This window comes from Trachemys scripta, chromosome 2, assembly GCF_013100865.1.
Source record: "Trachemys scripta elegans isolate TJP31775 chromosome 2, CAS_Tse_1.0, whole genome shotgun sequence".
Classification (NCBI taxonomy): Eukaryota; Metazoa; Chordata; order Testudines; family Emydidae; genus Trachemys; species Trachemys scripta.
The window spans coordinates 63,436,458-63,508,546 of record NC_048299.1 but is presented as its reverse complement, the minus strand read 5'-3'; the positions used below and the strand labels follow the sequence as shown (position 1 = coordinate 63,508,546).

The 72,089-nt window shown below is 43.7% G+C and overlaps 1 protein-coding gene across 3 annotated transcripts; it reads left to right on the top strand.

The window, feature by feature from the left end:
* Positions 1-19,416: 19,416 nt before the first annotated feature.
* On the top strand, positions 19,417-55,849 carry DAZL (deleted in azoospermia like). 3 transcript variants are annotated; one of them, XM_034759381.1, is made up of 11 exons: positions 19,417-19,521; positions 33,132-33,275; positions 33,649-33,740; positions 34,706-34,757; positions 35,501-35,567; positions 35,993-36,129; positions 40,205-40,282; positions 49,493-49,543; positions 52,681-52,788; positions 53,746-53,844; positions 54,873-55,849. In XM_034759381.1, exons 1-11 carry the CDS (start codon positions 19,519-19,521, stop codon positions 54,924-54,926), a joined length of 885 nt encoding a protein of 294 aa, XP_034615272.1. In that variant the 5' UTR covers positions 19,417-19,518; the 3' UTR covers positions 54,927-55,849. The 3 variants fall into 3 exon arrangements, with proteins under 3 accessions (XP_034615272.1, XP_034615273.1, XP_034615274.1); XM_034759382.1 differs by having other exon boundaries at positions 53,717-53,844; XM_034759383.1 differs by lacking the exon at positions 54,873-55,849 and having other exon boundaries at positions 53,717-53,845.
* The last annotated feature ends 16,240 nt before the right edge of the window (positions 55,850-72,089 follow it).

Sequence of the window (72,089 nt, the reverse complement as noted above, 5' to 3'; positions counted from 1 at the left end):
TCCTTGGCTATGCTGTTTTAGGGTTTTTGTATATCTTAGTGTTGTGGTGTTTTGAGGAGATGGGAATGGTAAAGTGTAAAGAACGAAAGAGCACAAGTTCCTGTCTAGAACTAGAACAAGAAAATGGGTGCTAAGTTACAATACAGAAAGACTTTTCCATTAATTTAATGGATCTGCTTTTATGTACATTTTATTATGAGCATAGTAATAAAGTTGAAAACTTGTCTCCTTTCTTCCTACATTAACAGCCCTAACATTGTTAAGACTCAATTGTCTTAGTGTGTTTATTATTTTAATAGATGATGCCATCATACACATTTATTTTGCTACTATAGCTCATAGGGTGATCTTAAAATGTAATGGTCTTATATTTATATTTCAAATGGATTAAAAAAGATATGAGATCACTTCATCAACCACTGAAATGCCACCACTGTGCAAAAAAGCAACTGTTTATAATGACATGCAGCAATGTAGTAACTCAGTAGTTTATAGATGAAAATCAATAATACCTTATTAAAACTGAAGGGGTATTTTAGGCAGGCAGAATGTCTGCTTAAACTGGAATTTGTCCCAGGCGCTAAGATTAACATCCTATTTATGAAGCATATTGTGGGATCTATTGACCATAAATTCTCACCCAAAAGACTTATGCACCTTAAACAATGAACTGAGAAACAGGAGTGAGGCAAGCACATCCAAATGCTTAATTGCTTTCAAGTTCTTTAAATTCAGGCCCAACTCCAAATATTTAAGTGCCCTTACCACCGTATTCTTGTAATTATGTATGAATATGTCTATAGTAGGAATGCTACGGCAGTAGTGCTGCTGCTATGCCACCATAGCACTGTAGCGTAGACAGTGCAGCAAAACAAGGAGTTGTTCTGTCACTTTGTAGTAAATCCACCTCTTTGAGAAGTACAGTACTAGGTAGGTTGACAGAAGAATTATTCTATCAACCTAGTTATGTCTACAGAGGGGGTTAGGTCCTAAGTACCCTGCACAGGGTGTGAAATTTTTCACTGTCTTGTGGGCTGCAGGTCACTTAACCTGTTTTAGGTATAGACCATTCCTAAGTAACGCTACATAGAATGGCCTTGCTAAGTCTTACCGTAGTGAGGTGGACACCTGCTCCTGTCTGAAAGGGCCTGAAACAGCCCTGGGAGAAGGCTGGTGCAGGGAGAAGCAGCTACTGGGCTGATTGGAGAAGGGGCTGCAGCTGGGCCACGCCCCAATCAGGCCTCAGCTGGCCTGTACAAAGAGGCTGGGAGCCAAGAGCTCAGAGTCTCTCTCTGCCTTCAGAGAGAGACGGGTCTGGCTGTAGGGAACTAGACACAGAGTACCTGTGTGGAGCAGGGCTAGGGAAAGGCTGAGAAGCTGGGGAGCTCCAGCCTAGAAAGCTCCAGGCTGTGGCCTAGGTGAAGACTAAGGGGTACTGGGAATTGCAAAGGGCAGCCCAGGACTAGGCCAAGGCAGCAGGTCCAAACCCAACCTGGCCGATGACGAGTGGCCTATACTGCAGTCTGCCCCAGAGAGTGGGGGCTAGTTGGTGACTAGCAGTGGCCTTATCGTGAGGTGGGGTTAGTGGGTTGGGGTTTCCCTGGGAGGGGAGAGCAGCATGTGTGGGTATTGCCAGGGGGCACCACCCAGAGAGATGGGGGCACCGGGGTCCTGGGAGGGACATGGGGCCAGTGCAGATGACAAGGCGGATCACCAGCCTACAGAGGATGCTCCAGAGGCTGGTGAGCTAATTCCCTGGATGACCAGCAGGAGGTGCTGCAGGGGTGAGTCTGCTCCTCTACATTTACCATTGAGAATAAGATTCTGTTACTTTCATCCCTACGTTAATTTGAAGTAATGTAATTGATTACAGCACCATTATGAATGTTTAAATTTTATTTTATTTTACTTCCAATGACTATGGGCCAAATTCCACAGCGTGTACTCAGGCAGAACTCTCACTCAAGCCAGTTAGAGTCAATACAAACACCTAACAAGGACCAGTTTAGCATTAACTAAATCTGATTTCAATTAAACTGATGCAAACCCTGTATGAACACTTGTTTCAGTGTAATAGTGCCTTATTTCAGTGTAGCTTAAACAAATTATAATGTAACCTTCCCCCTCCTTTCAGCTTGCCTTCTCTTCCCCCTTCCTCTCCTACAATTCTCACCCCTTCTCCCATCACAGATGCAGAAGTTTCTAGTCACTCTTCTCCTGCCCCAGTGATTGCATCCCCTCCCATTCCATCTCCAGATCTCCCTCACATCCACTCTCATCTCCACACTTATTTTTCTCCTTAACCTCTTGCTCTCATCTGGCTCTTTCCTCTCAGAATACAACCAGGCCCTAGTCTCCCTCCATCTTAAAAAGTCCCACCCTTGGCCCCACTTGCATCTCCAACTACCACCGCAAGCTCCCTTCTCCCTTTTATCTCTATATTCATTAAAGGCACTGTGTGCAATCACTATCTGGAGTTCATCTCCTCCAATTCCATCCTAGACCTTCTCCAATCCAACTTTTGCTTCTTAAACTATCCTGAAAAACCACTCTTGCTAAAGACTCTAATGACCTCTTCCTAACTCAAAACCAGTACTCCCTCCACATCCTCCTTGATCTGTCTGCCACCTATAGCACCATTGACCATACTCTTCTTTTAGAAATGTCCTTCTGTGGCTCTGTTCTATTCAGGTTCTCCTCCTACCTCTCTAATCGCTCCCCAACTTGTCCTTTGGAGAATTCTGCTCACCACCCCTCCAACCCTCTCTGTGGATTCCACAGGGCTCTGTCCTTGGTTTCCTTCCCTTTTCCCTCTACAGCTAATCTTATCCACAAACACAAATTCAACTACCATCTCTATGCTGGCGACTCACAGATCTGTTTCTCAACTCCAGATCTGTCGTCTTCTGTCCAAACTAAAATCTCAACCTGTCTCTCATACATCTCCTTGTGGATGTCTAGCCATCAGTGCAAGCTATACAGGGCTAAAGCAGAGATCCTAATCTTCCCACCTAACCCCTGCCTGATACTTTCTATCTCAGTCACTGTGAACAACACCAGTATTCTACCTGTCACTCTGGCTCATGACCTGGATGTCATCTTCAACTTGGACCTCTATCTGGGTCCTCACATCCAAGCTATATCTAAATTTTGCCAATTCTTTCTGCAAAACATCTCTAAAATATGGCCTTTTTTTATCCAGAGCTCAAAATCTCTTCCACCCTCTCATCATCTTGTGTTTCAATTACTGCAATGTCCTTTTCTCTGGCATTGACAAATGCAAAGTGGATTAAACTGATATAGAGAAAAGCACTCTGATTCCAGAATAAGAGCATTCACACATGGAGTTATTCTAGATTAGCTATTCTGGAATATGTAGACAAGCTCTATTTGTGTTAAAACTACAAACTGCCTTGACTTCACTAGGATTTTACTTCATGCCAGGCCTTGCCTGTACATAAAAGGTTGGCTTGTATAGCTATACCAGCAAACGCTCCTAGTGTAGACATTGTTTATACAGGCAAAGTCCATTTGCTGGTATAATTTATATGGTTCCCTGAGCGATATCGGCAAAAGGATTTTTTTCTTCCAGTATAATTTTGTCTACACTGGAGCTTTTGCTGACAGCTATATCAACAAAAAAACACATCCCCAACTGACAACTACACCAACAAACTTTTAAGGGTAGACCAGGCCTCATATCTCACATGCTAGCAAACACAAGTTAACAGAACACACCTTTTTTCCATTGAAAACAAGCCCTCCGGGCTTGTCCACCCGAGGAAGAAAGGTGTCTTTTTAAAAATACATCAATGTTTTTAAATCTTGGGGTAAAACACAAACTTCTGTTGCCTAAAACAAGTATTTGGGGAATGTATACACTAGCCTTTATATTAATTGGCAAAAGAAAGAGAAACCCAAATCCTATTGGAGAAGCTTGGATTTACCTCCATCAGTTAACACGTATTAAAACTACAGTTTGCCTTATCTGCACTATAGTTTTAATGTGTGTAACTAATGTCTTAAAAACACACCTGCTTTCTTTGGGCAGGTCTTCACTATGGGGGGGGGGGGTCGATTTAAGATATGCAAATTCAGCTACACGAATAGCTTAGCTGAATTCGACGTATCGGAGCCGACTTACCCCACTGTGAGGATGGCGGCAAAATCGACCTCCGCGGCTCCCCGTTGACGGCGCTTACTCCTACCTCCGCTGGTGGAGTAAGAGCGTCGATTCGGGGATCGATTGTCGCATCCCGACAAGACATGATAATTCAATCCCCGAGAGATCGATTTCTACCCGCCGATTCAGGCGGGTAGTGTAGACCTAGCCTTAGTGAAGAAAAGGACTAGGAGGTGTGTGTGTGTTCAGAAGTAACTCCTTTGAAGTCAAAAGTAGTACACTGGTGTAAAAGCAGTGTGTATGAGAGGAAAATCAGTCCCAATATTCATACTGGGGGAAAAAACAGCAGAAAAAACATTAAAATAATAATGGAGGATGTCTTTGCATCATGTGCAAGCAGTAAATAGCAAAAATAAGTAAATAAATACATAAAAGTTGTCCTATAGTGTTTTCCCAGGAGAAAAAGTGAGAATAATCCACATAAAGTGTCAAAAACAAGGAAAGGCTGGAATACCAGGTTCTTTCAGACATAATTGATGTGCTTTTTGATTGGTATGTATGTTGCCAAGATACTACAGTTACGGACAGATGACACATGCTTATACAGATAGTTTTGATTTTTTGTTTTTGTTGTTGCTTTGCAGCACATCTTTAAAATCTACAGAAATCTGAGACGGGGCAAAAGTGCTCCTACTTGTACTGCAAGCTCTTTGGGACAGGGACTGTCTTTTGTTCTGTTTGTACAGTTCAGGCCCGCTGACAGCAATTCCGGGCCCCAGGGAAGAACAGTCCACGGCCAGAGCTACCACATTCTCGCCAGAATGCCTTCGCCGCTACCACCCCACACGCGCATAGGAACCCAGTGGCCTGCCCGGGCGACTTAAAAGGGCCTGGGGGCCCTGGGCAATTGCCCCCTTTACTTCCCCCGCCCCCATCAATGGGCCTGGTACAGTTCCTAGCTCAATGGAGACCTACCTCATGACTGTTGCTCACAGATGCTAGTGCAATACAAATAATAAATAATAATACAAGCCTTCCCCTCAAGTTGCAGAGCAGTTTCTGCCTTCAGCTCGGGAGAATATGATCTTTTACTTTGGAACCTTACAATCCACATTTAAGGAATTCTGTATCACTAAGAACTCAGCTGCCTTTTAAGCACTGAATTAAACACACATTGCATGCTAAGTTCTTTAGAAAATCTGGCCTTTATTTAGGTGTCTAAATGGGAGCTGAGCTTTTTTGGGAGTGTGGCACCACATCACAAGAGTATCCTGTCTCTCAAGTGACACTGGGCACTGACTTCTTGGTTGTCAAGAAAAACAAGTAAAGGAAACAAGTAAGTTTTATTGTTTTTTCCCCGTGTCTTCAAAATATAATTTTTATAAACCCTACATTTATAATGTAAGAAAGTGGCCTTAAAGGCGTCCAGCCTTTGGAGACTGTGTTTTTAATGAGCTGTTGCATTCAGTATAGTAACTTTGATTTGGGCCACAAAGCTATGCTTTTGGATTGAAAACTGGATAGATGCCAGTGTTTTACTTGAAGGCAAACCATATACTGTGGTATTAAACAACAAGTCAAATGAAAATATTAAGGGTCTGACATAAGCAAAGAAATTCAGAGTTAATAAGACCTAATCATTCCAGAGTGATTATGCAGAATTAATTATTCCTCCCTATAGTAAGTACAGCACATATGCTGTACAAACCATAGACTACATATGCACCATATGAAGAAAAGATATAGCAATATGTTTGGCCAAGTCTACACTACAAACTTACACTGGTATAACTACGTTGCTTGGGGTGTGAAAAATCCACATCCCTGAGCAATGCAGTTATACCGACCTAAACCCCAGTATAGACAGCAGTATATCCATAGGAGGGCTTTTCCCATCAACATAGCTGCCGCAAGGGTGTATTAACTATGCCGATGGGAAAAGCTTTCCTGTTGGTATAATAGCATCTTCACTGAAGCGCTACAGCTGTGCTGCTGCATCGTTTTAAGTGTAGACCTGCCCTATAAATCATTTACAGTGTTACATCCTGGTTCCACTGAAGCCAATGCCAAAACTCCCATTGACTTCAGTGGGACCAAAATTTCACCTGTAATGTACAAAGCTGTTGTGGTTGTGCTACAGAACTTTCATGGAATATTATAGAAACTCCTTAGAGTCATGGAGATAGTCACTGGTATCAAAGTTTGTGCTTTGTGATTACAAAAGTGCCTTTACAAAACGGAACCACTGCATTTTATTGTGAGGTTTTTTAGTGATTGGAAGGCTTTTCTTGTTCGCTCAGCTAATGTCATTTTTAGGTACAAGCATCTTTATTTCTTTTTTTCCCTAAAAGGTTTGCCTTGAAAATTATGGGGGGCATAATTAAGAGAAGTGTTGCTGTTGGATCAAGATAGTAATAGGAAATTGATGGCAGTTTCCCTATATCAGGGGTGAGGAGAAGGTAAGTGAAGTCTACACCTAAGCAGACAGGAAAAGGTGTGCTTTTGTGTGCGTGTTAAAGGTTGAATTTTGAACCTGAACTTATTGGCAGAGGAATAGAAGGCAGTTAAGTCCAGTAAGAAACATGATTTAATTTAAAACAACAAGAACCGCTCATGACTTTTTCAGGCAGTCTTAAGATTTTTGATCTCCTGAGCACGTCTGACTCATGATTTCAATCTCTTGAGATTGGCAATACTGTATTTCCAACTTCCATGATTTATCATGAGTCTTACAATAATTGTTTTTCTTGAAGCCTTAGCTGCTGGAGTCATATGAATACATGAGAACATTTGCTTTCATTTTAAAAATAGTAAATTTTCAGCCTATATGGTTGGGGAGAAAAGCATGAAAATGTGAACCAAGTGTACACTAAAGGCTCAAACCACAAGGCAAATAAAAAAAAAAACCCTAAACTGTATTACTTAAAAAAAAAAAAAAAATCTCAGTGTTAAAGCCAATTTTCAGAATGGAGAGAGGTAAATAGCGGTGTCCACCAGGGATCTGTACTGCGACCAGTACTGTTCAACATATTCATAAATGATTTGGAAAAAAGTGAGGTGGCAAAATTTGCAGATCAAAACTACTCAAGATAGTTAAGTCTAAAGCAGACTGCAAAGAGTTACCCAGTTTTGTGAGCTACCTTTGTAACTGGGCAACAAAATGGCAGATGAAATTCAAAGCTGATAAATGAAAGTAATGCACATTGGAAAACATAATCCCAACTATACATATAAAATGAAGGCGTCTAAATTAGCTGTTACCACTCACAAAAGAGATCTTGGAGTCATTGTGGATCAGTGGTGGGTGCGGCCCATGAGGGTAATCCACTGGCGGGCCGTGAGACAGTTTGTTTACATTGACCGTCCGCAGGCATGGTCATCCACAGCTCCCAGTGGTTTGCCATTCCCAGCCAAAGGGAGCTGTGGAAAGTGGCATGGATTGCAGGGACGTGCCTGGATGCGGCTACCTGCAGCTCCCATTGGCTGGGAACAGGAAACTGCGGCCACTGGGAGTTGCGGGTGGCCGTGCCTGCAGACCGTCAGTGTAAACAAACTGTCTCGCAGCCTGCCAGCAGATTACCCTGATGGGCTGTGTGTAGCCCATGGGCCGCAGGTTGCCCACCACCATTGTGGATAGTTCTCTGGAAACATCCACTCAATGTGCAGTGGTAGTCAAAAAAGCTAACAATGTTGAGAATCATTAGGAAGAGGATATATCATCAGAGCTGGCTGTAGGCACCAGCAAACCAAGCTTGGGGCGGCACAATTTCAGGGGCAGCATTCCGACCACCCTTTTTTTTTTTTTTTTTTTTTTTTCTTTTTCTTCCGGCAGTTGCACTCCCAGAGGCTTTGTGTTTGGTTTTTTTGCTTGGGGTTGCAAAAAACCTAGAGCCGGCCCTGTAGATAATACAATGGAAAATATCATATTGCCTCTATATAAATCCATGGTACACCCACATCTTGAATACTGTGTGCAGATTTGGTTGCCCTATCTCAGAAAAAGATATATTGGAATGGGGCAGGAGAAAAAAGCAACAAAAATGATTAGGGGTATGGAACCGCTTCCATACGAGGAGAGATTAATAAGACTGAGACTTTTCAGCTTGGAAAAGAGATGACTAAGGGAGGGTATGATCAGGGCTGGCGCTTCCTAGGATGCCTAAATGGCGGTCGCCTAGGGCACCAGGATTTGGGGGGGTGGCAATTCGGCAGCGGGGGGATCCTTCATTCGCTCCGGGACCTGCCGCTGAAGTGCCCCGAAGACTGGAAGCGCGGAAGGACTCCCCCCCCCCCCCCCCCCCCCCACAGAATTGCCAATGACGACCGGGAGCGCGGAAGGATCCACACCGAGGGCGTCAAAAACCCTGGCGCCGCTCTTGGGTATGATAAAGGTATATATTAATCATGACTGGTGTGGAGAAAGTAAATGAGGAAGTGTTGTTTACTCCTTCTGATAACACAAGAACTAGGGGTCACCAAATGAAATTAATAGGCAGAAGATTTAAAACAAACAAATAGAAGTATTTCTTTACACAACACACAATCAATCCATGGAACTGTTTGGCAGAGGTTGTTGTGAAGGCCCGGGTTCAAAAAAGAACTAGATAAGTTCATGGAGGATAGGTCCAGCAATAGCTATTAGCCAGGATGGGCAGGGATGCAAAACCATGCTCTGAAGTGTCCCTAGCTACTGTCTGCCAGATGCTGGGAATGGGCGACAGGGGATGGATCACTTGATAATTACCTGTTCTGTTCATTCCCTCTGAAGCACCTGGCATTGGCTACTGTCGGAAGACTGCATACTGGGTTAGATGGACCATTAGTAGAGCCCTGCAAATCCGCGGTGATCCGTGGACCATTTTTGCAGATAGTGGATCAGATGCAGATACAACTGTGCAGGGCTCTACTCACCGGCAGTGCCTGGCCCGCGGTGTCTGGCTCGGGCGGCCCGGGGGGGTGCAGCATGCTTGGGGCCAGCAGCCCGGGCTGGGTGCCAGGTCGGAGTCAGGGCTGTCCAGCACCTGCTTGCCATGCCACTTCCTGTCCAGCAGCTCAGGCCTGGCCATGGGGATTGGAGGCCCCGGCACCCCATCCTTCCACCCCACTGTGATGCAATAAGCACTGCTGCTGCCGTGTATTGTTGCTCGTGAGCCCCCAGGAGCAGCATGCAATGCCCCTTCCCCACTCAGCCTCACCCCCTCTGTGTCATCCCTTCTCCTCAAGACACCCTCTGCCCATTACCCCCAGTTCCCATCCTGGCACTGCCTCTTCCCTGTAAGGCCCTCCCCCCCACTTGCCCCCTTCTTCCCCCCCCCCCCCCACATCACTAGCCCTTTTGGGATGGCGTGCTGCTGTGGGTGCAGATACAGGTAAAAGATGGCTAGCAGATCATGGGTCAGATTGCAGGTTGATATTGGCCGATGTGGATCAGATGCAGATCCACATTTTTGTATCCATGCAGGGCTCTAACCATTAGTCTGACCAGTATGGCCATTCTTATATTCAATCTTATTTTTTGAGGCCTACCTCATGATTTTTGAATTTTTGGTGTTGACTGTCTGGTTTCTAACCCCAAGATTGTGAAGGAAAGCTTAAAAACATGAACCCTAAATGCTCTAATATCAGAAGGCAAATAACATTTTAGATTTTTTATTTTTAAAATCTCATTATTTTTAGGCAAATGTTTAGGGCCTCATTTATGGTTTTTGAATGCTTGGAGATGGCAATATTGTAAAAGTATGAGAGAGAGAGAGGACTAGTGGCAAAGTGCTGAATGTTATTTCCTTGACCCAGTCAGCTGGCATCAGTCAGAGCCCTAAGACATTAATACCCTTCTCACACGACAGGGGTCAGTATCCATTGCCTATTCCTACAGAAGGAATCCTCCACCCCCGGTTGCAGAGTAGCTGTGAACCTTATCCACAGATTCTGCTTATAGGTGTCAAGTTTTGTGTAGGTGTGTGACAGACATTTTACACAAAATATAAATTTGCCAATTAAATATATAACCACAAACTTTGCTGATGGTCAATGTGCCCTCCCCCAAGTAGGGTAGGACACAGATGAATAAAATTTGGGAGTTGAACCTGGGATTGGCAGGTGCTGGGTAGATGGGTAGGTACTGGAAGGCATTAGGGTATCTGGGTTCAGTGGCTGCTGGCTTTCTGAGGTCAATGATGATGCTTTCTGATGCTGCTGCTGGGAACAAAGCTAGGGTCAGTACTAGGCCCCTTACTGTTTCTGCTGCTGCCACCTGCTCTATTTGTTCTTGCTGAAACTAACGACATCTCCTTGCAGCAGCTTCCTTTCATGCTTGGATCCACCACAGGGAGCAGTGATACTGCCTCCCAACCTGAAGCAAATACTCACCAGCAACCGCACACCATACAACATAAACACTAACCCAAGAACCTATCCTTGCAACCAAGCCTGATGCCCACTCTATCCACATATCTAGTCAAGTGACACCATCATAGGACCTAATCACATCAGCCATGCCATCAGGGGCTCATTCACCTTCACATCTACCAACGTGATATATGCCATCATGTGCCAGCAATGCCCCTCTGCCATATACATTGGCCAAACTGGACAATCTCTACGCAAAAGAATATATGGACACAGATCTGACATCAGGAATCATAACAGTCAAAAACCAGTGGGAGAACACTTCAACCTCTCTAACCACTCAGTGACAGACTTGAAGGTGGCAATTTTGCAACAAAAAAACTTCAAAAACAGACTCCAAAGAGACTGTTGAACTTGAATTAATATGCAAATTAGATACAATTAACTTAGGTTTAAACAGACTGGGAATGGTTGGGTCATTACACTAATTGAATCTATTTCCCCATGTTAAGTATCCTCACACCTTCTATTCAATTATCACTTCAAAAGTGGTGGGTTTTTTTGTTTTGTTTTTGTTTTGTGTTCTGCTGATGATAGCTCCATCTCAATTGTTTGGCCTCTTACAGTTGGTATGGCTACTTCCACCTTTTCATATTCTCTGTATGTATAAATATCTTCTTTCTGTGTGTTCACTTCTATGCATCCAATGAAGTGGCATGTAGCCCACGAAAGCTTATGCTCAAATAAATTTGTTAGTCTCTAAGGTGCCATAAGTACTCCTGTTCTTTTTGCGGATACAGACTAACATGGCTGCCACTCGGAAATCTGCCTGTTCAGTAGGTACCACAGTGGTCCCTGGTGACTGGCATCAAATATCACAGGCTATTTTTGTAGTCCAACTGAAGGTGTCTTATTTCAGACAGGCTACAGGAATGTCTGACAGGCTGTCAAATGTGTGTCACACAGGATATGTGGCACTTTCCAGCCCTGAGCCCTGTGGATTCTTATGTGACCCTCCGGCCAAGACAGAGAAGGAAGAGGATCGGAACAGTGTCAGATCCCTATTGCTTGCCCCTTACTGTCCCTGTGTGATTCCTCACTGAAGGACCCTAAAAAACTCTGCTTTGTGCAAGGAACGTGCCACCTTTGAGCAGTCCTCAGGATCCCAAATCTAGCTTCCTCCCCACTTTGAGTGGAACTGGACTGGTTCCACCACTGTCTGTTGAGTCTCTGCACCTGTGAAAGCAGGACTGGATTTTGTCCTTAGGGAAGTTTCAGGCTGGCTGTAGACATAAAAGAATAACACCAAAATTAAAAGTACAAATCCCATTGTGAGTGAAAAGGTAGAAACAACAGTAAAATTCTCAAGAATCGGTTTCCAAAAAGAACTGTTATTTGAAACTCCCTTTCCCATCCCCATGCCTAACCAGGTCTGAGAAATCCTACCTTTAGTGCAAAAATTACAAAGATGTCAGGACATACTTTGTCATTTTCTATCAGCTTATCAATTTCTAGAGGATGGAGAATGGGAGGATGGAGAATGAAATGTGCATAAACTCAAGAAAGAAATTCCAGTGCTGCTTACAGCAACAATACACTAGAAGGTCTATTTTCTCCAGCAATTAAATAACAGCATTGTCACTACCACTGCTAAATTATGAATCTGGATCATTCCACATTTATACCAATAAATCCTGCATTTAGATCCAGTGCTAAAAAGAAATGTTTTCAGCAGGTGCCACTATGCACAACAAGAAGAGTCCATTCTGGTCATCTCTGATTCAGATATGAACAAAATTGGATCATTTTCCAGAGATTAATATAATAAGGTTATTATATAGTCCAGATTCTACTTCTATATTGGCTGCATAACAGATGCTATCAAGTTAAAATCTGTAATACTCTAATGGATGTATATTTTGTTTTCATAGCTGTTGGGAGGAGGGAAAATAATAATATAACATACAGGGAAAATTCTACTTTATTTATACCAGTTTTACACCAGTACCTTCAGCATTGTGGCAGAGATGTAAATGAGAGCAGATTTTATCCCAATGTGTTCAAAGACCAAGTAAAAGAAAACATGGGCTAACAACAGAAGCATATTGTGAGACCAGGCAACCTCTGCTGAGGTTTATAAAAATTACAAGCTCTAAATTTTATGTCATTGAATACATTGCCAGGAAACTATGACTAAAGTATGTGTGTGTATTTAGGCACATATTTCTACTTGACCCACTAAGTCTACTGCAAAGTTTTCCTTTCAAGCATTGAAGGAATGTGTATTGTTTTTGCTGATTCTTTTTATGCATGTATAAGTGTTTCTTCACCTTTGGTTAGGGTAAAAATCAGAATTCAAAGACATGGCAATGAATCATTTAAGAGAATGTTTTTTATTCTATTCAAAAGCAAACTATTCCTCTTTCCTCACTGACTGACTTCATTTAGGATCAGACTTCAAGAGATCCCAGATTATGAGGTCCAAGTTCAAGAACTTTTTTCCTTTTCACTTTGAAATGAATTTTATTAGCCATTTTTACACTTGTGACCAGCAACCCCTGCTTAAAGGCTCTCATTTGTTTTGTACCTCATCACTAATTTCTTTTGAAGCTGATTCCACTACACTCAGTGAACACTTTGCAGAAAATACTACCCAATTATCCAATTCTTTTTGTAACCCTTTTTATTTTAAGAAGTTATAATATAGAAAGGCATATGTAGTGCAGATTCTTGTTCAGATAACATTTCCAGGACATCTCAATAGTCAGCACTATTCTGGTCCGGATACAAGGAAGTTTGAGGCTGAGTCAAATGACTGCTGCAATAATGATTAATTAAAATATTTGTTACTTGTTTATGGAATGATTATTTTTAAGTTTAATCATGATTTTGCATGTAATTGATTACTTAAGACTTATTGGCCAAGAGATCTCACGCAAGGAGAAAGTTATTCTCATGGGTGTACTATCCTTTGGAAGGTAAATCCAAGCACACACTGTGGTACAAAATTAATAATGTTGTTGGCATAGCTACGGAAGCCAGTTCTCAGCTCTAACACATCACTAGCTTCCAACAAAACTGGGGGCTTAGGTTACAACAATATGGTGGCCTTAAAAGACACACCACTGCATCCCTTCCCCAATGCTTTACCCCACCAAGGCTAATAAATATAAACTTCTATAATTCTGGTCTCCTAAAGAACATTGATACTATTGCAGTCCTAAGAATATGACAGTTTGACTTCTAGCAATGAGAAGTGGGCAGTATGTCTTAGGTTACAACAATACAGTGGTCATACATGGCCACACCATTATAAGGGGCTTTTGAATTTATCAGAGAATACACTGAAGATTAGTCAGGGTGGATGGACTCTGTGTTTGTGTGTGTCCATGCGTGCGATGCTATTTGAAGAGACAAGTAATCATTTCCAAGCCTCTGACAGATGCTGGGACTGGATGACAGGGGCTAGATCATTCCATAACTGCCCTGTTCTATTCATTCCTTCTGAAGCATCTGGCATTGCCCACTGTTGGAGAACAGGATACTGGGCTAGATGCACCATTGGTCTGACCCAGTACAGGCATTCTTACGTTATGTTCCTCTAAGTTTATACTACATTAATTACGTGGTGTTGGCAGCTATCTTTTTGAGTGCTGTGAGCAATCGTTCTGCTGGAACTCCTTATTCTTCACATAAAGCTTGGGACAGTTTGATTTAGGCTGTGGTGAGTTCTATCCATACCTCCCTAGAGTGGGAAATGGAAAAACCTGAGATTTTCATCCTAGCTCCTCCCCACATTCTTGTCCCCAAAGTTTCTATTTGCCACCTGACAAAATCAAAAGGCATAGAAGAAATATGTTTGGGTGTTTTTATTCAGGAAAATAACAGCCCACAACTTAACACACCGAGTGACATCTGAGCTTTAGGGATATTTCACTCTTGTGTTATATTTCCTTATCATAAAATGCAACATGAACCTTCACTATGTTGGGAAATCTTCACTCATTGTCTACTCTGCATTGCTGCTCATTTGTGTAACTGAATAAAATACAAAAACAAAGAGGTTGCACTTCTTGGTGTGTTTAGGTAACTGGAGGAGGTTTGGGGGTAGTTTTATCGGTTGCTTTCCTCCTTCCAGGTCATTTAAATTAGAGAAACATGATGTTCAAGAACTCAAGTTCTGTCTTTGTTTTAGCATTTCTAAACAGGACTCATTTGTCTGCTACTCTTCTGTTCATCTCTTAAACATCTGGAGGATTCAGGCCTGAAAATCTGAGAGAATCCACAACAGTCTCAATCCAAAAGCCTGAGGTTAGACAGGTATATGGCAGTATCCCAACTCTCCCTCTTTATATGCCCCTCTCTAGATACAGTACTTTAATGTTCTAATTAAGAAAACAGCTGAGGAGAGAGAGAAGGAGGTCATAGGACCCAAAGTGATAGTGGACTTCATCTCTTGTGTCTCTGATTCTTGGGTCCCTAATTTCCCCACCTAGATCACATAATTAACCTCATAAAAAGTCATGGTGAAAGCTAAAGAAAAAGGGAAGATTAAGGAGGAAAACTCAAACAGAAAATTACCAATTTCTAGCCAGAAACCTCAGATAATTCTGATTACCAAGCAAGAGAATGTTCCAGCAGCCCTGGAAGACATGGGAGAAACAATGCAAAAATTACTTCAGAAGATGGAGTTAGTCAACAAGCAGCTTTCAGAACAAGTAAGTTCTATTTCCACTCCACTAAACAAACTCCAAAAGGCAAAATCAGATTTTTGAGGAGGTTGGGGTGGGTAACTTCCATATTTGAGGAATGTAGAACAGGGAAATTCTGAGTTGTGGGCCTGAAAGATTAACAATAAATTCAGGACTGCTGGAAAGCAAGATGAAAGACTTCAAGGACAGTTCAAGGCACCCTAATAGAAGTCCTGTGAGTTTTCCTTAGGGCAAATAAGGAAGTAATACGTTAATCTGTACACATTCCTTGCTGACTGATTTTTTTTTTAACATGGCATTTGGAGTCTGAATGCAAACTCAGTACGCTGCCTGCAGACTTCATTTCTTTCTATGCCAATAAGTAATTCTTAAATTTTCACAATGAAGTAGGTTATACCATACAGGCAGGACAAACACTTGGATTATGGCAAAAATCCTTGGAGTCAATCTATTCAGGAATGAGGAAAAATATTCAGACTGGAGAGAGAAATGGAATCTAGTTTCTTATAAAGGAGTCTGATCGATGTCATTATAGAAATATATTGCAGACAAATGCAGTATATTCCATTTAAAAAAAGACTGAAAGCAAAAAAAATCTAGTGTGCTTTGCAGTATCCCATCCAGTCATATATGTGTACAACAACAAACACAAGGTTATTTGATACATCTGAGAAGGCACCCGATTTTCTATATCACATCGAAGAATCTTATGTGCCTAATATCTATATTATATGTATATATATATATATACACATACACACACGATCATTTCAGCTGAACACATCAAAAGGATGCTGTAGATTGATCTTTTAACTGGGCTCTAACAAGAAAAATTGTTAATATTCAAGGAAAGAGAGCAAGGAAAAAGACATGGATACTCTCAGAAAAGCTAGCTGAACTATAGCTTGTGGATATTTGGAGAGAAATGCATAAGAGAAATTACTCTGAAATGCATCTCTTACTCTAGAATTGATTTAATTTGCACTGATAGAAGTAATCTTCACAGGGTAGAACAAAGTGAGATAAATTATATCATTATTTCAGATTATGCCTCTGTGTGGGCTTTAATGAGCAGTTCATTGGGACCAAAACAGACAAAGCACTGGGTTTTTATGATAATTTATTGCAAAATGATAACACAGTTAAATAGCACAGGGCAGACATCAAAGAGTATATGTGTAACTGCACATCTGTGAGTCCACCTTCACAGAATAATTTCCTGTCACTGTGGTAATGAAAATAAGTGGCATGAGAGTAGACTGCAGTATATTTTAAATTACTTAGAAATAAATTTGGGAATTTATGGGGATAAACAGTTTAAACAAGTTTTACTCAGTGAGAATGATCAAAAATTCCCACAACTGCAAAATTAAAAAAAAAAAAAAAAAAAACGGCACAGAGCAAGAAATAAAGATCTGAAAATATCCAGACTTTGATGGATTTTCACTAATATATATCATTTTTTAGGGGGGAAAATCCTCATTATTAAGAAGAGTTTTGTTGAAACTCTGAAAATTGTCCCTAAGTTGAGACAAATGTATAGGTTTAAAACATAAGGTAAACCTTTTATCCACTATATACATCCTTTTATCCAATGTCAAATATATATTTAAAAATACATGCAAATAAATTAATAATGAGAATCATTGGAAAGTTGATTAGTAGTGACCAAACAGGATTCAAAGCTACTAAGCAGTCTCTGCACACAGTCTGAGGTGAACATTAGGATCTGATCCTTCAAAAAGATCCTCCTGCATAGACCTTTGTGCTGTCATGGATCTCTTTGTAGAAGTAGGCCCTTAAACTGTTGGCCTCTGCCTGGTCTTAAGTACCAAGACCTTTTACTTCTTTCCTTTGATAAAAGGTGATTGAGGCCTGGTCTACACTACAGCATCAGGTCGACGTAAGGCATCTTAGAAAGCCGGCTCCCAGGGTCCTGGCTTCCTGCTCCAAGTGGGCTGCCACCAAGGCTTTTGGTTCCCTGCTCTGATCCGGGCTGCTGCCCAGGCTCTCAGCTCCCCGCCGGGAGCACGGCAGCCGATCAGACTTCAGGCGCGGATCTCCCCGGTGGGAGCCCAGTTGCTATCCCTGGGCTCTCTAGGCCCCACTGGGAACAGGGCAGCCGCACCAGGCTTCTTGACTCCCCGCCGGAAACGGGGCAGCCAACTGGACACAGCACAGATCTCCCTGCCAGGGACCTGGCTGGCCACCGGGATCTTGGCTCTCCACCGGGATCATGGCAGCCACCCAGATTCCAGGCACAGATCTCCACACCAGGAGCCCCACTACCCATCCTCCCCGCTCCGCGGGGTCTTAGCTCTCCGCTCTGCACTGAGAGCAGAGCTGCGCCTGGCAGAGCGTTCCACACCTGGAGTCTGGTCAGCTGCCATGCTCTGGGTCGGGGGGAGGGGCAGCCCAGCTCCCAGCGTGGAGCCGAGAAGCCTAGTGCGGCTACCCCATTCCCGATGATGAGGGGAGCTGAAGGGAGGAGGCAGCCCGGCTCCTGGTGGGCAGCTGCGAGCCCTGGCTCTCAGCCCTCCCCCTGACCCTCTTACGTCAATGGAAGTGCTCCTGGGGAGGATGCACACCACCGACAGAAGAAGGGCGATATGGACATGAATGTCTGCACTGGTATTTTTAGCCCTGCAGCCTGAGCCCTCTTAAAGTCAATCAACTGACCCAGATTGTGAGATTCGGTGCAGCGGGTTTTTCTTGGCAGTGTAGATGTCTACACTGTGAAATTAAAAATCTTTGGCTGGCCCATGCTAGCTGATTTGGGCTTGTGTGGCTTGGGTTTACGGGGCGGTTTATTTGCAGTGAATACATTTGGACTTAGGCTGGCACATGGCTCTAGGACCTGCGGAGGTGGGAGGGTTCCAGAGCTTGGGCTGCAGCCCGTGCCCAGACATCTACACCTCAATTAAATAGCCCCTTAGTCCAAACCAGTTTAGACATACCCTTAGAACAGGTGCGGGCAAACTTTTTGGCCTGAGGGCCACAGTGGGTTTCCAAAACTGAATGGAGGGCTGGTTAGGGGAGGCTGTGCCTCCCCAAACAACCAGGCATGGCCCGGCCCCCGACCCCTATCCGACCCTCCCCCCCGCTTCTTACTGCCTGACAGCCCCCCCGCGACTCCTGCCCCATCCACCACCCCCTGCTCCCTGTCCCCTGACTGCCCCCCCACTGCTCCCCGCCCCCCATACAACCCCTCCTCTCCTTCCTGACTGCCCCCTGGGACCCCTGCCCCCATTCAACCACCCTGTTCCCCACCCTCTGACTGCCCCGACATCTATCCACACCCCGGCCCCCTGGGACCCCTGCCCCCATTCAACCATCCCTGTTCCCCCACGCTCTGACCGCCCCGACATCTATCCACACCCTGGCCCCCTGACCACCACTCCAAACTCCCCTGCCCTCTTACAGCGCTGCCTGGAACGCCGCCCAGAACACCGGGTCAGGCTGCGGTTCTGCAGCTGCGCTGCCCAGAGCATTGTGCCAGCATCGCAATGAGCTGAGGCTGCAGGGGAGGGGAACAGCGGGGGAGAGGCCGGGGGCTAGCCTCCAGGGCCAGGAGCTCAGGGGCTGGGCAGGAGGGTCTCGCGAGCTGGATGTGGTTCGCGGGCCATAGTTTGCCCACCTCTGCCTTAGAGACTAGCACAGATACCAAGCAATGGTCCCAATCCTGATGTCACTGAAGTCAATAACAGAACTCCCATTGGCTTTGATTGGAACAAGTGCATCTCAAGATTTGGTTAGAAAGAGAGAGAGAGAGAGTTCTCTTATGAAAATAATCTAGATAACAAAAAACTTCAGTTTGAAGGTGATTGTTAAAGTGGGGAAATCAAACTCTTCTCCAGGGCCATGTCTTAAGCGAGAACCGATTAAATGAAGTAAGATTCTCAAAGGATGAGTGCCTCATTAAAATTAACAGGTACTGAGCAAAGCCCTCCCATTTGATGCAAAGAGATTATGCTAAACAGCAAAATGTTACCCTTTTCACTGGCAGGCAGGGGGAAGCTACAGGACACACAGTAAAATACCTTTCCCAACTCCAGGGAGGTTAGCGCAAAACCCACCCCAATCCTATACCAGATTAAAGGCAGGGTGGGAACACCTAGAAGAAGTCAGTCTTCGAGAAAGGACTGCCTGCCTCCCTCTTTCTAGTGACAAAGCAGTGCCCCTCTGGGTGTGGCCTCTCCCCGCCCCCTTCCCCTCACTGATTATTTAGAGAGGCGGCCGGCCCAGCGGGAGGAGCCGCTGTTTTTAGGGGGTAGGAGGGAGTTGGTGGGGGTAGTTTTTAGAAGTGCATGGGCGCTGTCCCGCGTGCGGGGAACGATGGTGAGTGGGGCTGGCGGCGGGGCACGTGCTGGGGGGGGGTAGCGATGTGGGTTAGGGCAGTGCTCTCGGTCCGGGGGACGAGGCCGTGGATGTGATCTGAGCCTTGCTGGGGGAGGGCTGAGGCACTGGATGTGCCCAAAGCCGCTGTCTAGTTGTGGGTTGGGAACGGGGTGCAGGGCTGCCTGGCCTGTGGGGACGGGCTCAGTGTGACTGAGGTTGGGGGTCCCCGGCCCTTGCATGGGTGAGGGTCCATGTGGGCTGGAGGGCGAGCGGTCGCTGCGGGGTGCAACGGGCCGGCTCTGCTGAAGGCAGGAAGCCGCAGCCGCCTAGACTGGTCTTCAGACGCTTGAGGGCGGCGAGAAGCCTGGGCCATGCCTCGCAAGCGCCGCCATTTTGTTGCAGCCTGGCTTGCGACGCCTGGCCTGGTCCGCTCCTCCCCGTGCGCAGGAGCCCAGTGCCAGGGCGGGCGGAGCGCGGTGCTGCGGCCCCGGCCCGCTCCGCGCCCATTCACTGCGCCACATGGCTCCTGCAGCTACCCGCAGCTGCGGGTTCACCACGGGCGGGTTCTGCCCCGGCCCGTCTCCTGCCGGGGTGGGAGCGGTCCCGGGTACTTCCCCCTTCGGGGCCTGTGATTGCAGTGCGGCCCCGTCCCGTCCCCTAGGGGTACTGCTGGACGGAGCAGCAGCCCACAAGCGTGGGGAGTTGGGCTTGCTCCCCTCCTGCCTCGGCTCGGGGGCTGGGATTAGCCGGCCTGTGGCGGCATTTCCCTGCTCTGATGCCCCGTGGGGTGGAGGCTTCAGCGCGAGGTCACTGATGTCTCAGATCAGCCTGTCTGTAGGAAGCACTCTCAGAAGAGGCGTCAAACATCCTCTTCTCTCCCGCCTCTCTCTCTTGCGGGCTGCATGGTGTAGTGCCCCATATGAGGTCCGATCTTGCAGACCGTTTGAAACGCATGCTCCCATGGGTCTCATGGCAGGTTCTCCACCGGCAGTAGTGGATGCAGGCGCTGCCTGGAAATGTTAACTTCCACTGGTGTGTCTGCTACTGTGGAGACTTGCCCAGGCTGTTGTGGAAATGCATAACAAAGCAATTATAATTTATGTATATTATACAGTTACATATTTCAGCTGAACTAAAGTTTTCGTTTGAATTTTTTCAAAAGCAATTTCATATTATGAGCTTGCTACGGATTGCTCTTTAAAAACCCCAAACAATTGCAGTTCTCAGATGTGCTTGTTGAAAGTACTAGAAACTAAAGCCTGCATTTTTTTTTCTGTGTCAAATTTTTAAAGGTCAAAGTGTACCTTCTTGTTTTTGAGAGGAATTAGTTCCCTTCGTGTGAGTTCTCTTACTTTCAGGTGTACTAGGACATATGTAGCTCTCACACATAGTTAATCATTTACTAAATAAGAATATGGAGACTTTGTTTTCAAGAAAATACTTGATGCTCTTTGCACATCCCCTTTCACTAAATCATGCTGTTGTCTGTTGAGGGGTGGGTGTGTGGGTGTGCTGCATTAAGCTTGATGTGATGTAAACAATAGGACCAAACTGGTAAAACCATCTGAAGATACTAGAAATCAAGAATCTCGGTTGCAAGATAGCAGTTGTATTGTAACTCTCAACATGTACTATGCTTTATACAAATATATAAAAACTGCCTTTCCTGCAGGTGTGCATGGAAAGATCTCATAAATAATTGGCTTTAAAATATTTCAAATGGTGACACTAATTTGGTTGACCTTTGTATTCTCAAAGCTGGTTGTTTATTAATATTTGCTTTTTTTGTAAAAGCAAATGTTTTAGTGGCTTGCCTTTCATATTTAAATACAATTTTGCTCTTCGCACTTCACATTCTTTCATTTATGGCAGCATGACACTACTATATTTTATAGCTACTGCAATGAGGTTCTAAACACACACACTCCAAAAGCCACTTACTGTCATATTAGCAACTTGAGTGTATATCAATTTTCAGTCTGTACGAGTTCTGTTAAGTATTAGACACCTAAATCTAAGCCAGTGGTCCCCAGGGCAGAGGTATATGTGGTGGAGCAAGGGCCAGCTCCTATGGACGTGGGGAGGGAGCACCCCCATCATGCTCCCCACAGCTCTGGCACTGGTCATAGCTCTGCTATGGTTCCAGCTGCCATTCTGCTCCACTCCCAGGCCAGCTCCGCCTTCAGCCCAAGCTCCTGTGCTGAGCCAACTGTGCAATAATGGAGTGGGGCCGTGGACAGATTCCATTACTGGTAAGGGGTGTGTGTGGCGAGACAGAAAACATTTGGACATCACTGATCTAAGGTACCCTTTCTCCCCATTCCCCTCATGTAAGCTATCTTGTATTACCAGGCTCATTTATCAGCTAACTGCTTTACTTTTGAATTGAATTTAACACTGGGACAACAGACTTTTTCACCTTGGGTGTTTGTTCCAAAACTATTTGCTAGAGAATCTTTGCATGCTTCCAGCCTCTTTATAAGAGTAGATAAAAATAGAGGTTGAATTAATTATAGATAAATAATTGTATTGGTCTACGTCAGTGGTGCTCAACTTTTCCAGTCATGCCCCACCCCCTTTATCAATAATGGAATCTGTCCGTGCCCTCCCTCCAATTACTGCATAGCTAAGGCTTCTTCAGCAGCAGAGCTTGGGTTGAAGGCAGAAGTAGGGGTGGAACTGGGGATGGGGGGGGGAAGAGCTGGGGCTACAGGCAGAGAAGGAATTAAGGCGACCTGCTCTGGGGGCAGAGAAGGCGTGAGAGTGGAGCTGGGTCTGGAGATGGAGCAGGACTGGAAACTGAACAGGGTTGAAGGTGCAGGTGGTCTTGGAGCAGTGTGGGGCTGGAAACATGGTGATCCCTCTGTGCTGTTTCCACCCCGCCCCAAATGTTCCTCCATGCCCCCCCAGGGGACAAGCCCCCACACTTTGAGAACCACTGATGTATGTACAACAGAGAAATACTCCTAGGTGTCAGCTATAAGACCCAAGTCCTGAAAAAGTTGATTAAGATATCAACTAGTTTGCAAAAAGCATGTACAGTACTTGGCTAATAGCTCCACCTGCTGCTTGATGGGTAAACTACACTATCACTATTACGGGGAGCCATGTTCCTTCTCCCTTTCAGGTAACATGCTGTCATGGTAACTGCAACTCCTGTATGTAGAAATGCTGCACATGTGGGTGCAATACCAGGAGTGTGAGTAGACATTACATATCTTTATATTCTGAGCAGGGTGTGGAAGGGGTGGAGAAAGGTCAGACTGAAACTTCCTGTCTAGGGAGAAAAAAGACACAGGCATACTGCTCTGGGGTGGGCTAATTGAAGCTCTAGTGAGGATCCAACAGAACTGTTGGTTAGGTTTGTTGAGGCTTGTTTCTTTTCATAAATATCAACTCTGCTTTATTATAAATATTGTAGGGTATAACAGAGGCTCTGCCTATTCAGAGGCAGAATAGGACCTAGTGCTGCAGCAGCAATGCCTACATTCTTTGGCAACTCTAATTTATGATTGTCATGAAATGTCCTCCATTCCCATCTGCCATCTTTTTCTGTACATCCATCTAAGGCTCATAGATTTTTATATCTGTTAATTCTTTCAACTATCGCTCTGTTTTTGAAAATGTTTTTGTTCCCCCCCCACCCCCACTAACTTTTCCAGGCAGCCTGGCTGCATTTTGCTGACTTTTGGTTCCTGTGATGTTGGCCAGCCAGCCTGGATCAGAACCTCTTCCTATTCCCCTGTATAATAGGGAAGGGTGGAGCTTCCATTCACCTGCTGAAGCTGGCTACTCCTAACTGCTATGATGCTGTCCGGGAAGCTCAACTTGACATCTTACACTCTTGGTTCGCTTGGCTTCCTGGCTGCAAGTTAGATTCCTGTTCTGGTTCCCCAACTTTCTGCTGCCTGACTCTGTTTGACAGTACAGAGAGAGCATACACTGTAATCTGTTTAACTTCCCATTGTCATGAAATCTGGAGAATAAGAGGCAGCTGCAAGAAGAAAACAATATCAGATGCAAGGCTGCAGTAAAACAGCAAATGGTGTGACAAATACTGAATTCCTTGGCATTTTTGAATCTGAGTTCACAGGCCTCCAGATTGAGATGAATGAGGCATGTCACCCCACTACACTTAAAGCTATTGTTGCAGGCTGTCTGTTCACTCAAATATATTACTGCTTCAGTTTAATCAGTTAACCTTCTAGGTTTTTTTTCTAACCATGAGGGAAAGAAAGACTTGGGAACTTCAATTCTCGTTTTAGAGTGTAATCTGCAGCAAGATGTAAATTCAGTGGCCGTGGAAATCACAGGGCTCTTGAGGATCAGCCAGCATATATGGTAAAAGGCTATAGAATCTTTGTCTTATGGGAGCTTAAAACGGGAACTTCTTGCTTTTTCCTCATCTAGGACTTAAGGCAAAACCCCTTCTGCTAATGTCTTGTTAGCTAAATCATAGCGTCTGGAATTAGGGCCAACAGTCTACATGCTTGCTTTTAAATAGATGCCCATTTGGGATGGGGACAATGAAAAGTTTAGGCCAAATTGTCCATGATGGGCAATCTTTCCTCCTGACAATTGAACTGGAATACTGCTGAAATGCACTGTGACATTACAGACTCCGAAAGGTGACCTACCAGGAAGAGGAAAAGGCACGTACCCATTCTTTGCTGCTTTATTTTGTAAGAAGACTTTTCTTAAACTTGTCTCGACACTAAAAAATTGATTTGGTCTATTCAGAAACTCATGGATAATTGGAGAACTAGGACAATTACAGGAGTAACAGCTGAGCAGTTGAGAGGTTAAGATTTTTTTATTGGATTGTGTAAATCTGTGCCATTAACCTCTTTAATCCCAGTGCCAAGTATCCTTTCTCCCAGATGTTTATCGCTAGATCCAGAACTCTGCAAAATTCTTGCAAAATTCACATTCGAGTCTTCCAGCAAAACTAGGAAAAATCATAGGAACATGCCCCTGATACAAAGCTTAAACTTCCTGAAATAAACTAAGGTTGTGTTTTATGCGTCAAAAGCAGAAAAAGTGTAACTTTATCTTCCCTTGCAGGTGATTTTGTAGCTGGACCTAAGAAATTATTAGCAATGAAACTTGTTAGTTTCATTTCTCTCTCTTTCAGGGTCCACTTGACAAATCAAAAACCTCTCAGTGGCGCCAAACTAGTTTGTCTAAACTAGTGGAAAAGTGTCTAAAGTATAGCAATATACTGCAAGATGTACGTAATAGACGATTAGTAGATGACTGATTCATTGAGAGGCAAAAGGCTGAAAATGCCTTCAGCCACCTGAGAAGTACCCCAGTATCCATTGAATTAACGTATAATGGCTATTGCAGTTTAAAGTATTTTTTCTGAATACCGCAAAACAGAAGAACAATGAAAGTGTAAAAAAAAAAAAAAAAAAAAAACCCAGGGAAAGATGTAAACATCTGTTCTAAGTCAAATTACACTCTGTAAAGTTACCTTTAACTAAATGGATTACATTTTTTAGCCTTATGGTTCAAGTTAACCTTCTGAATGTAAAGTGATGTAGTGTGGTCTTCCTGAGATCAAAGAAAAATGGCTCCAGTGCCTCTGCTGCTGCTCATGGTATTGTCAAGCAGCAGTAACAATGTGGAATTAAGTAGACTCTGGGTACTTTCAGTGTTGCGGTTCAGAATCTTGTAGGAACTAGCAAAAATGGCAGTTTTCATTTTCACTCTGCTTACAAAGCCATGAGTTGTGGCTGGTACTGGAGACACTCAAAAGGCTGTGGAAAGATAATGTAACAGACTCCCTTTGCAACAGTGAGAAGGCTCTGAAGCTTGGAAGGGAAGGTTCCTCTCAGCAGCTGCAATGAGAGCTTCATTCCCTTGGTACAGGAGTGGCCAACCTGAGAAGGAGCCAGAATTTACCAATGTACATTACCAAAGAGCCACAGTAATATGTCAGCAGCCCCCCATCAGCTCTCCCCGCTCCCAGTGCCTCCTGCCCACCAGCAGCCCTGCTGATCAGTGCCTCCCACTCTCTCCCGATTCCTTTGGGATCCTATAGGTATAGCACGATCACCTGTTTTGTGGCATGCAGGAAGCTCTGGGAGGATGTGGGGAGGAGTGAGCACGGCAGGCTCAGGGGAAGGGACGGGAAGGAGTAGAGTGGCGGCAGGGCCTGTGGCAGAGCCAGGTGTTGAGCAGTGAGCACCCCCCGGCACACTGGAAAGTTGGCGCATGTAGCTCCAGCCCCGGACCGCATATTAACTTCTGAAGAGCCACATGTGGCTCCAGAGCCACAGGTTTGCCACCTCTGCCTTGGTAGTATCCCCCTCTGTAAAGCATGTGTTCCGGTATTGATCTTGTGTGCCTAGAAAGTCAAACTTATTTTTTCAGAGCCAGCATGGGGATTGACTTTCAGAGTAAAGGCCTCTTTTCTGAAAACTCCCTGCCACTTCAAATTAGCAGCTCTGGTATTTTATTTGATTTCAGCTGCTTCCTTATCTTCAAAACACAGCCCAGAGACAAGAAGAAACCTTCTTCCCCAACACCCCCAATTTGCACTTGCTAGCAGAAAGTGGGCAAACAGCATCTGAGAGGGGACCAATAACTGGAGATAATTATACTGTTTTTCTTCACAGTCACTGGCATCTTCTGGTTTGAGTCCTGATTTGGTTAGAGGCTGGCTTAAACAGATTTCGAGTCACCCAGGTCCAGTAAGAACTATGTCCGCCCAGAGCTAGGTGTTCTCTTTTGCATCCTGATGGCAATGCACTGTAAATCTCAGTATTGCCCCCGGATGTATTGCCTACACAGGCAACAGGAAGATTGACAGAATAGAACCTTGTGGTACCTTTTATATAGGAGAGAGCTGTCATGGGGGGCGGGTGTTTTCCTTCACACTGGATCCTGTTGAAGATCTCTGATATAACTTTGATGCTACATTAATTTAGTATTGCTTTGATCCTGTTCCCTCAAATGTTTGGAGTTCATCTTCCAGAGAAATGAAACAAAATAAAGGAAGTAACATATAAAATATTATTTACCACAGCACTGAGGCTTCTCTTACCTTTTTGCTGCTTTTCCCGTAGATGCTTGGCATACTTTTGTTCTTTCCCTGCTGTTTTTTCCCCCTCAGTTGAAGATAACTCCTTTTGACAATCCAAAAAAGTATTTTCTTTTTTATAGTCTCATTTCGCTCCCTTTTCTGTAGCTGTGTAGTTTTAGGTGGGACATAAATCACAGCAGGAAAACCATAAGGGATGTCTAGACCCTTTCTCCAATTATAGCGGAAGGCTGTTATGGAGGGACAAATGGCTTGAAAGAAAAACACAGAAGAATAATGGTGTGTGGGGGGAAGAAGGAAGATCTACTACACCAGCACCCTTGTCTGTAAATCCGATAGATGTGTACCTTGAAGAATCAAGGAAGTTTCTCTTATGAAAAGAGATGAAAGAGGAGTGCCCAGTCCTTTCTGTGTAACACCATTGAGGAGAAATACTTAATCATGTACAGTAACACTTATTTCCTGTGAATATGAAATTAATGGCAGAGACACCTGTAGGAAACAAGCTGAGGTTGCTGGTTTCTACTTTTGCATTTGATAGCTACCCTGGGTCAAACTGTACTAGAAACTGAGGATGTACCTAAACTGAGGATGAGTTTCCATACAGCTACCTCATGTCTGCTAGGTATCCCAATTATGAAAAGTTATCATTTTAAAGACTACAGAAGTAATTGCATCTGGATGTTTAAAGGAGAGCTCTAGCCTAAAAAGGTTTTGGAGGGCTCTGGAAGTAGAGTAGACAAACTAACAAAACTCCATTGCTGATTTCCACTAAATTTGACTACCATTCCATGAGTTTGCTTAGAGAAACTTGAACTAGTTAATAGCCAGGCACAAAAAGATGAGGATCCTATGGGTATATCCAGTGAAATAGCTAGTCTTGCTGTCGCAGTCTTATGGGAAGCTATGTATAGAACATTCTATAAAAATTGTCTTAGTTCATGCACAATGATTGCATTGTATTCAGTTTTCTTGATATAGCAATATTTGTTCCTTGGCATGCAAAAATCTGAGTAAAAATGCTGTGGGGAAAATGTCCTCTCAATCTATAAATGCTTACTTTTATTGAAAATGTTTAAGGGACTGCATTCATGGGGCCATTACACACATACACTGACTTTTTTGCAGGTGACACTCTACAACTTGGTCTGGCACTAATTCTTGCTGTGTTGCTACCTATTTCTAACAAGTATTTGGTTTGTACAAAAGGCTCAAACAGTCAAGACTTATTTCTTTTTGAGGTCTTGGATGTTGTGCTGCTGCTCTCTCAGATTTTAAATTTACCCCTTTGTGGGGGTGAGGCTTAAGGGAATAATTTAATGATATTTGACCAGGAAGTGACTGGTCACTGCATCATTAAGGATTCAATGTTGAGGATACTGCTTTCTTCCTTGACTCTTGTTGACTGGGACAGGTGAGGAACCAGGGATGGATGAAGAGTTTAGGACTCAAATAGTAGAGTCTTGGGGGTGGATCCTGGGTCTGGCTAGGCAGGAAGGTTGGGGTGAAGAAGCAGAGGGGTCTGTGTGGAACAGATAGCACTGGGTTGGGATTAAGGGGGAAGCAGGATCTGCAGAAGCAAGAGACTGCTTTCCTCCAGAACCTGGAGTGGAACCTAAGACTCAAGCAGGGCCGGCTTTAGGCCGATTCAGCCGATTCGGCTGAATTGGGCCCCGCGCCAAGAGGGCCCCGCACTGCAGCTGTTCACCCCGCCCCCAGCTCACTTCCCCCTCCTCCCCTCCCCTGCACGCCCCGCCCCCTCCCCTGCTTCCCGCGAATCAGAGATTTGCGGGAAGTCTGAGAGGAAGCAGGGGCGGGCTGGCAGCACAAAGTAAGCTGGGGTGGTGGGGTTGGGAGAAGGGCTCCGGGGAGGTGCGGCCCGTTCCCGCAGGCCCCAGCGGCTCTGGCCCGGTCCCCGCGGCTCGGGTCCCCCCCCCCCCCCCCCCCCCCCCCCCCCCCCCCCCCCCCCCCCCCCCCCCCCCCCCCCCCCCCCCCCCCCCCCCCCCCCCCCCCCCCCCCCCCCCCCCCCCCCCCCCCCCCCCCCCCGGGCCCCCGNCCCCCCCCACAGTGCGCCTCCCCCCCCCCCGCGGCACGGCTCGATTCCTTGCAGCAAGCCCCGCCCCCAGGAATCGGGCCCCGCTTTTGCTAAAGCTGGCCCTGGACTCAAGTCTGTGTTCTGCTTTTGACAAATGTCTGAAACCCATTGGCAAAGTGTGTGTCAAGTCCCACTCTAGTGTTGGTCCACATTGAGAATGACATCCTCTACTGCTATCAGTTTCTCCAGTATCACAAGTGGCAGAGATCTATCTGGATCTAAAGCAGGGGTGGGCAAACTTTTTTGGCCTGAGGGCTGCATCGGGTTTCCAAAATTGTATGGCGGGCCGGTTAGCGGAGGCTGTACCTCCCCAAACAGCCAGGCATGGCCCAGCCCCGCCCTCTATCCGACCCCTCCTGCTTCTCGCCCCCTGATGGGCCCCCCAGGGACTCCTGCCCCATCCAACCCCCCACCGTTCCCTGTGCCCTGACTGCCCACCACCACCCCACCCAACCCCTCCTCTCATTCCTGACCCCCCCCCGGGACCCCCGCCCCATCCAACCACCCCTTCTCCCTGTCACCTGACTGCCCCTGGAACCCCTGCCCCTGACTGACCCATCCAACCACCCCTTCTCCTTGACTGCCCCGGAACCCCTGCCCCTGACTGCCCCCCGCTGCCCCATCCAACCTCCCCTCATTCCTGACTACCCCCAGGGACCCCTGCCCTCATTCAACCCCCCTGTTCCTGCTCTCTGACCACCCCGACCCCTATCCACACTCCCCTGCCCTCTATCCAACCCCTCCCTGCCCACTTACCGCGCTGCCTGGAGCACTGGCGGCTGGCAGCACTACAGCTGCGCCGCCCAGAGCAGCAGGACAGGCAGCCATGCCGCCCGGCTGGAGCCAGCCATGCCACCATGTAGCACAGAGCACTGGGTCAGGCCAGGCTCTGCAGCTGCGTTGCCTCAGGAGCTCATAGCCCTGCCCCCCAGAGCATTGTGCCGGCAGTGGAGCGAGCTGAGGCTGCGGGGGAGGGGGAACAGCAGGGAAGGATCCGGGGGCTAGCCTCCCGGGCCAGGAGCTCGGGGCCAGGCAGGAGGGTCCTGCAGGCCGGATGTGGCCCACGGGCCATAGTTTGACCAGCTCTGATCTAGAAGTTCCAGTCCTGTAGATAATTCCTGTGGGTCTCATGAGCCCCCTGATGGAATTTTTGCTTTTCAGTTAGCTTTGTGTTCTCTTTTAATAAAGAACAACCCAGGAAATCACTTGCACACAACTGCACTAAAAGAATATTAAGTTTGCAAAGTCAAACACTCAGAAGTTAGGAAATGCCAGAATTAAGGTTGGCTGTGCAAACTTAATTCGTCTGCCTTGTGCATCTGTATTGTGACTGTCTTTGATTACATGAGCATTTACTGCTTCCCCCACCTCTCTCCCAGGACTCCTCCTTCATTCAGTGCACAGGCCAAACCTGCTCTGAGAATGAATCAGGATTGTGAATGGAAGAAGGCTATAGGACCCCCTCCCTCACTTGATGTCGATATTGAGGGTGCATGTACCTGTTGCAGATACTGGGATGACTTGCCCAAAAGGCCCATCCTCTCCTCTGAGAGGACAAAAAGGGGCAGGAGAGTGAAGGTCATAGAGCTGAAATAGTGTGTGCTCTGTTTGTGGCTAGTGAGACAGGCTAGGCTAGGCCTGCCCAAAGTTAAAGACCTGCCCTCTCAGCTGAGGGAAATGAGCCATTGGACCTAGGTTGCATGTGAGTAATGGGGATAACCAGTGAAAAAACAGGGAAGGGAGTGAAGGTCAAAGGGCCAAAACTGTGTACCTGTGGTTCTGGGAGATAGATGGTAGACCTAAGCCTGCCCAGAGCTAAAGGCCCTCCCCATCTACTGGAGGGAGGGGCAGGCCAGTGAACCCAGACCACAAGTTGCAGGGATCAAGAAATGGAAAAAATGATGGGAGTGAAGGTCAATGGACCAAAACTGTGTACTAAATGAAGCAGGGGACCGGAGGAAGGAAAAAGATGGTCTCGTGGTTAAGGCAATTGAATGCTACCTTGGGCAACGATTCTGTCCCTTCCTCTGCCACACGGGTGTTCTGTGTCATGCTAGGCAAGCTACTTAAACCACATGTTAAAAGTTTGGTCACTAACTGTACGCTCAATTTTTTTTTTGCATGCTCAGCTTGCAACAGGAGTCTAATTTGCAAAAGTGCTGATCACTCAATTGTAGCTGAAGTCCATGGTAGCTGTGCTTTGAACATATGAGGTGCCATGTATTAAGTTTTATTTGGAAAAATTAGGCCCTAGGCACCCAAGCTTAGTGGATGCTTTTGACCTTCATTGTGATTCCATTTTCCCTGTGGCTAAAATGAGGATAATTAGATTTGACTAAATAATTGAGTTTAGTGTAGTGGGAGAACCTAAATAATCCATTTGTTTTGGTTTAAAACTGACTCTTTTTGTTTCTTGTCAAAATGAAAAACCAGAAAACAATTTGAAGTAGTTTTGACTTGATTCAAATGGACAATTTTCTAAACAAAACATTGAGTTGAATCAACACTTCTTTGGGAGAAAATCAGGGGGTTTTTTAGTTGAAACTATTCAAAAATTGGGGTTAAGTTGGTAAATAGTTTTAGTACTCTAAAAATGCATTTTTGATTAATTTGCTATTTGTTGAAGAACTTTGTGCAGCTCTTAGAATACCATCTCACTTCATGTGGGTGTTAATGTAGATTCACATTTGTGAAGCTCTCTGATACTACAGTGTTGAGTGCCATAGAAAAGCCCATGAGGAAACTAATAATTCATTCGTCAGAGCACGGTTTGAATGGTATGCAGTAAAAGCAAGGGGCCACTCATGGCTTTATGCTCTTTGAACAAAATACTGTATAGTTGTTCGTTCACTGAGTTCGATCCATTCTGTGTACTAAGTGAAGCTGGGGTCCTGTGGAAAATAGTATGTGATCATGTAATTAAAGACTGTATCATAATGTATAAACAGAAATGCATGCAGTTAAAGTTGCGTAGGCATCTTTAATTCTACTATTTAGCTTCTGAGTGCTTGACTTAAGATTGTTCTTTGAATGTGTTTTTTTTCTGTTTAATATTGGGGGGGCGGAGAACAGGGACGTGGTGGTATACCCTATTACAAATTAAGTGATTTTTACAAGTCCCTTAATCTCAAACTATTCAGACTGTTTAAGACAGTTGCAGATCTTGATAGACCTCTGATTTGGTGTAACTTTAAATTGTGACGGAGTACAAAATCTCTCCTTCCAAAGGGGATCATAGTAATGTGATCCTATTAAGAGCTAGTTGTGGTGGCTTTTTTTTTTTTTTTTTTTAAGATAGATTTCTTCCATGTGTAGCTGCTGGGTTTTGTTCTGGGATTGCTCATACATGAGTGCTGCATTAATTACTTGTTTAAGGATTTCTTTTGGCTAGGATAATGTGGAATTCTGGAACTCTGCAAGCAGATCTGGCAGTCTTCTATGTCCGCTAACTCTCTCTTAAATCCCATTTGATAGATATTGAAGTGCATTTTTCAACAGTTTCATTGTAGAATTAGTAGTATAGGTTTAAAGTGACCATGGAGCTTTGAGGAAAAGCAGCTTTAACTAAACATACTTAATCTATTCTAAATGCAGCTTAGTGCTAAGTAAAAAGAATAAATACTGAAAAACCAGTCCATGAAGTAGAATTAATTCAGAACATATGTTTTTTCAGAAAATTATTTGAGGCATTTCTGTTCCAAATAGAGTAAACTGGAAATGGAAAGTATTGTCAATGAGAACATTTTCAAGTTTTAGGCCTTGGCTACACTTGCAAGTTACAGTGCTGTAAAGTCTCCCCCAGTGCTGTAACTCACTCCCCGTCCACACTGGCAGGGCACTTACAGCGCTGTATCTCCCTGGGTACACTGCTGCAGGTACTCCACCTCCCCGAGAGGAATAACAGCTGCAGCGGAGTGGCTAGGACTCACAGATGTGAGTGTAAATGCTTGCAGTGCTGTACTAATCACCTTGTCAAGTGGCCAATCCTCTCCATTGTTGTGACCGGCTGCAGGAATGCGGAAGTGCCGGTTTCAAAGCTCGTACCACAGAGAAAAGCAAACAGTTTGCAGCTTGCTTTGAGTGAGTGAATGAATGAGCAGGGGGCCAGGAGTTTGGAACTTGCAAAATAGAGAGCTGACTTGCTCCAAAAAGCACTCTCTCTCCCCCCACACTCTTTGTCACAATCCACCCCACCCCCCCGTTTTGAAAAGCACGTTGCAGCCACATGAATGCTGGGATAGCTGCCCATAATGCACCGCTCCCAACACAGCTGTAAATGTTGCAAGTGTGGCCACACCACTGGGCTGGCAGCTGTCAATGTGGACAGACTGCAGCACTTTTCCCTACTCAGCTGTACGAAGACAGGTTTACCTCACAGCGCTGTACAGCTGCAAGTGTAGCCAAGGCCTTAGTATCCTAAAATGCAGTGTATAAATGGTTATAATATGTCCTTTATCAAACTTGCAGTCTGCAGCAAATCCAGAGTCCCAATGTGCAAGCATCTCCAGGGAGGATAACACCCAGTTGTCGTCAACAACCAGTCAAGGATATGTTTTACCAGAAGGAAGAATCATGCCGAACACAGTCTTTGTTGGTGGAATTGATATAAGGGTATTTACATGTCTTAACTTTCACATATACTCTGTAGTGATTGGACTGTTCTTTTGGGGAGTGGAGAGCAGAAAACAGACTCTTACTTCTTACAGGAATTGGCTGATCCCATGGCATCTACCAGTTTTATGGTATTGCACTGCTATGTGAGATCTGAGTTCAGTTCCAGTTTTATCCCTTAACTAGGTGAGCAGCACTGAATTGTGCAACAGTGGTGGGTGGGTTTGAAAGTGGCTCCTGCTTCTGTAAACCACTTCAAACAGTTGAACCCAAGTTTGCAAAAGGAGTTAAGACTCTCTTGTGGTGGCCAGTGATGTGTGGTTTTTTTTTTTTGTTTTTTTTTTTTTTAAGCTAAACAAATTCTGTTTCTTAGATGGATGAAACAGAAATTAGAAGCTTCTTTGCACGATATGGTACAGTGAAAGAAGTGAAGATAATCACTGATAGAACTGGTGTTTCCAAAGGGTAAGTGGAACATGAATGACTTGTCTTGGGTCATTAAAGCCTTTTCTAACCTAGTAAAGTTGGTAGCCATAAATCACCAGAGAAAGCAGCACCACATGGAGAGTTGAACTAACCCAACCCTACAACACACTATTAAAATTCTTGAGCCCTATATGTATCACTACTTCCAGAAGTGGTGAATTACAGCTAACCAGTTGGCTCGTATAGACTCAGTTTAAGTACAGCTGATCTTGTAAAGAATAATACGGTATGCTTTAGCTGACTTAATAAATCTTGCTTTTCAGGGGGCATATAGAGCATATAACTGCAGAATTGGTGGAAGCAAAGCATCAAACTTGCCTTGTCTGCCAAATGCAGCAAGCTTTTGATGGGATGGGATGAAATTCTTATCTTTTTAGCACAGCTGCTTAAGTTACTGTTCATCCAAAAGAATCATGGATCCACGTCCTAGGCATGAGCTTATGGAGCAGGAAAGAATTCTTCTGTCAGCTCCTCTATACCTCTTGCCCCAACCTTTCCCCTGCAAGTTGTGATGTACCCTGGATAACTAGAAGTCTTGGTTATTGTTAATGTGCTAGACAGAAGACTAATTTTGATTTAAAACTAGTGTTGTCCATGCTTAATATCATAAACTCCTGTTGCTCTAAGTCTCACATCAACTGGGTGATGGGACCAAATACTATCCCAGTTTCCCAAATTGGGGAAACGAAGACAGAGCTGAAGTGAATTGCACCAGGTTGCACCCAGTCTGAAATGAGAATCAAATCTCTTAACTGGATGCTAGCTGGCACCTTGTAATAAATACACCTTCACGTTGGTTTTTGGTTCACAGAATCCAATGGAAGGATATTGACTTGGACTTGACTATCTTTTGGCATACAGTAACCCAATTTATGCTATTGAGTCTTGTTCAAAACAGGCTTGTAGCTTGTGCAGTGGTCACACTGAACTTTTTTCCTTTGCAGATATGGATTTGTATCCTTTTTGGACAACGTGGATGTTCAGAAAATAGTGGAAGTAAGTTACTTAGCTATTTGAGAATGCTCGTATTCATATCTGCATTCTGTAATGAAGAATGCAGTGTGGTGGTTGGTTTGTGGGGGTGATGTGTAAATTGAGCTGTCTAAAGGTTAGCTGAGAATCTGGAATAGATTAAGTGAATAGGAAGAGGCAAAGATTAAGACTGAGTGTTCAAAAACAGCTGATTACAGTCTTTCTAAAATCACCCCTGCTCTTGAAGTAGGATTTTTTTTTTCACAACTTGTTTAGCCAAAAATAAGACTAATACATTTTTAGTTTTATTGCATGGAGGTGTCCGTTCAAAGTCCATTCCTTCCACTCCTAGCTGCCATTCAAACACACTTGAGTAGTTAAGGGCAAGATACACTGACTGTTCAAGTTATGTAAAAACTGCACTATTAACTGATAGAAATGACAAAGAATATCACAGAACTGTGGCCTCACGGCTGTGAAAAAAGGCTCAAGCAGTGAGACACTACACTACTAAAAATAGCGGTGTGCTTGAGTAGGTTATATACCCTGGGCGTTTGGGTGTGTAGGGCACTCTACTCTTCTAAGCTGTGCCTCACTGTCCACACTGCTATTTATAGCCATGCTAGCTGTGCATGCAGTCTCTCTGCTCTACATGCTGCTGTAAATGTAGGTGTACCTTTAGATTGACTTTAAAATAGTTATTGACCTGTCATTGAATCTGAAAGTATAGTAAGGTGGGTTTTTTTGGTTTTCTCCCCCCCCCCCAGTCACAAATAAACTTCCATGGTAAAAAACTGAAACTGGGCCCAGCAATCAGAAAACAACAGAATTTATGTAAGTACATCTAGACTGGAACTTTAACTTGTTTCCTCATGAAAGGATGCTGGCTTGCGTGTAAGATATTAAAGTAGTTTGTTTATCTGTGATACTTACGATCTTGTATTATTAGTATTAAGTGTTAAAACTAAACTAAAATCTAAGTAATTACCAGTGAACACTGAGACTTTTTAAACTCAGTTTTGTCAAAGAAAGCAAACTATGATTAATTTTGTACTATCAAAATGCCCCAGCATATAAATTGCAAACACTGCTGAACTGATCTATTGTCCTGCACTACTTTTTGTAATTTAAATTAAAAAAAAAAAATCATGGAAACATACATATCTGAACTCACACAAAACCTTAACTTTGGGCCTAAACTACTGATAAAACTACAAAAAAATGTTTTGGATCATCTTTCCTTTGTCTCTCTAAACTAGGTGCTTACCATGTGCAACCCAGACATCTGGGTTTTAATCCTCCTGTGCCACAGTTTCATAGCGTGTGGAGTAATCAAAACACAGAAACATACATGCCTCCCCCAGCTATGATGAGTCCAGTAACTCAGTATGTTCAGGTAAGATTATTTCTTTATGGTCTGATCTTGGATCATAACTGTGTTCTGCAAAGCACTAGAATGTAACACTTCTGAGAGCCACACTTGCATGGCCTCTGAAATATATGTACAATAGGAACTTTTAATTTTTGACATTCATACCCCTAAAATTAAAATCTAGTTGTAACAATAGTAAATAAACCAAGTGCGGACAGAATTGTCTTCTAAATTGACAGTTCTGCCTGCTTTAGAAGTACCACCTCACTATGTCTTTCAAATTAGTCTTCTAAGCTTCCACAGTACAGAGGTACTTTGTGGTATAGTGGGTTAGTAACTGGCTGCAGATATCAAGATTCTATAAAGTTCTTACTTTGTATTTAGGAAAAACAGTGAGGAGTTCTTGTGGCACCTTAGAGACTAACACATTTATTTGGGCATAAGCTTTCGTGGGCTAGAACCCACTTCATCAGATGAATGAAGTGAAAAATACAGGAGCAGGTATAAATACATGAAAGGATGGGGGTTGCTTTACCAAGTGTGAGGTCAGTCTAACGAGATAAATTAATTAACACAGCATATCAGGGGAGGGAAAAATAACCTTTTGAAGTGGTAAGAGAATGGCCCGTTACAGACAGTTGACAAGAAGGTGTGAGTAACAGTAGGGAGAAATTAGTTTTGGGGAAGTTAAGTTTAGGTTTTGTAATGACCCAACCACTCCCAGTCTTTATTCAGGCCTAATCTGATGGTATCCAGTTTGCAAATTAATTCCAGTTCTGCAGCTTCAAATTGGAGTCTGTTTTTGAAGGGTTTTTTTGTTGAAGAATTGCCACTTTTAGGTCTGTTGTAGATAGTGACCGAAGAGATTGAAGTGTTCTGCTGGTTTTTGAATGTTATGATTCCTAATGTCAGATTTGTGTCCATTCTTTTGCGTAGAGACTGTCCAGTTTGGCCATTGTACATGGCAGAGGGGCATTGCTGGCACATGATGGCATATATCACATTGGTAGATGTGCCCGTGAATGAGCCCCGGATGGTGTGGCGGATGTGGTTAGGTCTTATGATGGTGTCCCTTGAATAGATATGTGGATAGAGTTGGCACCAGGGTTTGTAGCAGGGTTTGGTTCCTGGGTTGGTGTTTTTGTTGTGTCATGTGTAGTTGCTGGTGAGTACTTGCTTCAGGTTGGGGAGCTGTCTGTAGGCAAGGACTGGCCTGTCTCCCATGGTCTGAGAGTGAGGGATTGTCCTTCAGGATAGGTTGTAGATCCTTGATGATGCGGTGGAGAGGTGTGTGTTGGGGGCTGTAGGTGACAGCTAGTGGTGTTCTGTTACTTTATTAGGCCTGTCTTGTAGTAGGTGACTTCTCGGTACCCTTCTGGCTCTGTCAATCTGTTTCTTCACTTCACCAGGTGGGTATTACAGTTTTAAGAACACTTGATAGAGATTCTGTAGGTGTTTGTCTCTGTCTGCGGGATCGGAGCAAATGCGGTTGTATCTCAGAGCTTGGCTGTAGACAATGGATCGTGTGATGTGGTCTGGATGAAAGCTGGAAGCATGTAGGTAAGTATAGTGGTCAGTATGTTTCCGATGTAGGGTGGTGTTTATGTGAACTATCGCTTATTAGCACTGTAGTGTCTAGGAAGTGGACCTCGTTTGTGGACTGCTCCAGGCTGAGGTTGATGGTAGGGTGAAATTGTTGAAATCTTGGTGGAATTCCTCAAGGGCCTCCTTCCCATGGGTCCAGATGATGAAGATGTCATCAGTGTAGTGCAAGTGGACAAGAGCTGAGGAAGTATTGTATTTAGGGAGATTGATGATGATTTCAAATGAAGCTAAAGCATAAGAATGGTCATATTGGGTCAGACCAAAGGTCCATCTAGCCCAGTATCCTGTGCCCAATGCCAGGTGCTTCAGAGGAAATGACCAGGACAGGTAAGCATGAAGTGATTCATCCCCTGTTACCCATTCCCAGCTTCTGGCAAAGCAAACATCTTCAGCCTGGTAATGCTGCAGAATGGAGCAAGAAAAGGGAATGGAAGAAGTAAGCTAGCTTATAAGAGATCTTGAGTAGTTTAGAGGTTGCTCCCAAAGCACACAATTCTTCACATAACACTTGAGCAGAGAAACTTGTTTGAAAGATCTTCTTGATTTTGCTTGAGAGTAAGTTAGAAGACTAGTGTACAGCATCCCTTTTATTAACAAGGTATGGAATGGGAAAGCTGGCTCTGTCAACACTTTCTCCAGGCAAAACAGTTTGTTTGCTTCTGGATTGGTACAGTACCTTTTGTGTAAAACACAAATATTGCACTCACTTCTGTAAGACATACCATTATTGTGGGCATGACCAATATCACCATTTAAGTGATATCTTTATACATCTAATGAGGGGCAATGGAATGCATGCTCATACGTATCCATGCAGTAGTTTCCTAAGCTGTCGTCATGCTTTGTTCCCTCCCAACACCACATTGGGAGCACCCCTCAAAGCTTTTCTTCTCACCTCCCCCAAATCCCATTGCCTACTAAATATGACCAAATCTAATTTTTATGGTAAACAGGCATGCGACCCATGGTGAGTTAAGAAAATAACTTGCTAAAAGTAAAATATTTGGTAAATGTGCTCTGAGTTGGCCCTAAAATTTGAAGGAAGAGAAATTTGGGGGATGGGAATGATTCTAATGCCTCATATGTTGAAATAGTTTAAGTAGACACTGGAAGGGATTTACCATTTAGCATCAAACAAGAGCTGTAACAAACCAAAAATAAACTCTGTAAAATCTTACCTCAATTTTCCAGTTGCAAGTCCTCATTAAACAACTCTAGACCAGAGGTTCTCAAATCTCATTGCACTGTCCCTTCTGACAACAAAAATTACTTCATGACCCCAGGAGAGGGACTGAAGCCTGAGCCCCGGCCGAAGACCAAGCCCCACTGCCCTGGGCAGTGGGCATGTAATTTGAGCCCTGCCATCCAGGGCTGAAGCCCTTGAGCTTTGGCCCCAGACAGTGGGGCTATGGCTTTGGCTTCAGCCCCAGCAAGTCTAATGTCAGCCCTGGTGACCCCATTAAAACAGAGTCGCGACCAATTTTGGGCTCCCGACCCACAGTTTGAGAACTGCTGTTCTAGATAAACCTTTAGTTAAAGGAGAGTAGGGGGAGGATTTTAAGAAATCAAATAGTGGAACACTTTGGGGGGGAAGATATTTCATTCTAAGTCAACTGCTTGAAACCTTGCATATCCTCTGAGAGAACAATCTACTTCAGAGTTTTGTTGATGTTAAACTGTTGGAAGTCAGTTTTTACTTTGCCTAAACTCAGAATCTGGTTAAAATACATTCAATGTTAGAAGCAACTACGTCCATTCCTGTTCAAATGCAACTCACAACTAAGGGCTTGTCTATACAGATGTTTAGTGCACAGAAAGCTAGTGCGAGTTAGATTATTTACATGCTGGCTTGCTGCAAACTCAGTATTTGTAGAGATAAGCCCTAAGGAAAGTTCTGTTAGTACATGTATGTTAAGTCCCATTGAGGCTCAGTGAGACTGACTTACTTTGTGGCAAGCCAAGGTGTGGGTCTACAGTGGGGATGTCCTGTATGGAAACTGTTCCAATGCAGTGAAAGCCACAAAGTGCTGCTTGGTGGGATATGATAAACCGTGGCCACACAGGATGTTACTGCACAGCAGGTTGGTGTGGTGTAGATTCACACCATGGCTTGCCACTCTGTAGGTAGCTGTGTAGACAAGTCCTTAAGCTCCCTTTTGAAAATATGTCTTAGACACTTAGGATGTGTCCACACTGATCAGAGGTATAACTACTGGCTCTCGTACACATACCCGTGCTAGCTGTCATCAAGCTTCTGTGCTAAAAATAGCATGTAGCTATGACTATGTGGGCTAGCTACCCTGAGTATACCTGACTCCCTGCAGATGTATTTGGGCAGCTAGCTTATGTGGCTGCATTGCCATTTTTAGTGTGCTATCTCAATCAGCTGGTGCTGGTAGGTTTACCAGAGCTGAAAATTATACCCTGGCTGCAGTGTAGATGTACTTTACCTAATCTCTTTAACCTATGAAATGCAAAACTTTTTTTTTTCCAGGCATACCCTTATGGGTCGCAAGCTGTACTGATACAACAGCAAGTTCCTGTAGGATACCAGCCTGCCTACAACTATCAGGTACATATTTTTTAAAATGGCTTAATTGGTTAGATATTCTGATTCATGATTAATTTTTTTTAAACATTCTGATATCTAGATGTTGGATCTCAATTTGTTGGTTCAATGCTTTTTTTCCCCACCAAATCTTTCTCCAGTTGACTTGATAAATTCTTTGTTTTAGGGCTGTTGATTAATCGCAGTTAACTCACACAACTAACTAATCACGTTTTAAAAAAATTAATCGGGATTCATTTTTAATCATCATTATAATAGCACTGTTAATAAACTAACAATTGAAATGTATTATATATTTTTGGATGGTTTTTCTACATTTTCAAATATATTGATTTCAGTTACAACACAGAATACCAGGTGTATAGTGTTCACTCTCTATTTTTTTTATTACAAATATTTGCACTGTAAAAATGAATTGAAAAATACTATTTCTTTTGCTTATCACCTCATACAAGTACTGTAGTGAAATCTGTCGTGAAAGTGCAACTTACAAATGTAGATTTTTTTTTTTTCTTCCTTTTTTTCTTTTTGTTACATAACTACACTCAAACAAAACAACGTAAAACTTTAGAGCAGGGGTCGGCAACCTACGGCACGTGTGCCAAAGGTGGCACGTGAGCCAATTTTTTTGATGGCACGCGGCGGCGGGCTGAGCGGCTCAGTCCACCACCACTCTGGGGTTCCGGCTGCTGCCCTGTTGCCAGGCGGGGTCCCGGCCGCCAGCCCCACTCAGCGCCTGCTGCTGGTCTGGGGACCCCCAGGGAACCCCAGGCTGGCAGCAGGCGCTGAGTGGGGCCGGCGGCTGAGACCCGGGCTGGCAGGAGCCGGCGGCCAAAACCCAAGAGTGGCAGCGGGCTGAGCCGCTCAGCTCGCCGTCGGCCTGGGGTTCCATTCACTCAGCCGGTGGTGGGCTGAGCGGGGACAGCAGCGGGCTGAGTGGCTCAGTCCATTGCCAGTCTGGGGTTCTGGCTGCCAGCCCTGCTCAGCCTCCTGCTGGCCTGGGTGTGCAGAACCCCAGGCTGGTAGCGGGCTGAGGGGGCCAGCAGCCAGGATCCTGGCTGGCAGGAGCTGGCGGACGGAACCCCAGACCGGCGGTGGGCTGAGCAGGGCCTGGGATCCTTGTCTGGGGTTCCAGCCACCAGCCCTGCTTAGCCCGCTGCTGGTCTGGGGTTCCATTCACTCAGCTGGCACCGGGCTGAGCAGGACAGCAGGCTGAGCGGGGCCGGTCTGCGGTCCTGGCCGCTGGCACCACTCAGCCCGCTGCTAGCCTGGGGTTCCATTCACCCAGACAGGCAGTGGGCTGAGCGGGGCCGGCAGCCGGAACCCCAGACCGGCAGCAGGCTGAGTGCTGCTGGCACCCCAGACTGACAGCGGACTGAGCTGCTCAGCCCCCTGCCGGCCCTGCTCAGCCCCCTGCCGGCCCTGCTCAGCCCCCTGCCGGCTGAGTGAATGGAACCCCAGACTGGCAGAGGGCTGAGCGGAGCTGGTTGCTGGAACCCCAGACAAGGATCCCAGGCAACGATCGCACTAAATTGATAAGATCTGCATTTTAATTTTATTTTAAATGAAGTTTCTTAAATATTTTTAAAACCTTATTTACTTTAAATACAACAATAGTTTATTTATATAATCTAGACATAGAGAGAGACCTTCTACAAATGTTAAAATGTATTACTGGCACGCGAAACCTTAAATTACAGTGAACTTGACACACCACTTCTGAAAGGTTACCGACCCCTACTTTAGAGCCACTCAGTCCTTATTTTGTTTGTCTTTGGGATTGGCTGAAAAAGTTTTGTTTACATTTACAGGCTGCCCGCTTCTTGTTTACAATGTCACCTGAAAGTGAGAACAGGTGTTTGCAAAGCACTTTTGCAGCTGGTGTTGCAAGGTATTTACGTGCCAGATGTGCTAAACGTTCAGATACCCCTTCATGCTTCGGAAACCATTCTAGAGGACATGCTTCCATGCTGATGATGCTCATTTAAAAAATAATGCATTAATTACATTTGTGACTGAACTCAATGGGGGAGAATTGTATGTCTCCTGCTCTGTTTTACCCACAGTCTGCCATATATTTCACGTTATAGCAGTCTCGGATGATGACCCAGCACATGTTGTTCATTTTAAGAACACTTTCTCTGCAGATTCGACAAAATGCAAAGAAGGTACCAATGTGAGATTTCTAAAGATAGCTACAGCATGCAACCCATGGTTTAAGAATCTGAAGTGCCTTCCAAAATCTGAGAGGGGTGAGGTGTGGAGCACTCTTTCAGAAGTCTTAAAAGTCTCTGATGTGGAAACTACAGGACCCAAACCACCAAAAATAAAATCAACCTTTTACTGATGGCATCTGATTCAGATGATGAAAATGTCAGTCTGCACTGCTTTGGATCATTATTGAGTAGAGTCCATCATCAGCATGGACGCATATCCTTTGGAATAGTGGTTGAAGCATGAAGGGACATGTGAATCTTTAGTGCATCTGGCATGTAAATATCTTGTGATGCCGTCTGCAACAGTGCCTTGCAAATACCTGTTCTTGCTTTCAGGTGACATTTAAAACAAGAAGCGGGCAGCATTATCTCCTGCAAATGTAAACATACTTGTTTGAGCAATTGGCTGAAGAAAAAGTAGGACTGAGTGGACTTGTAGGCTGTATGTTTTACGTTGTTTTATTTTTGAGTGCAGTTATTTTTGTACAGAATTCTACATTTGTAAGTTCAACTTCCATGATAATGAGATTGCACTACAGTACTTGTATTGGGTGAATTGAAAAATACTATTTTTTTTTACAGTGTAAATATTTTTAATAAAAATAAATATAAAGTGAGCACTGTACACTTTGTATTCTGTTGTAATTGAAATCAATAGATTTGAAAATGTAGAAAACATCCAAAATATTTAAATAAATGGTATTCTATTAACAGAACGATTAATCATGATTTTTTTTTGATTGACAGCCCTACTTTGTTTAACAGTAGATGAATGCTGGCAACATTCACACATTCTGGGAATTTTCTGCTGGGTTGCATGGCCGTTTAGAAACTGTTTGCCAGTAAACAATAGACAGCTGATCTTGTTGCTGAATATTCTGATGGGAGAGGGCAGGAGTTCTCCAGACCATTATCTGGCTTAACCAGGAGCTCTTCAATTATCTGAAACTCAAGAATTCTACAAAAAGTGGAAACTAGGTCAAATTACAAAGGATGACTAAACAACACTAAACTTTCTAATTTCGTCCCTACATACTTATCTCATTTTGTGCCTGGGCCTAACTAGAGATGTAAAGGGTAACAAGAAAACATTCTTTAAGTACATTAGAAGCAAGAAGACCACCCAAGGACAGGGTGGCCCATTACTCAATAGGGGATGGGGGGAGAGGGGAACAATAACAGAAAATGTGGAAATGACAGAAATATTAAATGAATTTTCACCAAAAAGGTTGGGTAGCGACTGGATGTTTAACATAGTGAATGGCAGTAAAAATGAGGTAGGATCAGAGGCTAAAGTAGGGAAAGAAAAAGCTGAAGACCTCTAACTTGTTTAAGTAATTTTTAAGTCACCAGGGCCTGATGAAATAAATCCTAGAATACTCAAGGAACTGACTGAGGAGATAATTGCTAATGGCTCAGATATCTTCAAAAAGTCATGGACAATGGGAGAGATCCCAGAGGAGTGCCACTATATTTGCCCTTTTTCAATCTATAAAAAGGCAATAAGGACAACCCAGGGAATTACAGACCAGTCAACTTAACTTCAGTACCCAGAAAGATAATGGAGCAAATAATTAAGCAATCAGTTTGCAAATACCCAGGAGATAATAAGGTGATAAGTAACAGTCAGCATGAATTTGGCAAGAACAAATCGTGTCAAACCAACCTAATAGCTTCCTTTGACAGAGTAAGATGCCTTGTGGATATGGGGGACGTGGTAGATGTGGTATATCTTGAGTTTAGTAAGGTTTTCAATACTGCCTCGCATGACCTTCTCATAAACAAACTAGGGAAATACAGTCTACATGAAGCTAATCTAAGATGGCTGTCTGGAAAACAACTACTCTCTGGGAATAATCAGTGGTTCACAATCAAGCTGGAAGGGCATATCAAGTGGGGTCCCACAAGCATCCATTCTGGGTCCAGTTCTGTTCAATATCTTAATGATTTAGATAATTACAGAGAGAGTACACTTATAAAGTGCGGATAATACCAAGCTTGAAGGGCTTGGAAATGCTCTGGAGGATAGGATTAAAATTCACAATGATCAGACCACTTAGAAAGGAACAATCAATTACACACATACAAAATGGGAAATGACTACCTAGGAAGGAGTACTGTGGAAAGGGATCTGGGGATCATCGTGGATTCCCATCTAAATGAGTCAACAATTTAAAAAAAAAAAAAAAAGCCAACATTATTCTGGGATGTATTAGCCAGGAGTGTTTTAAGCAATACATGAAAAGTAATTCTTCTGCTCTATTCTGCGCTGATTAGACCTCAACTGGAGTATTGTGTCCAGTTCTGAGCGCTACATTTCAGGAAAGAGGTGAACAAATGGGAGGAAGTCCAGAGAAGAGCAACAAAAATGATTAAAGGTCTAGAAAACATGACCTATGAGGGAAGATTGGGAAAAAAAATGGGTTTGTTTAGTCCAGAGAAGAAGACTGAGGGGTGGGAGGACAGAACAGTTCTCAGGTACATAAAAGTTTGTTAGGAGAAGGAGGTTATTTTTAAAAAAAAAAGTTCCCTTTAGGATAGGACAAGAAACAATGGGCTTAAATTGCAGCAAAGGTGATTTAGGTTGGACATTAGGAAAAGCTTCCTAATTGTCAGGGTCTGTAAGCACTGCAATAAACTGCCTAGGGAGGCTGTGGAATCTATATCGTTGAAGATTTTTTAAGAGCAGCTTAGATACACACAGTTGTCAGGGATGGTTTAGATGATATTTGTTCGGCCATGAGTGCATCCTATGAGTCTATGATGCAAGCAATTTGGTGAGAAAGCTTCAGTAACTGCTTGGGAATAGGTAAACAGTCTGCGCAGCAGTGTGGATAAAAATGGCTTTTTTTTTTTTAACTGATTTAAATGCATATTTTCTTTATTTTTTAAAAAAAAAAGACCTAAGCTTACTGTAATCCTATTTAAATAAAAATATTCAAGCATACATACTTGCTGCTGAAATGTCAGACTACTGAACAGCTAGAAGTCACTGGCTAAGCAACTGGAACCAGTTGTGTTGGTTTAGCACTTCAGATAATTCTGATCGCTAACTGCCGCTAATTCTTTCTTTGAGCATTTAAAACTGATTTACTAAACAAGATTTGATAAGCTTTTATTATGTATCAGCACATCTAATGTAACTTTTTTTTTAAAAAAAAGCTGTTTTGTCAATATTTATGAATGCCAGTTGCCATACAAATGCAGTTTTACACACTACATGAGTAAAATTAATCATGTAGTACTTAAGAATGTAATCATTTTCTAACACAGAAGGTAAAAATTGAGAATAAGAATCAGCCTTTATTTAGGAAAACTTAAAGTACAAATTCAAAACAAGATTAAACTGATTGTTTAAATCATGTTCCCTATTTCCTGATTTAAATTGCTTTCATTTAAATAAAATCACCCTGACCTACAATAAAGAAGTAGGAAGTGCAATGTGGTGGTAAAACTTGCTGCATACCTAACCAAAATACGAAGGGCTGAATAGCTGTTCTCCATAAATACCATGACAGATGTTATTTTTAACATGTGCTTGGGTAACACACACTGGGCTACAGGCTTTGTGTAGGCTTGTTTTTGCACATAGAACTGACCTCAAGCACCTCATGCACTTGTCAAACTGGGTGTGATATTCTAACTTGCCGATTGCATTATTTTAAAAAGTTTTTAGAGTACTTCAATTGAACTTGGTACAATTTAAACTGATAAAGTGATGCTCTTAAAATCTTCTGCTTGGTGAAGGGATATTAATCTAGTTGTGGGCCTTGCATGCTCTATTCAAGCTAGGCTGTAAATATCTTCACCAAATGCTTTTAAAGGTGACATGCGAAGGAAAAAGAAAAATGGGTTTGAGCCCTCTTTGCATTCTTCAAATATAAAGAATGCCAAAAAGACAATTGAGAAGCAAGGTGATCAAAATATATATATGTGTGTATATAATCTTCAAAAATATTTGGCACGTCAAGTCTGGTTTTCCCTGGATTTGCTAAAAGATTGGAGATTTAAAATATGTAGTGTGAGTTTTTTCACCTTTTAACTGAGAGTCAGGGGTATTCTCTTTTTAAGAGACCTCTTCTAAGAGTTTCTCAGCCATTTGAGTTATAGGAAAGTTTTAAAGTCTAATTTAAAAAACACCCTCTATTACTTAACTTTCTGCCTTAAAATAAATAATACTTTCTGCCAAAGAATGCATCTGATACCAGGAAGTGAGCATCCCCATCCTGAGAGGTCTTGAAGTTCAGCTGTGTCTAAGCCACTGATCTGTGGGTGCAATCAAAGCTATCTACAGGATGGCTAGAATTCTGTGTAAAGGCTCTTAATCTAATCAAGATTATTAGTCAAAATGCTGAATTTAATGGTGCAGGCCTCTATAGCTCTCCTGAGTGCCACAAAGTACTTTGATCAAGTTGTCAAAACTGATCAATGATTGGTGGGGCATCCAGCATCACTAGTCACTCAAGCAAAAATTTAGGATTTAGTCTTGTTTTGTAAAGCACTCTTGGTAATTTGGCTACCTTGCAGAGCCTACCTACCATTTCTGAAAGAAAGCGCAATGCAGATCCTGATGCAAGTACCTGCTCAACAATATATTATGTCAGGGGTGGCCATTTCTGAGCCGCATACAACAATCTTCACAAGTTTTAGAGCCAGCAGGTGCCTGCTGGGGCTTGGGGCTTCAGCCCTGCTCCTGCTGGAGTCCCGAGCCCCAGCAGGTATGCCCTGCAGGGCGGAAGCCCCAAGACTTCCCCCCACACACACACACACACCCCGCCCTGCTGTGCAGAAGCTGCTACCTGCAAGGCAGAGGTCCCAAGCTGCTGCCCCCCCCCCCCCGCCCAGTCTGGGAGGTAGAGAATGGGGAAGGGCAGCAGGGGGAACTCCACACTTTAACTGTAAAAGATACACCTGGAGGTATTCTGTGCCAAAAAAATAAAAATTCTGTGCACAATATTTTAAAATTCTGCAAATTTTATTTGTCGAAGTAAAGCTGCCTCATCACACACTTTCAATTATTTTGGTAATTTATTTAAAAATGCCTGTAAGCCAAATATGTCTGTAATAATACAGACACACCCACACTCCCTCTTCCTCTCCTAGGAGTAGAGCGTTAAAGAAACCCCTATGGCACCCCAGTTCCTGTTTCTCTGCCCACTCCTCCCTTCCCAAGCCCAGCTGGGAGGTCAGACACTCAGAATCTCTTCTCTCCCCCACCCAGAGGGCAGATGCCTCCCCCCCCCCCCCGGCTCAGATATCTGCACCCCTCCCCCAGAGGCCAGCCACAGGGTCCCCCAGCCCAGATTCCCACACCCCCTCCCCTGCCAGAGTCCAGCTATGGTCTCCCTAGTCCAGCCATTCCCCACCCTCCAGAGCCCAGGGATCCAGAGGAAGAAACAGCCTGATGCTTGGTCCCAGGTTTGCATGGAGTTCCCTGCATGCCACTCTCTCCTTCCCTCAGGGCATCCTGGGAACTGCAGCTGCCAGGAGGAACCCTCTAGCATCTTCTCCCTCTCCCCAGCAGTGTCTTCTGTGTGTGAACTGGCCCCTAGTGGTGGCTAGCAGCACTTCAGCCCATTTCTGTGGGGGAAAGGAAATTCTGTGCACACAATGTTAATTTTTGCAGTGAGCAGTGGTACAGAATACCCTTAGGAGTAAAAAGAGACGCATATGGCCCACGAGCCACAGTTTAGCCACCCCTATATTATGTCAACAGGCAAGGGGGTACCTACAACTCCTTTGTCAAGAAACTGTTAAGCCCTTAACATAGTTCTCATGGACCTTATAGATCTGTCATTTGTTCCCTTATCCAAGGCACTCTACCACTTCACCATTAAAACAGCCTTCCTGATAGCTATCATCTCAGCCAGAAGTGTTGGTGAAACTCAAGCACTAATGGTATATCCTTCTTAGACGATATTCCGAAGTGTGGTGCCGAGATCATAGCCTAAATTCCTTACAAGGTGCTGACTTTAATTTAAACCATGCCCTCAATCTCCCAGTTTTCTTCTCCAAACCCTGTGCAAATATAGGGAAGCCAAATTGCACACCCTATCTTCAGAGCCTTTCTTTATTGACTAGCTAACACAAACCCCTTCAGCTTGCCTAAGAGAGACTCCTGTACAGGAAATCTGCAGAATAGCCTCATGGAGATCCGTTTCTATTTTTACAAAATATACCCTACATTTGGCATCTAGGTCAGATGCCAAATTTTGGAGAACAGTTTTGCAATCTGTATTTAGTTAGATATAAATAGAACTCCTCAAACCTCCTCCCCCCACTTGCTTTGGAACCTGTTAGAACTCTGATCCACATGGACAAAGACTGAGAGCAGAGTTCCTTATAGTTAGGTTAAGTTTTTGTCATGCATATTTTTAGGAAAAGTCATGGACAGGTCATGGGAAATAAAGGAAAAATTCATGGAAGCTTGTGACCTATCCTGACTTTTACTAAAAATCTGCATGACTGCTGGGGTCCCTCTGCCACCTGTGGCTGGGAGCTCCTGGGGCATCCCGGCTGCCCATGGTGGCTGGGAGCTCCTGGAGGTACCCTGCAATTTCCAGCCACCACTGGTGGTGGTGGGGACCTTGCAGCTGACTGGTGTGGACTGAACTCATGCAGGTCTCTGGAAGTTAAGGACTCTGACTTCCATGACCTCCGTGACAGACTCGCAGTCTTACTTATAGTTACTGTGGTTCAAGATGTCTAGTCTGTGTAGCTCCCTCACTTACCCTCTATCCCTGTGCTTTTGGAGTTCATGTCTGCCGGGATTCTGAATTAGTGAGGGAAGTGAGAAGCAGTAAGGGCTGCACTGCCCTACATATCTTCATGGGGCATGCACAAGGAGACAATACTGAGGGTCAAAAGGTTTGAATTAGTGTGCATGAGCACCACAATTGTGGTCACTCACACACTTACCTCCAAGAACTGCAGTTATTGTAAGTGTTCTTTGCACAAGACAAGATAAAGGATAATTCTTATTTATTAAATCTTTAAGGTCCCACCACAGTGGCCTCCTGGGGAGCAAAGGAATTATGTTATACCTCCGGTAAGATGATAAAACTTAGTGCATTAAACTTCAACCTTCTTGTCTGAGTGGTGCTCTGCTATCTTAACACTTGTAACCAAAATCAAACTTTTATTGGTGCAAAATTGCTCTGCAAAGAGTAGACCTCTCTGGATTAAATGCTGACAGTGGTACTCATGACTGATATTGCTGATTGTTAAGTCTTGGTTTAGGGTTTCGTACTTGCATGGAAGCTCCCTTAAGGAAGAGTTTCTTGGGAGAACAAAAACAAGTTTCATATCTCTTTTTTTTTTTTTTCCTCCATATTCTCCCAATTAAGCCCCTGGGAGAGTTATAAGGCTCTAAAATAACATAATTTGAACTACTCCTTTTCATAGAAAATTAGAGGGGATAAAATGATAGCCTTAACTTTTTTCTTCAAGACCTGTACAAGGAGGGCTTTACTGCTGCTTATTGATCGAATTTTTTTGAAAGGCTCTCTGATAATGTATAATAAAGCACACGCTTGTAGTATTTCTGAAAGTGTCTACAAATTGCTGAATCTTGTTCCTTCCAAACCCTACTGAAGCAAGATAGACTATAGTATCTCTGCCAGATTGAATGGACTGGCAACAATGATTGGAAGCCATCAGCTCCAACTCCCAAAGAAAGGTAATTTTCCATGGCTTTGCAGAAGTGACAAAACGTGTAATTCTTACACTTATTGTCCTTTTAGAGACTTGTAAGAATTTTATTCTACTTGTATAAAACCTAAAACTCCAATCACTGTCCACATTTAATCCAGATGTACTTTTTTTTTCCCGTTGAAGGGTCTGACATGATTTCCCCTTAGGGATAATTATTTTAGTGCAATGAATAATTTGGCCATGATTTGAAATTGTGCTGCTTGAGTATAAGGATAGGATATGTGTACAGTGGAATTAGACACTGGCGGTTGGCCTGTACCAGCTGACTTGAGCTTGTGAGGCTTGGGCTGAGGGGCTGTTTAATTGCAGTTGTAGGTACTGGGGCTTGGGCTGGAGCCTGGCGGTCGGAGGGCTTGGGTCTGAGCTTGAACATCTACACCACAATTAAACAGTCTCTTAGCTTGAGTTCCGTGAGCCAAAGTCAGCTGGCATGGGCAAGTTGGAATGTCTTAATTCCAGTGTGGACCTAGTCTATCTCAAAGTTGCTATACTTCTTGGTTTTTCTTTCTGTGAATGGTATCTCTTCAATGCCATTTCTCGCAGTTCCCCTATAGGGATGGGTGGGGGATTGGAAATAATGTTCATCATTTTCCCACTCTGATGTTTTGAGTCCCAGGGATGGACTTCTCTTTCACAAACTATTGCAGATGTCACCACCCATCCCCATGTTGAACAGTTACTCAGCTCAAGTCATAATTAAGAACAGACTCGTATTGTCCTGTTTTTGAGTGGGTGGGGTAGATCATGTGTACCAAGCTTTCTTGGTAGCATACTCTAACATCTAACATAGAGGGAGAAATCCCTGTGCTCAACACATTCTTTGCAGGGAAAGTCTGTAGATCCATTACAATGTCTTCCATCTACTGGAGCTCACCAGAAGCAGAATCAGACTTATCACTCACCACTCACAGCAGTCTGGAAGTGGCCATACACCTGAATTTCCAGCCAGTTTAAAATACATAACATTTAATGTTTAAAGGAATTCATTCTAACAGGCTACTAAACATTCTCCTAAAAAGCAACTTCTAGTTCCATCCCAATTACTGGCTGGCAGACAGATAGTATGCATTAGAGACAGATGCTATAGGGTGAGCTGTCTTTCAGAATAATAGTGCTTATATTGGGTTGAATGGATCAGCAGAATTTCTTTCTAGAAGAAACACAGCTTTTTGAATGAGACATTTTGCTGTTATGTATGTAGTAAGCACCATACACCTTCATTGTATAGTGCTTCATTGTTGCAATGTATTAACTATTTTATAGTTTGGAACAGGAAAAATAAAGCTATTAATTGTAGTAGTCTGACACAATGTAAACAAGTAGGGAGAACAGACGTTTTTAGAAAGTAAATTTATCACAGATTTGTGTGTAGGGGGTTTCTTAGAGGGGCAGTGGTCACAAGGGTGTGCTGGCCATATGAGTAGTCAGCCAAGCTCCCTTCCTTGAATACAACAGTGTTTCTTGGCTGAAGCTTCAGATACCAGCACGTTTCTTGTAATGCTTAGTTATAACTTAAGAACTCAGTCTAAAGCCATTCAGTAAGTATCTCCCATTTGGGTGTCCATACAGGGTAGGAGTTACTGTCGCATCATTTTTGCCTTGATAAGCCATTTGAGCCATGAAGTGATTACTACTTTTGTGCAGTACCTCTAATGGAATGTTTCAGGGTAGCAGCCATGTTAGTCTGTATCCTCAAAAAGAACAGGAGTACTTGTGGCACCTTAGAGACTAACAAATTTATTAGAGCATAAGCTTTCGTGGGCTACAACCCACTTGTATATGTATATGTGGTATATGCATCCGAAGAAGTGGGTTGTAGCCCACGAAAGCTTATGCTCTAATAAATTTGTTAGTCTCTAAGGTGCCACAAGTACTCCTGTTCTCTCTAATGGAATGGCATTGTACTCATGAATCTTTCACCAGGAGACTACTGGAAGCTCAGTGGCTCTCAAGGATTTTTGGGCCTCTGTTTGTTAGTGCCTTGGATCCCCCAGAACTTCCCATACCAGATTCTTTCTGATGGCAATCAGATACTATATACCTGTGCTCTCTTCCAGCTCTTGGCCTGGTCTCTGCAGTCTATTGGCTTCAGCTGTGAACACCTTTTCTTCCCTTCCTCTCCACCCAAATTAGATAAAATTCCCTATTAAAATAACCCTTTTTGAGGGGGAGAGCTGGGTCTAACTTCCAGCATTACACCATGAAATGTATCCCGGTGAACCGGTCATTCAGTTTATCTGGAAGGAGCAATAGATGCTCCTGGGTTGATGTTTTTCAATTTTTGAAAGTGTCAACACTTTAATTAAGAAAAAATAAAAAGTTGCTCTGCCTTAGTGGTAGTTGAGGACCAGGGACCCAGCTGCTGTTCTTCCAAACTGCTCCAATTCAAATTGCAGTAGACCCACATCCATCCACCTTGGGATGAGTAGCATCTATACTTTCATTCTTTAACTCCAATACTTAATTATACAGGCTTATACTCCTGTAAACTACCACTGCAGTGAAGTAGAGCCAGAGGTTATCCAAGCAGAATGTTCTGTTCCAGAGCCTGCACAACCATCTGGAAACAGTCCACAAAAGGCAAGTGTTCACTCTGAAGATGTATATTCTTAAATGTCACCGTATAACCTATTTCTAGGAACTTGTGTAGAAGGGGTGGAAGGAAGATGTAGTAGATAGGGCACAGTCCTGGGATCCTGGGTTCAGTTTCTGCATAGTCTTAAACTTTGAGAGACTTGTCCAAGGTCACAGGCTACCCAGTGCCTCAGTTTCCCCTCAGTAAGGGGTGGTAAATACTTCCTCAGACAGTGTGAGGTTGTTGGGTTGGGTATTATGATAGCCAAATATATAAATCAGCATTAATTCAGCAAGCAACTTTGTTTAGCCATATGGCTTGACTTACAGTGGGAATCACATGAAATAAGGTACAACTTGGTTTTTTCAATTTAACAATTTTAATTTTATTTTGCTTCTGACAATTTGTGGAGACAAAAAACATTGGGGAGTATCACACTTGTCTTTCATGTTGAAGTCTCATAGTTTAGGAAAGGGCATCATGTCCCCTTCTGGTTGTAGATCCTTAACATTTGGGACTTAAATTTAACTTGGTATTCAGTAGACATCACTTGCTCGTATTACCAGTTAGTAATAAATTCTGGCTTGCGATATGGAGATGGAACACTTGTTTGGTCAGTGGCATTTCAGGTGTGGACCAGGTTACTAGAGGAAACAAGTAAACGGAAATCTCTCCTTCAGGTAATTTTGTAAAACCCCAGCCTAGTAACTTCCTTTCACAAAGAAAAGAGACGCTTCATATAACTCCGAGGGAAAGAACAAAATTGTTGTTGTGTAATATATTGATACAGTGTGCATATAAACTAGCAAATCTACTATAGCAAATAAGTGCTTGATAAATATTGACACTTGCCAGTAATCCTGAATGTTTACACTTCAGAGTTTAGCATCTGATTTATAGACATGATAGTTAATAAAATCAGTATTGTTGTAGATGCATGTTACTGAAAACATGTATTTCAGAAGTCTGTGGACCGAAGCATACAGACAGTCGTATCCTGTCTGTTTAATCCCGAGAACCGTCTGAGAAATACTCTTGTATCCCAAGAGGACTATTTCAAGGTATGGAGTAAAAGCAAACTTTAAAAATTTGATATGTCCTTTTTCTTCCACCACTAAATACTATGGTGACAAGTAACTCAAATGCTGATAGACTTGTTCAGTTTTTGCAACTGTAGGCTGCTCTGGACCATATCTGTGTCTGGCTCTGACACTTACTGCGATTGTTTGCTTGCTTTTCTGTAGAGATCTTTGATAGAACTATTGCAGTGGTATTTGGAAGGTCTTGAATCTTAATACCAGTACCCAAGACAACCTTTATGGAACCACTGATGGCCTTGATTTGTGGGAATTAGATTTAACAGTGCAGTATCACAAACCTGCACAAAAACTGCTCTGCAATTCAAACTGGCAATATTGGCATTAGCCTTTTCTTCCACATTACATCTTTCCATAACATTTTCCTTCAATGAGAAATAGATTAACCTTGGTCTGTTGGTACTGAACAAGCAGCAGTTTATTCCCTCATCCAGAGAATGACTTGGGTTCTATAAATTATGTTCTTCAGATCTGTCATAATTGTATTCTGACATTCAAAATCAGTAAGAGTTGCTACTGCAGCCCTTCCAGCTGTGAAATGGAGAATGATGGCTTATGCTTAGACCTCTCAGGTCTAAGGCGTAGTGTTTCCAATCACACTCAGGGTTGTTTTGTTTTGTGACCTAAAGCAAAACAAAACAATTGTGTGTTTGGGCTAATTACAACTTGTGATCACACTGTTTTTATGTAAACACACCCTGGCATCTTCTGATTAAACTCTCCATTAGGATTTTTTAAGGCTCTTTCTGAATCTTTGAATAGTTTTTCAGTTTCTACTTGTTTTTGCAGAATAGACACTCCTACTCTATTATCTGAACTAAAAAGTTTTATGTAAAATCTGCATTTTTAGAACATGGGATTTTGAAGGAGCAAAATTTAAAATATATTTCTGCTTTATGTAACTTACATTACTTCGTTATATTGTAATATCTAGCAATATTGTTACCTTTCAGTGAATTAAAACTATTTTTTTTCTTTCCCTCCCCTCACAGGAGAAAAGGGTGCATCACTTTAGAAGAAGTAGGGCAGTGCTTAAAAGTGTTTAACCAATGACACTTGAAGACTTAAAGTGCCTGTATTCCATTGATTTGGGGTGTTACTGTTCAGTATAGCAAGATGTGCTGTACAATTATGTAATCTTATGGAAAAAGTTACTTCAAGTTGAAGTTGTTCATATTTGCATGTTATCTGTTCCTAGATTGTTTTTTGTTTCTAGCATTTTAAGGATATGATAGACTAGAAAGTTCCAGTATTACATTACTTGGGTTTTGTGCATGTCCTTTCATTTGATGCTAGAATATGTTAAAGTTTTTTAAGGAATTTGTATGGAAAGATTACCCTTGATTTAATTTGTAAATGTGTGAATTTTCTTCTGGGGTTTAAGGTACAGTTTGCATGTTGCACTTGTTTTCTCTTAAAACACAGCTTAAATGCCTGACAAGTTTAGCTCGTAATTCAAAAGTTGAACTAGAAATTTGCCCAAAAGGTAGTTTTTAAATTGTGTTCTTAATCAGTGGAACAGAAGACATCAAGTTGTAACTCAATTGAAACCCTTCAAGTCTGTACCCGGTGTTATATTTCTGGTTCTCTACAAATAATCCAATCAATGGAGATTACATTTATTAGTTACAGTTTATGCACCCGGAGTCTGAGCATCACTATCAGTTTGATTGGAAAAAGTAATTAAGAGAATTCTAAAATTCCTAGATCTAATTTAAAGAAAAACCCAAGAACATAACAAGCTACATTAACTACTCAGTGGGTTACACTTTTTTACTGAGCAAATTTTAACAATGCCTGTATCTTAAAATTGTGGGAAAATATTGACATTAAAATAACCTTATGTTATATCACACAAATTGTTAATCAAAGAATTTTGTAAGGAAATATGTTTTATAATAATTATGTAGATTTTAGAGTTTCGTATTTGAAAAACTTAAACAATAAATTTTTATTTTTTTTTGTTTGAGTTGGCTTCTACTGGAGATGCTAATTACAGTATTGCAGCTGTTGACACAGATGTTAAATTTTGTCTTTCTAGATGTCACTGTATTCTCCCAGCAACCATTTGTTGCAGTACTTGTGCTACGTTCAACATTACACTGTTACACAGATTTGTAGTAACTGGATGTTGCTTAGCAAATGTAGCTAAAACCAGCAGCTAAAGATCAAGGTAAAGAGTTTGTCTAATGAATTAGTTTGAAACCGTAGTACAGTCTTTGCTTTTAGACCAAAGTTGAGCCTCTTCAGAGATGGTGCACCGATCCCTTAAAAGACTGACTAAGGTCCACTAAGGTGATCTGGCAAATTCCAAATAATATTGGCTCTGAAAAAGAAATCCTATCGAATGTTGCCCAGGGTTGTCTGAACCCAAAACTATGGTAACTTCTATTTTCCCCCTCTTCAGGTGGTTTCAGGAATAAATCGATGGGGACACAACTTCTCCATTTGATAAATGATTGATACAAATGTCAGTGCTTTTACACACACTAAAGAATTAAAAAGATGGTAACATAATGGCAATCAACATAGTTGTGTGGAAAATAGGTTTTGTCACACTTGATATTGTTTTTAATTGAGAATAAAAGATAGAACTAGCTACATTGAGATTATATACTTAAGTTCTTTATGATTTAGTCTTAGTATTACACAACATTCCGATTTTTTTTTTTTTGTATAGTCCTAACTTTTCAATATAGCCCATGTTACATGGATTACAAACTGATGGATCTCAAAGTAATTGTATTGGGTTATCAGACTACATGGGAGTGTTTCTAGTGTGGTCTCTTAGAGATCTGTTCTTGGCCCAGTGCTGTTTAATATTGCATCCAAGATTTGGAAGAAAACAATCATTGCTGTTAAAATGTGAAGATGAACATTTGCAGTGATAAACAACAAAGAGGACAGGTCAGCTGTAGAAGCCACTCTGGATCATTTGGTCAGGAGGGCTTAATTGAATGTGTGCAGTGCTGCACCTGGGTGTGAGGTCACATACAGTGAGGGAGATAGTATCCTTGAGTAGAGTAGCAGTGAAAATGTTTTGGGGATAATGATAGATAAACAGCTGAACACAAGCTCCCATTGTGTGCTATGACCAAGAGGGCTTACACCTCTATGGATAATGTAAGCTGAGAAGAACAAGTAGGAGAATGGAGGTGGTACTACACTGCATTTGGCATTAGTGAGGCTATATAATTGAAATACTGTGTCCAGTCTTGATGTTAGCATGTCCAAAACAATGATCAAAATTGGGAAGGTTTTGTGATGCAAGAATGACTTGAGGTCTGGAAAACAAAGCCAATAAATCAGAGACTTAAGAAGTTCAGTCTGTTTTATTCAAAAGAAGGTTGAGGTTCACTTGATCTATCTACAACTACCTGCATGGGGAAGAGATTTCTGGGAGTAGATAGTTCTTTAATCCAATGGAAAAAGGTGAAATGAGAGCCAATAGTTGGGAGCTGAAGCTAGACAAACTTAGGTTAGTAGTGTGTGCATTTTTAATAGGTTAACAAATTTTTGGAACAACTTACCTAGGTATATGGTGGATTCTCCATCATTTGAGCTCTTTAAGATGGGATATCTTTTTAAAAGATCCCAGGCCACAACCAAAATGTAAAAATACATGTTTTGTTGCATGGTGACCTATAAATGACACTATGGCTGACAACTAATAAAACCTGTTGAGGGTGTCTCCTCATTATGAATAAAAAACTTGGAACAGATTAGTGGGTTGGCTTCATTGGGAGAATTGCTGAGAGACTACCCTCTTTCCTGCTTCAGAACTTGTGTGGAGATCCTTATAGGATTATGGATAACATGAGACAGAGCTGACACTTACCATTCCATGCCTTCTGGTGTGTTGCAAGAGAGTTGCCTTTTTTGCTCTTGAAAAGATAAAATCTGGTCACTAATTTGTAATTTACTCTAGTTCTCATCAGTAGTAAGTTACAAAACATATGTTTCTGAGCAATTTTACAGTAATCAAAAGTGATTCCCCTGAAGTTAACTGAGAGTTCTCTACTTTCCAAATTTTGGGATTCTTTGTTCTCTGCCACCGTCTTAAGCAACTAAACACTGTGCCCTTGCCTTTGACTCAACATCATAGATTTTGTCAAAACCCCTCCCCCCCCCCTTTTTTTTTTTTTTTGTGAAAGGTAATTATCTTTTCATAAATGCAACTTTCATTTAGCTTAACATCTCTGGTTGGTTTTATATAGCAACTCTAAGAAACTACTTACAAAATGAGACTAAAAACAAAGTATCAACCCCCCCAAAAAGTATAAAAGGAAGATATCTACATAGAGTACGTATTTTGTGTTTATTTGATAGTCTTACCAATAACACCATCTGGTGAGTGTTAATTGTTCTGGATATGAATTGTCCTTACAATTATGCTGTGAAGATTTTTTTTTTTGTGGTGAAATGCATAGCCCAGTCCTTATGAGTGCCATTTATTTTCTCTTTCACTAGATAGCATTGTGCTGCTTCCCTGAGCTATTCCTCGTCCGTAGGAAATTCTTGGGTGTTTTTTTTTTTTTTTTTTTTTTTCTCATTCCCATCTGGGAATTGTACATTTTATAGCATACACCAATAAAAGTAACAAGTAATAACATACTTTTTAATGTTCTTTTGAAGTACACAATAACCATAACACGGGAACAGTAGGTAAATCTCTATTGTACATTGCATTCAGGAAGTTTAAAACATCTGTTTAGTATGGCTGTAGTTGAGGGCATTACCAGAGTATACGCACAGTAGAGCCTCTTGCAGGTTTGCACCAAGTATATAATCTGAGTGGATTGTTAATGTGTAACACTCAAGTCTTGTGTGTTTAATCTCATTGATGTTTACGGGGTCAAACATTTTTAGCAATGGAGGAAATATACTATTTTCCCAATACAATCTTGAAAGGAACAGCTGTTTTTTTGGTAGCATCCAAAATGTGGTAGGGACTTCAGAAATGGATGAGAAAACAGACCCTGCCACAAAGAGAACTTAGACAAGAGAGGTAAATATACCAGCATAATGTTAGATCTTGTTTTAAGTACACCAAGTACACCCATGCCTTCCTTTCACAGGCCCCACCATGTGAGACAAATTCACTCTGTATCAGGCAGAAGGGCACTATCTGTCTCTCTCCATTAGAATCCTACTCTGTGTCTGATGTATACATGAAGTCCACACTAAAAGGAAAAAAGTATTTCCATTTCAGGTATTTGTATGTTTAAAAACAGACCTTGACTGCTAAATTCCTTGTGATGTTTTACGCGAGAGGGATCTAATGCTTGAAGCTGTAACTTGAAAAGATATCTTTCCTTAATTGTGTTTCACATCACAGGGCTTGCTTTCTTATGTATGACTTAAAGCAACAGATGGTCTGTCTTCCAAATCTGCTAATTAAAAGGTATGCAAGCTGCAGCTATTCGCAGGTATATCTTAGTGGACCTAATATTTCAAGGCAAGCACAGCATATTGCATGTCACTAAATGTGAGGTTTTTTCCCCCCTCCTTTTTCTATGTCTTCAATGGAGCATGAATACTCCTCAGTCTTAACCTTGATGGCCTGATGTATCAAGTGTTGCTCCTTTGGAGGGAGGTCTCTGAGCAGATATCTGGGTTCCAGAGGCACTTAGAAAGGCAAGCTTAATTCATCTTGCTGAGGTGGGGGTCAGTTTTATTTAAAGATGATTCTGAACTCAGTGGGAATATTTGAAAATAAAATCTGAAGCCAGTGAGACTACTGAAAATTGGAAAAGTCTCCCAAGGCAGGTGTAGGCTGCAATTTAAGCCCAGACTCAGGGTTGATCCCAACTCCCTTCTGTCTACACACAACTCTCTGATTCTGGCTTGGACCTAAGTTGCTAGGACCCCATGGGACTGAAGTGTTCAAGCCTGAGTCAAGCTGGGACCCAGGGTTTAAATTCAATTTCTTTGCAGTGCAGACACAGTTCTCCCCCCAGCTCAGGTTCTGGGACTCTGCCCGAAAGTATCCCACAACCGCATGGACCAACTTCCTTTGTCTTGATTCCAAGAATCTCGACTACAGGGGAATGGAAGCATCTTGCTTTGGTGTAGAGCAGCAGCTCGGTGAGTCAGTGTTTAATCCTTCCGTTGTCTTCTGAACACCTGAGCTACAACCACTCATCCAAGAGCCTTCTCTTCGGTCTCCATTGCAAACACAGAAGAAGTCTTTTACAAAGTGTGCTGTTTCATGATCAGGGGAACATAGCCAGACTTTGGTAAATTTCTGGTGCGGGGCCAGCAAAATAGTGGACTTAAGTAAAAGTACCAGGAATGACCATACATACTAGCAAATAGTGAAGAAACTGGCAGGGTTGCAAATTTACCAGGCCAGTGACCACTGCAGGCAGTAGATTAAGTGGCTCAAGACTGAGTACTGGAAAACCAGGGACCAGAGCTGCAACGTGGTTATATCATGACCATTCTATGATGAATTTGACCTTGTGCTGTGTACTGGGCCAAGCATGGAGCCAATGGTGCATAATGACTTGGTCAGCCTGTATGGTGCTCAGCTGGGCCCAGAATCCAGCATGGGACCTGATGGGAGCCAGCAGTAGGTGCCAAGTGAGGATAATGCAGTCACTCCTGCTGAAACCAGTCCCAGAGGAGGCTTTGCAGTAGGAGCAGCAGCACCACATCTGGGGGATGTACTCACAGGAGCTATTTGCCCCTTCCCCCCCCCACCCCAGAACAGCCCAAGGTAGAACCTGCAGTAGGGTCAGAAGCGACCCCTGAGCTCAGTAAGTTTCTAGCTCCATTTTAATGTTAAGACAGTAATGGGTGAGATTTCTGTACTATGAACCAATGCAAAAGTCATTAGAAGCCCCAGCTAACAGCATGTACAGTATCTGCTAATGGTGGATTGTATGCCACCATCAGCTTGTTCCCCTCTCTTCCCCCCCCTCCCCCAACTTTGTGGAATTCAAAATGACAACCAGAAAATGCAAACAGTAAAAATGCCTTGAAAGCAATTTTTTTTCTTCTAGTAGATGCAGTTGTGTATGCCTCTTAAGTGTGGGCACACCCAGTGCACTGGTGCCAGAGAGCTTTGCCTAGCAGTACCTGTAGAGGGACAGTGCTCGTGCCTCCTGGTCATAGCTCCTCCCCTGGCTATATGAGGCAGCACTGCCCCAAACCCCTCTCAGTTCGTTCTTGCCTCCCGTGACTGTAGTCAGAGCTCTGTCTGGTTTCTAACCTCACAACCTCTCTGTTTCTTAGTGAATTTTCTCTACTTGCATACAGTTAGCTTTAGGTAAGTATTTCCTGATGATGCCCTCACTGGGATTTAAACATTGTCATTGTTGGGGGATCACTCCCCCACATGATCCCCACACATGGTGCTTGCTGTGTATAGCCAAAGCCAATGACAAGGAGTAGTGTTTGATTTGCAAATCGTTCATGAAATGGACTCAGGTGACAAGGGATCTTGTCTAAAGCAGCACTTGCTCAAACAGGCCATGCAACCTGCTTTGCCAGAGAGGCATGCGCTGGATCAGAGGTGACTCTGGGTTCTGGGAGTGGCTGCTATGCATCCTGGAACTGCACACTCTGAAGAGATGGAGGAGTCACTCCCTGTTGAGTGTATCAAGGAAAAAGTCATGTAAGACAGATTGTGGCCACTAGGATGTGAGATGAAGCAGATTCCATCAGCTGCTCTCAGGTACTATGCAGGGAAGTCAGAGACCCCATACTACCAACTCCAATTCTGGTCCTGGGGAGACTGAGTCTGGTACCAACAAGGGTAATGTGGACACCAATTGTTTCTGCACTAGCGGCATATCAGGATGCAACGGACATCTGCTTTTCTGTCACAACTTCTCTTGGTTCAGGACTTTGTCAGGGCTGCATCATTTACAGATCTGTTGGTGGGGGAGGAGGGGCATTGAACCTGTGGGTCTGTTGGCCCCAAACCCCAATGTTTCCCTTTTACAGTCAGTGGAAGTGGGGCTGGTGCTAGATTCAGTGCAAGTCACCTCTTTGGCACCGCTGGTGTTGGTACTGCCAATGTTACTGTGGCAGCACTCACCCCCATCACTTCAGCATCGTTAGTGACCTCTGTACCACTGCTGGGGTTGACACCACTTCCAGCACTGGAAACAATGGACGTGTACTGGCTGCCACTGTTGGCGCTAGTTCCCTCTTCATTTTGGGCTATCGATTTATTAGACCAGTAGCTTACACCTCCAGGGCTGGCTCCACTGTTATCCCCTGAAGCCTGGGATGCAGCATCCCAGTTGGGATTTTCCTGCTGTTCTCCATTACCTGAAGCGCATCGAGGGCTGTTCCTGGAGCACTGTGGGTACCTGGGTTGGTGCTTGTCTCAGGATGGGGGCCCCAGCATGGTACCTACTGATCACCATCCTAGTGGTCTGTGACCAAGGAGCATCCCATAGATTCCATGGAGTAGTCCTACTCTTCATCTCGCTGTAAGCAATGATCACTGAGAAGGCATATAGTGGTGACCATTGATCCACCACAGGCCCAGGTACTAGTGAACCTTCCCCTTGTGGAGCCGTCAGAGTCGTGGAACAGGATCCGACTCTGGCACAGTTAACTGCTTCATCTTTGTCCCCAGCCAATTCTGCAGTACCTAGTTCTCTTTCTCCTTTTGATAGAGGATTTCAAGGTGTACCAGGACCTCTTTTGGTGCATGACCACTTCCCTGGGTATTCAAGCAGAGTTTCTGCAGGAGAATACCCATAGGTTGTTGGATATCCTTCAGCCATCTGCCTCTGGGAGAGTTGCTCTCATTATTAACAGTGGGCTCCTAGAGCCTATTAAGATTTTCTGGAGTATGCCAGCTTTGGTACTGTCTACTGCAAAGTGCATGGAGAGAGGCTACGTTGTGCCAGTTCAAGGATCTAAAGCTTTTTACTCGCATCTGTCCCCAAACTCCTTGGTCATAACCACGGTGAAATGGAGCCTGGCAAGACAGATTTAAGTCCATTCCATCTCTGGAGCAAGGAGATTTTGGTTTTTGGCGCTTGACCGAGACAAGATGCCTACTTCCACATTTCAACCTGATCGTCCCACAGGAGATTCCTCTGATTTACCTTTGAGCAGGACCATTATCAGTACAGAGTGCTCCCATTTGGTCTCTCATTTGCACCCAGGGTATTCTCCAAGATCCTCTCCATCATAGCAGCACATCTATGAACATTAGGTATTATCATTTACCCATACCTGGACCACTACCTTCTCTAGGCTTGTTCCTTTGAAGCCATCTGGAAGCCACCCAGAGAACTATGCACATATTTGCTCAACTGGGTCTACAGCTCAATACCCAGAAATTGACTTTGATCCCAGTACAATGTCTGGAGTTTATTGGGGCTGAACTCGACGCAGTGTAAGCGAGAGCATTCGTCCAGCTCCATAGATTCCACAGCCTGACGAGTCTCATAGACAGACAGTCCAGGCCAGCCCACAAACACCGGCCAGAAATTCAGCTTCTTGGACACATGACGGCATGCACACTTGTGACCCCACACCCCAAACATCATACATGAGATTGTTTTGAGATATGGCTCAGATCTGTCTACTGTCCCACAAGGACAGGCTAAACAAGCCACTGTTGATGCCCCCTAGGGACAAACACTCCTTGACTGGCAGAAAGAGTCATCATCCAATATCTGGGCAGGTATCCCATTCAGACATCCCCACCAACACTGATTCTAACAGGTGCCTCTCCGGAGAGCCAACCTAAACCACTGCAAAGTCCAAGGCAGGTGAATAACTTCCTCTTCTTCTTTGGGTAGTATCCCTGTGGGCACTCCATTGTAGGTGACTTCACAGCAGTATCCCCCATGGAAGGCTGCGGCTTTGGACTGGAGTCTGTTATTGATAATAGTACTGTGGAGCTGAAGATGGCATCAGAGGTTGAGTCTTGAGTAATCAGGTAGTGTTCCATAAAAGTATGGGCAGAGGCCCAGGTTGCTGCTTTGCAGATTTCTGAGATGCGGACATCTTTAACAAGCACAACTGAAGTGGAAATGGATCTCGTGGAATGCATGAGGATTCCTGATGGGGGAAACCGGTTATGTGCATGGTAACAATGGTTAATGCAACTGGAGGCCCATTTTCGAGTGTCTTTGAGCTGATATTGTGGAGCCTTTGGATCTTTCCGTGACTGAAAGGAAGAGTTTAAGGACTTTAGTAAGTCTCTTAGTCCTGTCCAAATAAAATGCTAGGGCTCTCCTAACATGAAGCATTGCCTCCCTCTTGTCACAATGTGGTTTGAGGAAAAAAGGTAGGGGAGGTGAATGAGTTGATTCATATGAAGGACAAGGTTACTTACCAAGTTGGGGAGGAACTTCAGGTGTGGCCTCAGGGTGACTTTGCCTTTAAAAAAGATTGAAAGGTGGGCGTGCCATCAACACAGCTATTTCCCCTATATGCTGTGCTAAGGTAATAGCTACTAAAAATGCTGTCTTCTTGTACAGGTGCAGGAGGGAGCAAGTCGCCATAGGTTCCAAGGGTGGTCAAGGGAGCAATAGAGCCTGTCCCATTCACTACAGGTGGTGAGGCTTCTACCCACATTACTTCCTCATCCTGAAAAAGGGCATAGGGCACTGCCCCATTCTAGATCTTTGGGTGCTCAATGCATTGATCAGAAAATCCAAATCCAGTATGATCATACTGGCATCGATTATCTGCTCCCTATCCTAGGGAGCCTGCTTCACAACTCTGTACATGAAAGATGCTTACTTCCACTTGGACATTCACCCGGCCCACCGTAAGTTCGTCCGTTTTCAGGTAGGGTACCAATGTTTACCAATTTCAGGTCCTCTTTAGCAACAGTTCCAAGAGAGTTCACGAAAGCCTTTGCTGTGGTAGTAGCCCAGATGTGCTGCCTAGGCTACTCTGTATTCCCCTACCTCAACAACTGGCTCCTGGTGGCACTATCGCAAAAGGAAGCAACCTGTGCAATCCTCTGTCTTCGTAGTCTCCTGGCATCTCTAGGTATCTGCGTCAATGAGGAAAAGTCATGACGCCTATATAGATGATGCACTTCATTGGAGCGCGACTCAACTCCAGCATGGTGAAGGCTTTTCTCCCAGCAGACTGCTTTGCAGCACTGACAGCCCTCATCGCAGATGTGCATTAAAGACCACACATCACAGTCCGCCGTTGTCTCTCCCTCCTTGGTCATATGGCAGTCTGCACCTACATGACAGCGCATGCACATCTCCATACACATTGTCTTCAAGCTTGTCTCCTCTCCTTCTATACATCCAACAGAGACTCAGAGAGAGTCCAGGGTCACTGTTTCTGGGGCCATATTGTCCTTCCTCACATAGCGGTCCAGTCCCTCCAAGATCAATCCCTGGTCCAAGGCACCCCCTTAGACTTACACACATACACCCCATCATGATGGACACTTCCTTCATCGGTCATGGAGCCCACTTAGGCTGCCATACAGCTCTGGGGATGTAGATGCCATGGGAAGCCAGGATGCACATAACTGTGCTAAGACTGCGGGCAGTCTGTTTAGTATGCCAGGCCTTGCTCCTGCTGATTCAGTCCCTCCATGTTCAGCTGCTCTCCGACAACATCACGGAAGTGGTGTACATCAACAAAAAGTTGCTAGGTCTCCCTCCTTCTGCTCTGAGTCACTGGCTTTGGAACTGATGCATCAAAGAACCATGTGACACTTTAAGCTGTACTGGGGCCCCCAGTATTCCTTGGTCAATACACTCAGCAGGACTGTTCACCTCAATCATGAGTGGAGCTATGCGACACTACACTCTTGTATCTCTTTGCGAAGAGGGGCACCCCCCTGATGGGACCTCTTTGAGATGGAATCTCTTTCATGAGAACCATAAAGCTGTCCGTCTATTGCGCCAGAGGAGCTCTATGGAGGCTGTCTCAGGGTGATGCTTTCCTCCTCCCCTGGACAGGCAACCTCTACTATGCCTTTCCCCCTATTCCCCTCCTGCCACAGGTGCTATGCAAGATTCGCTGGAACAGAGCCACCATCATACTCATAGCCCTGTTCTGGCTCATGGACCTTCTCAAATTCTTCTCCCGCACATCACTCCACCTCTGTACACTCCCAGATGTGCTCACACAAGATGGGGGAGAATCTGTCTTCCCAATCCAGACCCTCTTCACCTCACAGCCTAGTATTTGGATGCACGTAGAGGGTAAACTGTGCATGTTCTAATCCAGTTTGTCACCAGAGCTTGCTATCAAAGTAAATGCAGATGCTTCACAGCATGGGCCCATCAATACTCACTGAGCATGGTGTCTATTCCACTCATTCTTGACTACCTCCTTGTCCTCAAGATGTCTGGCCTGGGCATCAATTCTATTTGAGTGCACGTGGCAACACTCAGTGCCATTCTGCCTCCTGTGGATGGCACCTCCGTGTTTACACACCCCACTACTATCCACTTCATGAGAGGTTTACTTAACACATTTCCACCAGTACTGAGGCCCACGCTGCTGTGGGGTTTTAAACTTGTTCTCTCAGACCTCATGAAGCCAGCCTTTGAGCTGCTAGTTACAGGCTCCCTTTCCCACCTCTCAATGAAAGTGACTTTCTTGGTAGCTATTACCTTGGCCTGATGAGTCAGTGAACTCACAGCCATGGTGGCAGACCCGCCCCCCCCACCACCACTACACAGACGATATTTCACAAAGAGGTGTCCTTATGGCTGCACCTTAACTTTCTCCCAAGAGTGGTGTCTAAGTTCCACCTAAATCAGTGCATACAGCTGCCTATTTCCGCCTCAAACCGCACACATCTCCCCTACTGACAGAGCCTTGCACTCCCTTGACATCCATTGTATACTGACATTCTACCTTCATAGGACTCGACCCTTTCTCTCATCGCCAAAACTATTTGTGGCCATTGCTGGACAATCCAAGCACTCTCATTCTAATTAATCTTGAAATGGGTCTTGGGGTGCATCTGCGAATTCTACAACCAATTCAATGTACCCCGTCTGATAGAATCATGGTGCACTCTATGTGAGCACAGGCCGCCACATCAGCCTCACTGGCGGACATATCCTGGCAAGACGGGGTCCCCAATGTGGTGCCCACGGGAGCCATGATGCCTGCCGGGGCATCTAAGTGCGCCCGCGTACTGGCCGGTGAACGAGCATCCGCCGAAATGCTGCCGACAAGCGGCATCATCCAGAGGCATCACCGCCGAAATGCCACCGAAATTCGGCGGCATTTTGGCGGCGAAGCCTCTGAATGATGCTGCTTGTCGGTGGCATTTCGGCAGATGCTCATCCACCGCCACGGTCCTCTGTGGCTCATCGTCTGGCACCCGCCAGACGAAAAAGGTTGGGGACCACTGTGGCAAGACATAGGTCATGCATTAATGTGGTGCTCCTTTCACACGTTCATGACACACCATGCCATCACACAAACAGCTGCTACAGATGTTGCCATGGGCCAGTCCATACTGCAGACTTCACTTCCATTGGCATCCTCACAACCACCTCTGCTGACCACTTCTCACCAGTCACCCATGTATGGAATATAGATAGGGACCATACCATGAAGAAGAGGAGGCTACTTACATGTAACTGGAGGTTCTTTGAGATGTGTGGTCTCTATCTGTATTCCACTACCCACCCTCCAACTTCTTCGCTTCGGACCGGATTCCATTACAATAAGAGGGAGACTGGAGAGGTGTTGACTCACACTACTACTTATACCCTGGGCTGGGAGCATGAGGAGATGCACTACACACTTGTGGGTCAATGGATACTGCTAAGAAACACTTCGAGACTCAGGTGTGTGGTGCACATGAGCATCTGTGTGGAATACAGATAGGACCACACATCTTGAAGAACCTCCAGTTACAAGTAAGTAATCTCTTTTCAATCTCTGGTGCCTCAACAAATATATTACATGCATGAGGTTCTGAATGGTCACTTTATCGACTACCCTCCTCGCATTGCCTCAGAATGACTGGTTTGCTGCTCTGGATCTTCAGGTCACCTACTTTCATGTGGTGATTCCTTCAGTTTGTCGTAGCAGAGCATCACATTCAGTATATGATGCTTCCCTTTGGCCTCTTTTCTGCCCCTCAGGTTTTTACCAAATTTATGGTCGTGGTGATAATGTACTTCAGAAAGGAATCCACATCTTCTTATACCTGGATGATTGGTTACTGAGGGGAAATCTTTTCCCCCATTGACATTGTACTGTGTTTGCTCGGCCATCTGGGTCTGATCCTAAACACTGGAAAGTCAACTTTCGTTCCCACTCAGAAAATTGAGTTCTTTGGGACCCTAGTAGACTCTGAGAACACTTTTATTGATCAACCATTTTCAGGCAATTCGGCACCATTGGCTCAGTTCGCAGCTTGGATATACCTGAGACTTTTGGGCCACGTGTCTGCCTGCATGCCAGTGGTCCAGTTTGCAAAGTATCCAAACTGATCTTTAGATATCTCCAATGGGATTTCAATTTGCCATACTATAGAGTAGTACCCTTTTTTGTTTATGTACTCATGTGCTCCTTGAGGAGGGCAAATTATAGGCACATGAGTCCCATCAGTGGCCCCAGCACAGTTTGGAAACCCCATTCTCTGACATCCATTCACAGATACTGCTCTTTAGTAGTTGAAAACATCCTGGCTTCCAGCAGAAAGGACTCCACCAGACTGCTAAATGGAAGAGGTTATCTGAGCATTCAATAATCCATTTTGATTCTTCAGAAGCACCACTGTCTGCCTTCCTGGACTTCTGCCTTGTCTTAAAGGCATTCAGACCTTTTCCTCAGCCTGTTCAGAGTACACCTGGCAGCCAACTCCACCCGTCATCCTTTGGCCACACTGTTTTCTCTCATCTGACAGTGCTTCAGTTTCCCAAGGGTGTCTTCCATGTCATTTCATCTGTCAGGGAGACTCTGCCCTCCTGGGACCTTCTTTTGAGCCCTTGGTACCAGATATCGACTGGACATAGAACTTGCTTATATATGCCAGATGTGTTCATCATAAGATCATTTAATGCTCTGCCAGATGTGGCTGTGTTTAGCTTAAATAAGGTATTTTACATAAGTGCCACCTAGTGGCAAACAGTATAATACAGTTTAACATTCTATTACGTTTGGCAACCTGTTCATTGTACTGTTCTATGAAGACTGTATTCTTAGTGGCCATAACCTCAGCCAGAAAATTAGGAGAGGTTTGGTTCCTTATGACAGGACCACCATATATCGTATTCCACAAGGACAAAGTGTGTTTAAAACCTCACAGAAAGCTTTTACCCAAAGTGGTTTCTGACTTGCATCTTAACCAGCTGATCCACCAACTTGCCTTCTTTCCCAAGCTTCACATTACCTGGGGAAAGGCTTAACTCCCCACATGTTGGACATTGTCAGTTATTTTTCCTACTATTGGAACAAAACAAAATTGTTTTTAGGAACTCTCCTAGATTGTTCCCAGCATTTTCCAACAGAATGAAGGGTCAACCTATCTCTACCCAAAGACTATTAAAATGGGTCTTGGACTGTATTTAAAGCCACACTACACAGAGGCCTATTTAGACTCACTTGAGCTCATTAAGATCTATTGTACCAGAGGTCAAGAAAGAATGGTTACTTATCCTACAATAACTGTAGTTCTTTGAGATATTGTCTACATATATTCTGTGATCCATCCTCCTTCCCCACTGCAGAATCCCTGACGATTTGGATTCGACATGAGTGAAGGAACTGGAGAATGGTAGCAGCCACCCGGCTTTTTTATGCCCTCTGTTATGGGGCACCAGAGGACATACGGGGTGCAAGCTTGGCCCTAATGGAAAATGCTGTTCAAAAAGATTCTGGTCTCATGTGAATGGGGTGCATGTGCGTCAGAAGTGGAATATATGTGGACAACATATCCCAAAGAATCGTTGTTACTGTAAGGTACGTAACCATTTTTTCATCTATACACAAAGTACTGCACCCAGCCAGGCATCACATCTTCCACATAGTTATCTGAGTTGCTGTGACAGCGTATTGCTACCTAGAGGTATTAGAATAATAGGCACATGTCTTCCTTTAGTAGGGGCATGATGAAATTTAATCATCAGCCAGCAGATGGGGCTTTAAGCTAACAAAAACCTAATATAGTAACTTTTGAAACTTAATATTCTGTTATCCGAATAGGACTCTAGAGTGACTGCCTTTCATAATGTGAATCCTGCACCACAGCGTGATGCAACTCTTGAGCTAGTCTGACTCTTTTTATTAAAAGTACAGAAATTTCAGTTTAGCTTTGTGAAACGAGTTGTCTTTCATTACCGTTCCTAGGGTACAAATGATCATACCACAATAGATATCTTTAGCAATGTAAACTGAAAGGCATAGGATCTATTCTTGTTGTCTCCTCCTTTACCAAGTGGAGTTAGGATTTAAATGGATAAGAATGTTATTCGACTCTTCAAAATTTCCCCCAATTCCTCTGTTCCATTCATATGCGCAGGTAGGGGTCTGACACTGACATGTGCCCTCTCATTTAAAGTACAATCAGCTCTTGCTAAGTGTGCTAGATATAGGGCCTGAAATTGAGAAATGCTGTCTTTGCAACTGAAGCCAATGGGAGCTGCAGATGTCCAGCATCTCGCAAGATCAGTCCCCTGTGCCCTGACTTGATTGGGGGATTGCCCAGCTGAGGATCAGGGATTTTTCCAGTGTTCAGCTTCCAGGGCTGATTCTACACTAGAAAATTTCTTCTGAAATGTTCTCGTTCTGGAATTAACATTGTCCAATGACAAAGTCCATTTCTTAGAAAAATAATTATGTAGTTATTGTAAATAACTTTGACCATGTAAGCTTCAAAAAAAAAATTCTTAAGGTTCATTTATACAAATGTATACATTGCTAATCCACGCATCTGATACCACACAAGATACCAACAGTTTCTTTCCTTTTCTTAGTAAATACTTAATGCCAGAGTAGTATTGTGGCTGTATTTCTAAGATAGCATTATAAAATAATTACTACAATATTATGAAGTACTGTCAACATGAATTACACTCTTCAAATAAATAAAAAAGTACACTTCTGATTAATCTTTCATTTGCTTGCTTGATAATTCACAAAATTCAGTAAATTGTAATAGTGGGGGAAAATCCTTTAAAATTCCCAAGATAAACTTTCTTTTCTTTATTCTATAGGCCAATGATAGTTCTTTATTAACAAATGTTTTCTACCACTTCCAGTATTTTGAAAGGTCATACTGTTTACAGCATAAACATCTGGTATTAGATCTTTGTAAATGGAAGGTAATTCCATATATGATCCTGAAGGAGGTCCTATATCATGTGTGTGTGTATATGTACACAAAGTGCCATTTGCGAATAGTGTATATTATATACACACATCATATATGAGGCGTTCTCCAGGGATCCTGCAGGGGATTTACATTTTTTTAACAAATATGCTTTTTATACCCTGAACATCTTGTGTCCTTTGTAATTTCATATTTAGGGCCCTACCAAATTAATGGCCATGAAAAATGCATCACGGACGGTGAAATCTGGTGTGTGCCGTCCCCCTCCCATTCCTTCCCCTCTCCCCCCGTGAAATCTGGTCTTTTGTGTGCTTTTACCCTATTCTATACAGATTTCATGCGGGAGACCAGTGTTTCTCAAATTGTGTACTGACCCAAAAAGGAGTTGCAGAAGGGTCCCAAGGTTGTTTTAGGGGGGTCGTGGTATTGCCACCCTTACTTTTGCGCTGCCTTCAGAACTGGGCAGCTGGAGAGTGGTGGCTATTAGCCAGGTGCCCAGCTCTGAAGGCAACGCCACGCCAGCAGCAGTGCAGAAGTAAGGGTGGCAATACCATACCATGCCACCCTTACTTCTGTGCTGCTGCTTGCAGAACTAGGCCCTCAGTCAGCAGCCGCCACTCTCTGGCTGCCCAGCTCTGAAGGCAGCATTGCCACCAGCAGCAGCGCAGAAGTAAGGGTAGCAGTATCGCAACCCCCCCCACAATAACCTGCAACCTCCCCACAACTCCTTTTTGGGACAGGACCCCTACAATTACAGCACTGAAATTTCAGATTTAAATACCTGAAATCATGAAATTTATTATTTTTAAAATTCTAAGACAGTGATATTGACCAAAATGAACCATGAATTTGGTAGGGCCCTATTCGTGTTGCTTGGTTATCATGTGATACATTGACTAGTGTCTTGATGCCACATGGAATATCAGGCATCCTTAAATGTGTGTGA

Bases quoted from the DNA above. Each gene is read 5' to 3' on its own strand.
- DAZL (XM_034759381.1), top strand. The intron at 33,741-34,705 runs GTAAGTGGAACA...TTTCCTTTGCAG, and splicing joins AGAACTGGTGTTTCCAAAGG to ATATGGATTTGTATCCTTTT. The intron at 49,544-52,680 runs GTAAGATGATAA...TTAATTATACAG, and splicing joins GGAATTATGTTATACCTCCG to GCTTATACTCCTGTAAACTA.